We start from the raw sequence: 72089 nt of genomic DNA, 5'->3' as shown, positions 1-72089 counted from the left end.
CATCATCATTATTGGACTCATAATATATCTCTTATCTCATATGGCTATTCATGAACATAGACTCTTAGCTTTCCGGGATGTAAAGGATTCATGGAAAAGAATGAAGAATCATGCCATAGGATTCATGCCATATAAATAAAGGAATAGCCTCACATACCTCTTTCCTTTAATTAATCTATCGCTTGCTTATTCTCCTTCAATGCCCACGTTTCTACCTTCAAGAGAATTCACATTAACATTAGCTAATCGATTACTTAAATGTGCTTACAAAAGCTAAAGAAAATTGGGCATAATTTCCTTTGTTTATACAACTTTCCCCATATTCTATATCAACTCCCAAACATTGATAACAACATTCACAATATCACAAGCAACAATCATCATCCATCTATATTATCCACATTTCACCATTTCACTCCCATTTCTCCATAATCATGGTCATAGTTCACTATTGCATTTTCTCACACATAATACTTATTCCATGTTGTAAATGTCATTTATAGCGGAATTGTAATCACAACATACCAATATTCATAATTCACCCCAAACTACTATTCAACAATGACACTATTCCACATTCATGACCCATTTTCTATATCTTTCTACAATTCAAGTGTCTTAGCCTTCCAATACCTTAAACAACATGGAATGATCATATAACTCACCTTAGATGATGGGAGAATAAGCCTTGAGTGGAACTTCTCTTCTTTCACCAAAACCCTCGCTCACTTCCCTTGAGTTTTCTTGGTGTAGATGAACTTTTATTAGGTTTCATACACTTGATTTTGTGGGTTTGACGTAGTTGATCATAGATTTCTCTTGGTTGCTTGTGGATGAATAATTGAGAGAGCTCTAGAGGTTTCTTGAAGTGTGGAGAAGTAAGATGAAATGAAATAAAATGAGAGAGGGTCCTTATATTAACACTTCAAATCTGTCCCGACCGGAACATACGGACAAACATACGGTCCGTACATTTTATACGGGCCGTATGTCTGGCCGTATGTTTGGTCCAGTGAGGACCCTTATTCTGGTCAAGGCATACGGCTGGACATACGGTCCGTATGTTTTATACGGCCAGTATGTCTGGCCGTATAATGCCCAGTTCTCTGAAACTCGTTCTCGCCGACTCGTTTGATCTCCAACCCTTATGGAACCTTCTTGACACTTGATTAACACCTCAATACCAATCTAAGGGACATTATCACTCTTCTCCAAGACATCATTATGCCATCATTAACTTGTCGCTCATAATTCTTACCCGACACACAACATATCATTTGCTTCCCTTAACAACTTTCTTCCCTTGCGTCAGATGTCTTTGAATCTCGATTAGGATCATCAAATGCTATTTCTTTCTTATCACAACATCGTATACGTCGTGCCCTTAGCTAGCCTATTCACTATACGTTAATGGGAATTTTTCCAAGGTGTAACAGGCTCTTTTGCAAAAATACCCACATGGGTCTTCAATTGCATCCAAAGCCTCATAACTTGCAATTATGACCTCCAATTGCCATTCTAACCCCATAACTTGCACGTATGACCTCCAATTGCAATCTTAGCCCCATAGTTGCACTTTTAGCCATTTTGCACTTCTAGCCACTTTGCAACTCTTCCAATGCCAACTCCCAAACGTTGTAAATTCGTGAAGTCTTCTCTCCAATCTCCTCCAAGGCATTCTTTTTGTCACACCCCAGTCCTGATAGGGCATGAGGGGCACCCGACCCTTTACTTAGAGCCGAGCAAACCCGCTGGTTCTCATTATATTCGTAATCTCACTGGACCCTTAAATCACAAAGTGAAAGGCATAATGAAAGCTTTACAAAAACATTCTTTTCGTCTTTCTCAAATCAAGTAAAATCTGTAATCATATGAAATTTGTAACATAATGGGCAAGCCCAACGTACCATTAAGACATTGGAGGATATGTTAAGAGCATGTATTCTGGATTTTGGTGGTAGTTGGGATGACCACTTACCTCTTATTGAGTTTGCGTACAACAATAGCTACCATTCCAGTATCCAAATGGCTTCGTATGAAGCTTTATATGGAAGGAAGTGTAGATCCCCAATTGGATGGTTTGAAATAGGAGAAGTACAGCTAATAGGCCCTGAGTTGATTCAACAAGCAGTAGAAAAAGTCAAGGTGATCCGAGATCGATTGTTAACAGCCCAAAGTCGCCAAAAATTTTATGCGTACAGCCGCTGGCGAGACTTAGAATTTCAAGTTGATGATTGGGTATTCTTAAAGGTGTCACCAATGAAAGGAGTGATGAGATTTGGTAAGAAAGGAAAGTTAAGTCCTCGATACATTGGACCTTATAAGATTATCTGCAAGGTGGCTCAAGTAGCTTATGAATTGACTTGCCTCCAGAACTTGAATTGGTCCATCCAGTTTTCCATGTCTCAATGCTCCACAAGTGTGTTGGAGATCCTATGACGATTGTCCCAATAGGTGATGTTCAAGTAATAGAAAAGCTAGTCTATGAAGAAGTGCCCATTGCCATATTAGACAGGCAAGTACGGAGACTTCAAAATAAGGAAGTGGCCTCAGTTAAAGTCTTATGGCGACATAACAACTGAGAAGAGATGACTTGGGAAGCAAAAGAGAGTATGAAATCTAAATACCCGCACTTATTTCAGTCTCTAGAAGAGATCCACGATGAAACATCGAGATTATTTGAGGTATGTATGTTTTTTTTATACATATGGGTCGTGTGTGGCCAAATTATATTACTATTGTGTTGTGGCCCTGTGAGGCAATATTATTATGAGCTGTTGTGACAGGATGGTAGTGCCACATTACAGAGGAAACTCTGGCAAAATTTTCATAGAATTCTCGAGTGTTTAACATTCGAGGACAAATGTTCCAAAAAGGGGGGAGGGGAGGATGTTACACCCCAGAAAATTTTCCGTTAACGTACAGTGAATAGACTAACGAAGGGCACGACGTATACGATGTTTTGATAAGTAAAAAATAACAATTGATGGGTTTAAGTGAGATTTCAAAGACATTTGAGGTAGGAGACGAAAGCTGCTCAGGAAAGCAAGGTATATGTGTGTGTCGGGCAAGATTTATGAGTATCGAATTAATGATGACTTAATGATGTTTTGGAGAAGAGTCATAACGTCCCTTAGATTGTTAATGAGGTGATAAACAAGTATCAAGAAGGTTCCATAAGGATTTGAGATCAAACGACGTGACGAGAACAAAATCGGAGAAAAGATAAATTATACGACCAATTATACGGTTCGTATAACGTTATACGGTCCGTATAATGGTCCGCAGAATCATCACAGTGAAATCCCTCACTGATGGGATTATACAGTCACTTATACGGACCACATAAAATTATACGGACCGTATAATGTGTCGTATAATGGTCACAGAAGCGAGATGTTGATGAAGTGATTTCACGGTCACTTATACGGACCATATAAATTTATACGGACCGTATAATGTGCCGTATAATTGACACAGAAAAGGATGGTTCCGGAAACGATTTCACGATCACTTATATGGACCGTATAAGTGTCCGTATAATTATGTCAGGACAGATTTTGAATTTTTAAATAAGTTTATGTTGACTATATGACGATACGATTCCACCGTGCCTAGTTGGTCGGGCATGTCACCGCTAAGGCGGGCTGCATACGATTCCACCGTGCCTAAATGGCCGGGCATGTCACCGCTAAGGCGGGCTGCTATGTTTACACTGAGCCTAGAGGGTCGAGCATAACACCACTAGTGGGCGGCATATGATGGTTACCCGGACGCGGGTTAACGATGATGATTTATATGATGCGATGATGTATGCGCTATGATGATACATGTACTATGATTATATATATGATATATGTATGAAATGTATCCACCCATAAAAGTTACGTAGGTTATATCTTCATCCTATGTCTTATGATTTCTCTATCATGTTCATTTCATTCATGCCTTACATACTCATTACAATGTTCGTATAGACGTCCGTTTTCTTTGGACGCTGTGTTCATGCCCACAGGTAGACAGGGAGGTGATCCGGACTCGTAAGAGCTATTAGCTGACTTGGGAGCACTCCATTGTTCCAGAGGTGCTATTGACTTATTATTTTGTGTGTGTGTGTGTGTGTATATATATATATATATATGTATTTTGGGCACGACGGGGTCCTGTCCCGTCCCGTCGTCTAGCACTCTAGTAGAGGCTCGTAGATACGTATGTGTAGATAGTATGGACTCACAGTCTCTCCTCGTATGTATATACATTATTTTGATTTTGATAGCCGGAGGGCTTATGTATATAAGGTAAATATGTTTCAAGTGAAAAATGGTTTTCCTATGATTTAAGTATAAGTTTAATGAACAAACGCTTGATATGTATGATGGGTAATGGTATGAGCGGTGCTCGGTGGTTAGCCGCGGGTACCCGTCATGGCCCCTAGTTGGGTCGTGACAAGTACTAAATCCCTTCACAAATCGCCTATAGAAACTTGCAAACCCATAGAAACTCCTCACATCGGTTGCATTTTTAGGAGTTGGCCAAGTTCTAATGGACTCCACCTTTTCTTTATCAACCTCCACACCATTCACACTCACAACAAAACCCAAGAATACCACTTTATTAACCCCAAAGGAACACTTCTTGAGATTAGCAAACAACTTTTCATGCAACAAGACATCAAACACTTGTCTCAAATGGAATACATGCTCCTCCATTGTTTTACTATACACAAGAATGTCATCAAAATAGACAACCACCAATTTATTGATAAAGGGCTTCAAGACATGATTCATCAACCTCATAAAATTTCTAGGTGCATTGGTTAGGCCAAATGGCATAACAAGCCACTCATAGAGACCAAACTTGGTTTTGAAGGCCGTTTTTCACTCATCACCCGGATTCATACGAATTTGGCGATAGCCACTTCTAAGATCAACCTTCGAAAATACACTCGAGCCACATATCTCATCCAACATATCATCAAGTCTAGGAATAGGATGTCGATACTTTATCGTGATTTTGGTGACGGCTCTACAATCAATGCACATTCTCCAAGTTCCATCTTTCTTTGGAACAAGAATCACCGGTACGGCACATGGACTAAGACTTTCTTTGACAAGATCCTTCTCAAGGAGCTCTTCAACTTGCCTTTGCAACTCCTTAGTTTCCCCCAGATTGCTCCTATATGCCGGTTTGTTGGGAATTTGGCATCCTGGCACAAAATCAATTTGATGTTCAATACCCCTCAATGGACGCAATCCTTTGGGCATCTCCTTCGAAAATAGCTGGTCATATTCCTGCAAAAGAGAAGAAACAATACTAGGCAAAGTGCTAGTATCTTAGTTAGTATGCAATAAGAGATCCTTGTTGACAAGGCACACCATGAAGCGCCCCTCATCAACACCTTTCAAGCAATTGCTTGGTTTGGCAAGTGTCATCTTGGCTTTCCCCTTTGTTACCCCTTGACCCTCTTGGCTAAGTAAGGACTCCTTTTCAACCTCTTTATTTTGCACTCTCTTCCGGAGTTCTTTCATGATTCTATAGTCCTCACTCACTTGATAGGGTGTCAATGGGGTAAGAGTATGCTTTCTACCCCAAAGACGAAGGAATACTTGTTAGATCTTCCACTATGTTGCGCATGTTATACCCCATTTAAACGGGTCAAAGTAGAGTATAACATATTGGTGATTCCTATTTGTTTTATTTTAACGGTGAATTAGGACACCTAATTTATTAACTAAGGTAAAGCCTAACTAAACCTCCATTAATGGTTTACTTAATTAGTGATTCTAGGTAAGGGTTTTTGATTATCCTAAAGGGAAGGGGTTAGGCATCCTTTAAAATTCATTAATTATGGTTACCGACCAAACTTAGGTTAATAGAATGAATTATGATAAAAAATAGTATCTTGATACCCTTTTCATTAATGGAAAGAAAAAGTAACCATGACCAGATATTTTAGTTAAGTTAAAAAAAATCTACCTTGGTAACGTGATAACCTCAATGCTAATCACTTCAAATTTTAGAAAGAAAAAAAAACTTAACAATCAATTTTGAGTGAATAGCCAACAAAAATCTGTTTTAAAAAAAAAATAGGAAAAACGAGCCTTCTCACTTCATCTTTCTGTTAAAAAATAAACCCGGTAGAAATGGTTACATCTTGAAAGGAGTTAATGATTCGAATTTAAAGTAATTGATTTTAATAAAAGAAGGGTTGAATAGAATCTGAAATTTGGCTCAAAAAACATCATAGAAAGGGATGCAAGTTCAATTGTGGAAAGCAGAAGCTATTTCTCCCTATCAACCTAACAATTGTTTGTGTAAATCACATCTTCTTTGTGCAAATAACATTATCAAATCACCTCTTCGTTGTGCAAATAAACACCTGAATTCTCAGAACGTTGAAAACATTATTATAGCTAATATGGACTCTAAACAAAGAAAGTTAATTGTCGATTTCCCCTTATCATCTAACCAGTTAGGTTCCAAATCGTTTTAGGCGATTAACTTCTAAACAGATCAAGCAAGCAGACATAAGCAGAGGAAATGAAATTATTAAAAAAAAAAAATCCACGCCAGGAAGATCAAAACGAAAAATGCTGCAACTATTTTTCTTTTTCCTTCCTCTGGTTGCTTTGGTTCGGAGGTATTTCAATGGAATGAAATAGACGAGGAAAATGGATGCAAGTTTGGGCCTGGCAGCATCATCGAGTCTCAAAACGAAACTCTTTGCTGCTCCGACAAATCATGAAACAAAAAGAAAAGACATTAGAAAAGGGATATCGAAATGCGATAGATAACTAAAAGAAGAGTAGAACATCACATAAGGTATGTAAAGTTGTGCATGAACTGATACCAAGATTTATTCCTCAGGTTTAACAGAAACATACGGCTTAAATCATACTCGGATTTCAGGCAAAATATTATCGTTCAAAGATCTTTCCTTCTCATGAAAAAGGGTAAAATCTTCAAGCGGGAAAGTGATAATTTTAACATAATATCTGGACAATATGCTTCTCTACATTATAGTAAAGTAATAAAATTTACATCCCTTATAAAGTCACATTTCTAGATTAATAAACGAACTAGCACCAGATTCTATACTTTCCAAAGACTTAACCACTGATTTCATGTCGGTAAGATAAACACTTTAAGGAAAACACTATGTTTAATTATTAAAATGGGACATATTCTTAAATTCCCAAATCATATTAAGATGAGCTAGAAGGAGGGTCAGTACCTATATCCCTTTCACAATTTCCAAGCAGGATATTGAATGAGAAATGGTTACAATCATACTCACTACAGATTCATCAAAAAAAAAAAAATTATACTACACAATACTAGTGATGCAACTTCCAAACAAAAACCCAACTAAACAAGTTTGAAATAGGCCACAAACATGGCCTGCTACGTTTTGATTTCTTATAGTACAACCCCTTAAACCTTGTTTCTGGATTTAAACATAACTAAACAAACCTTCTGTCACATAACCACATAGCGCATGAGTTAACTTGTCACAACAAAGACTAATCAGGGAGTAGACTGAGCTCTTTGGACATAACTCATAGTGATCATTTCCACACTTAATCAGTTGCAAGATTTATGACCACAACCAGCTCTCTTAAAATACCATGGTGAACTAAATTAAAGGGTGAGGAGTATTATGGTTCTACACAAAGTTTGGAAAGATGCTGAAAAAACAACAAAAGGACATAACAAGTTAATGCTACTCCTTCCTTTAACTAGCAAAAAATGAATTGAGGCTTTATACTTAGTTATGAAAAGATTACCGCGGGTTAGGGAACCATTTATCTTTTCGTTAAACCAAAGATGAACATTTAAAACCACAAAAAAAGAAAGTGAGTAATGGACCTCATTCCAGTCTTAAACTAAAATGACTAACATATAAATTTTGAACCTATTGAACCTATTTTTCTAAACCAAACAGAACCTATCTCAAATATTTACGAACCATCTTATAGTATGTTAATTCACATGATGCTATACTGATAATGATAACAATACATCGAAATGAGCATGCTTGTGAATATTTAAAGCATAAAGAAAGGAGGAAACCAAAAATTATTTTAACCTCAAGCACAATTTTCTTTAATCTGCTGATACATTTTTAGCTTAGTAGGAAAGAAAAAATGCAAATGTTCAACATTTAACGCGAAAATGCTACTCATGCTTTCATACGCAACTGAAGTCGACTAAACATCCATTTCACAATAAGGATCGAATTCTAATCAAATATCAATCGTAAGAATCGACAACCAACAAGAATAGAAAGAGAATCACTGAGCTACCACACTAATATAATTATCACGAAGGAACTACACCTAAACTAATAATGAAATTTAATAGAGAGGCATACAAAACTATGAAACAAATGCTAAAGAATGAAAAGATTACGTAATATACTAAAGCATTTTTTTTACACACACAAATAAGAAATCGTGAATACATATCAAAAATCAAATCAAACTAAAAGGGAGGGATAAAGGGATTGCACTGACCTTTTTTGGGTGCAGCGAACAGGGGCTTTGAATATCCGATCTACGCTCGAACGCGGAAAAACTCCGAGCTTGAATGCGCTCGGATTCAAAGCGATGGCAGAAGAAAAAAGAGAACGAAATAACTCAGCGCTTCGAATGAATACCAAGGGGTATTGGGACTAAAGAGGATTAATATTTTTAGGGACTAAAAGCGACTAAAGAAAAAAACCCCTCCTCTCGGCTGAAACACAGATAGGTATTTATAGATGAACGATTAGGGCTAGGGTTCTATATTTAGGCGTGATTTGAATCAAAATTTGAAATCAAACCCTCAACCTTCTAAATCTGAACGTTGCAGATCTTCATGTGATGGTTCAGGCTTTGCTCAAAATGGACCGATTTTCTCTGGTCCTTGAAGATTTTATGTGTATATATTCCCCAAAGGAATGGAAAGGTTCTGGGTAGTGCAGGTTTACACGGAAATGGGAAGACAATTTTTGTCCATGGCTAAAGAGAAGTGGAGTGTAACCAAAAATGGAGAAAGGGAGAGAAAGAGAAGGCAGGCGCTGCTTAATATTGAGTATTAGGTTTAGGAAGATGGAAGTATATTTACTTCGTTGGGCCGGGTCGTTGAACGGATAGTGGGCTAGTAGGGTTTGGGCTAGTTATTATTTGGACCGAATGGGCTCGGATTTAGGCTCTCCATTGGGCTGATGTGAGGCTTTCTTGGGTTGAAAAATATTTTCCTTCTTATACTGCTTTGGGCTTCTAAATTTAAATAAAAGAACTTTTTCAATTAATTATGTATTAACGTGTGCTAAAATATTACTTACTATAAAATATATTTATTACTACTCAAATAAAATTATACGATATCGTGATAGCGGTGCGATAATATTTTAAAGTTTTACAGTAAGTAAATGCTATTGCTTAATTGCGTAAAATAAATGTGATGCGTGTGTGCATAAGACGGTAAATAGAAAATGTTAAAAGCGGTCGTAATGCAAAATCATAATAATGGTAAATATAATAATAATAATAATAATAATAATAATAATAATAATAATAATAATAATAATAATAATAATAATAATAATAATAATGAGAAAAATGATGGTATTAATTAAATTGTGGTAAAGTATAAACGACTACTCTTAAGCTATCGCAAATAAATATTTGGAAGAAAGACGGGGCAAAATTGGGTGTCAACAACTTGTCCCTCTTTGACCGGTAATGATAAAAGAATTTTCGGGCAAAGACGTTGACTTAGTAGCCTATTTTGTCCCGACTAAAAGAATTTTGGGAGACTAAGGGTAAAGAAAATTTGAGAGAATTGTGGCCGAACTCCGGTCTCTGAGTTGCCTACATATCTCGGGTTGCACGAGAATCAGGCCGTGTGTAGCTCTGGGATAACTAAGACACCTATGAATAACAAATCCCGATTGGTGCGAATCTTTGCAAAATATTGTCCCAGTGTCGGATTGTGATGACACTGGGTATTATGATCGAACTCAAGAATTCTGAAATATGAGTGTGTTGGTATGCATGTGGAATATTTGGGGTTGGAGACGCGTGTTCGAGGTAGATCCTTGACCCTTGTCAGGAAGTCTGATTATCCTTCCCAACAAATTGCCCCAGTTCACTGCCGAAGAAATAGTTCCATGTTGCGCTAAAGCTCCTGCGAAACTTAAACTAGATAAAATAATCAGTAAAAATAAATATCAGAAGTAAAGCGATGTAAAATAAGCCCATGAAAAGCTGCAATGATAATAAATGATAGCCTTAGAAAGTAAAGTGATGTAAAATAAACCCATGAAATGCTGCAATGATGTAATAAAATGATAGCCTTAGCTGAGGCTAATGCGAACGAGGTTCTAGGCCGATGATTCATGAGAATGATGCTTTTGGCGATGATTAATGAAAATGAGGCCTCGAACCGGATATGAGTATGGGCTATTTAAGCCGAATGATTTATGAGAAATGAGGCTTTCTAAGCCGGCATAATGAGATTTTCTTCCGAAACCCAATGATTGATGAAAATGAGGTTTTTAAACCAACATGATTCATGGTGCAGAGCATTTGTGCAGTGAATTTAAAGCATTTATGCGGTGCATGTGCGTTTGCAAGCATTTCTGCGCTGCAGATGAAAGAATTTGTGCGATGCGTGTGCGGTGCAAAGCCTTTTGAAGGCAGTCATGCAATGTACGTGCGGTGCATTTGAGAGAATTGATGCAGTGCATTTTCAGGGCATTTGAAAGTATAGTGCAACGCATGTGCGGTGCGTTCGAGAGCATTGATGTCGTGCGTTTGCAGGGCATTTGAAAGTAATAATGCAATGTATGTGCGGTGCGTTTGAGAACAATGATGCAGTGCGTTTGCAGGGCATTTGAAAGTAATAATGCAATGCATGTGCGGTGCGTTTGCGAGCATTGATGTAGTGCGCTTCCAGGGCATTTGAAAGTAATAATGCAATGTATGTGCGGTGCGTTTGAGAGCAATGATGCAGTGCGTTTGCAGGGCATTTGAAAGTAATAATGCAATGTATGTGCGGTGCGTTTGAGAGCAATGATACAGTGCGTTTGCAGGGCATTTGAAAGTAATAATGCAATGCATGTGCGGTGCGGTGCGTTTGCGAGCATTGATGCAGCGCGTTTGCAGGACATTTGAAAGTAATAATGCAATGCATGTGCGGTGCGTTTGCGAGAATTGATGCAGTGCCTTTGCAGGGCATTTGAAAGTAAGAATGCAATGCATGTGCGGTGCGTTTGCGAGCATTGATGCAGTGCATTTGCAGGGCATTTGAAAGTAATAATGCATGTGTGAGATTCGTACAAAATATTTGAGCTAAGAATTGTGCAAATGCGAGATTAGTACAAAATATTTGAGATAAAAGTAGTATTGGTGCGAGATTAGTACAAAAAATTATTCGAGGTAAAAATAGTGCAAGTGCAAGTGCAACATCAGTGCGCTTTTGTAAAACTTAATATGTCCCATTTTAAGGCGGACATGCCCCAAATAAATTAATCAATTCCTATTATAAGGCAAACGAACCCAAATAAAAATGATTAAGTCCTATTGTAAGGCGGACAAGCCTAATAACATTTCTTCCAATTTTAAGGTGGACAAACTAGATGAAATAATTAAGTCCTATTATAAGGTGGACAAACCTAATAACATTGCGTCCAAATTTAAGGGGGACAAATTCAAATAAATAATGATGTCCTATTATAAGGTGGACAAACCTAAATGATCAATTAAAGGCAAACAAGCCTAATATGTTCAATTAAAGGCGAACAAACCTAAAATGTTCAATTAAAGGCGAACAAGCCTAAAATGTCCAATTAAAGGCCGACAAGCCTAATATGTCCTATTAAAGGCGAACGAGCCTAATATGCCCAATTAAAGGCGGACAAGCCTAATATGTCCTATTAAAGGCGAACGAGCCTAATATGCCCAATTAAAGGCGGACAAGCCTAATATGTCCTATTAAAGGAGGACGAGCCTGCAATGTCCAATTAAAGATGGACGAGCCTAAAATGTCCTATTAAAGGCGGACGGGCCTACAATGTCCAATTAAAGGTGGACGAGCCTAAAATGTCCTATTAAAGGCGAACTAGCCTAAATGTGGTGCTCGATTTATGATTACTAAAAAAAAATTGGTGCGGAGCGAAGAGCTTGATGTGATGCTTGATCTGTAGTAGCGAACATTCCTATGCAGTGAGAAGAGCTTGACGCAGTGCGTAACTTGTAGTAGCAAATATTCATGATGCAATGCAATGATTTGGGGATCTTCTACCCTGCCAAAATTTACAGTTAAAAAGTTCCTGCACTCAAAGAAATTTGTGAGTTTCAAAGTGTGACTTTGATTTGTCCTTTGCTTCGTTTAAATCTTGCAACTTCTAACTTGATGAAGAGCTTTAGGATAGCGTGCAATATCATTCTAGAATATGCCCCTGCGCTACTCAAAGAACATTTGTTAGTATAAAGAACGCGGTTGCCTTGCATTATACATTGAAGCTTTGGCGTTAAATCTGCATTTCTCGTGGTGATGGTATTGTAGCAGTCTGGCGATGCTAATATATTGCTCGTGATTTCGATCTCTACTTTTGTCGAATACTGATAGGCCATTTGTAACTCTGCCCTAGTTTTGTTTATGGGGACAATAGAATTTTCATTATATTAAGACCGAACCCAACATGGGCGCCTACATATCCTGCTACTAACAAGAATCAGGCCGAACATAGTTCATACAAAGCTTTAGCAAAATTACAAGAAAGAAAGCTGATCATAAGGCAAGTGGGTGGAGAATGCTAGTGACGGTAGATCCTTTCAATCAACCTACTTAGTTCCACGCTTCCTTTTCAAATGTCTTGGTGCCAATTTTGATGGATCACCGGTAATAATAATTGCATTTGCAACTGGAGGGCCACCATTGTCGCACAATTTATTTTGTTGCACGCTTATCTTAACCTTTTCAATCATGTTCTGGATCTTATGCTTATGTGCTGGGCAATCTTCTGTGTCATGACCTGGAATATTAGAGTGATAAGCACAACTCTTGGACTAATCAAAATCTGGCGGTAGGCTTTTAGGGATCCATCCTTTCTTTGGCTTCAGGAGTCCCTTGGCTTTCATTTTCTCAAATATGCTGGTTAATGACTCTTCAAGAGGAGTAAAAGTGCAGAATTTTACGTGCTCTGACTATCGTAGGCTAGAATGTGCTTGATCGGGTTGATATTGAAAGCCTCGTTGGTGAAGAGACATATGATCACGCGAAACTTGATGGTTCTGTCGTGATTGCAGCTGATATGTAGACCTGACAGCTGAGTCGGTTTCTCTCTTTTTGCCTTGCGAGTTGTTGAATGCCTCAGCTTGAAAAGTTGCTTGTACTAATGAAGTGTCAACAATTCTTCCTACTCGAACGCCCGCTTCTACTTGCTTCCTAGCTTGAATTAGATCAGAAAAGTCACGTAACTGCGCACATAACAACTTTTCATAATATATGCCTTTTTGCATTTGGATGAAAGTTGAAATCAACTCATTCTCGGGCAATGGAGGGCATATTTTTGAAGCTTCCAATCTCCATCGGATGGCATATTCCTAAAAAGACTCATGTGGCATTCTTTCTATCTCACGCATATCATAAAGATTTGGACTAACCCCGATGTTAAACTTAAATTGTTCTACAAAGTCATGGGCCATGTCGTCCCATGTGTACCATTTGCGAAAGTCTTGTTCTGTGTACCAATCTAATGCTAACCCTGATAGGCTCTAAATAAAAAATTTCATTCGTATGGCTTCATCTTGTCCAATTCCCATTAATCTGCTACAATAGTCCTTCAAGTGCGTAACAGGATTTCCTCTGCCATTGAAGGTGTTCAATTTTGGCACTTTGAATCCTGGCGGCAACTCAACATTTGGAAGCATGCACAAGCTTTCATATCTTAAACTTTGGACATTTCTTGCCCGCATCTCTTCTTCGATAATTCTCCTTAAATTGTGAAGCTCTCTATCCGAGTCATCCCAATTGATTGCATTCGTTTCATTTCTCAATCTCTTGTATGGGCATACCGCTAGCTGATTTTGCTGGCTTTCTGTGAAGGGTGCTGCAAGTGCAGGCTGTTGGACATTAGGCATCAACATGACTTGCAAAGCTTCTGGTTTAATAGAGTATCTTGGCCGTATATATGTAGGAGTTGGGTGAGGAGAAATAGCGAAGGAAATGTTTTGGGTTGAGCTGGAAGTTGAAGTTGTGTTAGGAAGAAGGCTGAAGGTATTTCCTAAATTGACCAAAATGCTTCTTTGAACCACATTCTTTTTGCTATCATCATTTTGCTCTCGCACCAACCCCATGCCAGTGTTGAATGATTCAAATCTCTTTGCCATTTTGGTCCCGTCCTTAATGCAGATGCGCAACCAAAACAATGTTCAGTGCTAGGCAACCTCTAAAGAATGCAATAAAACTAAACAAACACAAAATAAAATGTTAGTGCGTGAGAATATTCATAGGAATTAGATGCACAATAAAATATTAGTTCGTGATTTGATTAAGCAAAAATAGATGACCTAAGTCGTAGCACGAGCGGAGGAGAACGACTTATTGGCTAGTAGGCTCTAACGCTTGAGCATTAATGAAAGAAAAAGCAAACTACATTGGAGTAGAATTTGAAGCTTGAAGAAAATCTGAAAATTTGAAGTTTGAAGAAAAGCTAACTTATGTTGAACACCAAAGCTTGGCCCTGACTTGATTCTTATCCTTTGCTAACTCCAACGTATTCAAAAAACATTTGCCCCGCTTTTGATAAAGATGCCAAAAATTTGCCCCAGTATTTAAGGTTATTTCTGATGAAGAAAACTTGTCTTACATGCCAAAAATGCTCCAGTTTTTCTGCTCCTACTTTTGAGAAATATTAAAATAATATGACCAAGCCTTATATAGGTTGCCTATGTATCCAAATCAGATCAAACGATGGTTCGCCTTACATAAAAAGGGATTTTTTTAATAAGAATGCTACCCGAAAAAACTATCATACTTTATATCAATCTTCTAAAGTCCCTCCATAAGCCCAACGTTCTTTCTTAATGAAATCATTATTGGTGCTTTATCCATCTATATCACAAGTACTTGTAGCAGACGCGCAATTAACCTCGGTCCAATAATTGCTTGATCTTGAGGAGGAACTTGGGTTTCCTTCGGTGTTCAACTTAAGTTAACCTTTAGAAACAAAATATTTGGTAAGCGTAGAGTAGCTAAGAGTAGAGCATTTAGAAATGGGTGCATAAGAAGAAACCGACGGATTGCGTCCTATAAAGGTTATTTTAAAAGCGGCCGAAGGCAAGTTATGGCTTTGGACATATTTTGGTGCTTGTTTGGACATACGATAGACAAACTCGGGATTAAGATAGAAAAATTATGATTGATCGAGCACACGAGAGTTGAACTTAATATACCTACGAACGGCTCTAAAATTATTTTAGCATTGGCGGGTTGAAAATGTCAAGGACGAGAGACCTATGAGATTGTCCCTCGACTTGCATGCCAAAACTTGAAATTAATGGGTGCGTGCAGATAAATCTCGGTGACCCAAAATAAGAATGACTCGATTAAACGAGTGAAGCCTCCGCAGAAGTAAAGTACTTGAAAAGTTACTCTTGAACAACTTGATGGGAACTGTCGAATAAATTTCAATAAGTGCCATTTGATAGATTGCATAAATAAGACATCTACCAATTTAAGAAGCGATAAATGGTAATAAATGGAAGGATTTGAGAGTAAGTAACAGTTCTACGATGTAGATCGAGCGCTAAATGGATTCTACTAGGCGTGGAACTAACAGGCCAAATGTTTTGTCGTTTGAGATAGAAGATCATACCCGTAAAGGAGGGACACGGAGAAGCTCTGGAATTTGCAGTTTGATGTGAGACAAATTATTTGACACTAATAGATTTGATTAACTAAGCAAATAATGATGGGAAGGACAATTATAGGAGAATGACTATTAAAACAAAGCTGGAATGACAGGAATTAACTTCAAGTGTTGGCAAAATGAATTTTTTAAGGCTAGTTCATGGATGCGAAAATTAGGAAATTTCCTCAGACGATTAGAACTTTTCGAGCAAAACGTCCTACTTTATAAGAAAAACGGGAATCATGCTGAGAATGTGAATGATCTTAAAGGTGCTCTAGAGTCGCTAAAGTGCGCTAATCGCGGAATAATTTGATTACTATTATTTTAAAAATCGTGAAGGTGATGCATGCAATTATATATCAAAATAAAAAGATAAGCAAATATGGATTCAATATTCTCTTCTTTTATCAAGAGAAACGAAGAAGACGTTAGTAAATATAGCATATCACAAATAAATTCAAGTAACAGCACAAATCAAGTAATCGCAAATAAATTCAAGAGCGGGCATATTACAAATAAATTCAAGTAAATCACTTAGCAAGTAAGTAAGCAAACGACTTACAAAGTTTATAACACGAACACGTCCTAATATGCAGGTACCTCTTTATGCTAGAGGTAGGCCTAGCGTATATTTGAAAGACGAATGTGCCATTATATATCATCCCATTGTTCTTTAATCAATTAAACAACTCTATTCCCAAAATGAGGTACAAGAATAGCTTTAAGCTTTATTACATGCCAAAGAAAAAATTCCTAATCTAAATAAGCTAAATTCATCCCTTCGTCGCGTTCAAGATCCTTCCTCCAATGATTATGTGTGCCAAGGAGATTTTTAATTTTCACCAAACTTGCGATCTTCATGGCTATCTGCATCACAAAAAGGTTAGTCAAACTCGCCCTCCTAAAGTTTAATTAATTTAGAACAATGGTCCATATTGTTGGCACAATCAACCTTCAAATAATGCACACATAATATGATAAGCGTCGCTTGGGGTCGTGAACCCACTTGGACAGTTGGGTAAGGTTGACTAATGGACTTAATACACCTTGGGTATTAAGCCTCCTAAGTTTGCATGATGCATGCCCGTAAAGAGGGGTTTTGGTTTAGCTCTATCTTAGGCTGACTAGGAGTTGATTTCCTATGACGCAAGGTTCCCCCAAGTGGACAACTTGGGAGTGGAAAGTCTGTGGCTGTCGACTGCACCGCCGATCGACTAAATCCACAAGACCGATCCAACTAAAGGGTGATTTAGTAGTGCACGGCCGCGAACCGCGAAACCTCTTTAAGTGTGTGAATTTGTGTGAATTTTCCAGGAGTGGAGGAAGTATGAGCGGAATGTCAATTTAATAAAAGCAAAAATATACATATTACATAGAAAAGGCAAATAAGGAATAAAACAATAATAAAAACATTTAAAACCATATAAAGCAACAATAAAGGCAAAATAAACAAACAAAACATCCAATAAATATTTTATTAACCTAAGTCTGTTATGATTAGAACCTAAATTCCCCAGCGGTGTCGCCAAGCTGTTATACCCCATTTAAATGGGTCAAAGTAGAGTACAAAATATTGGTGATTCCTATTTGTTTTATTTTAAGGAGTCGCCACCTAATTAGTTTAACGGTGAATTAGGACACCTAATTTATTAACTAAGGTAAAGCCTAACTAAACCTCCGTTAATGATCTACTTAATTAGTGATTCTAGGTAAGGGTTCTTGATTATCATAAAGGGAAGGGGTTAGGCATCCTTTAAAATTCATTAATTATGGTTACCGACCAAACTTCGGTTAATATAATGAATTATGAAAAAAATAGTATCTTGATACCCTTTTCATTAATGGAAAGAAAAAGTAACCATGACCGGATATTTTAGTTAAGTTAAAAAAAATCTACCTTGGTAACGTGATAACCTCAGTGCTAATCACTTTAAATTTTAGAAAGAAAAAAAAAACTTAATAAGCAATTTTGAGTGAATAGTCAACAAAAATCTTTAAAAAAAAAAAACAGGAAAAACGAGCCTTCTCACTTCATCTTTCTGTTAACAAAGAAACTCGGTAGAAATGGTTACATCTTGAAAGGAGTTACTGATGTGAATTTAAAGTAATTGATTTTAATAAAAGAAGGGTTGAATAGAATCTGAAATTTGGCTCAAAAACATCATAGAAAGGGATGCAAGTTCAATTGTGGAAAACAGAAGCTATTTCTCCCTATCAACCTAACAATTGTTTGTGTAAATCTCATCTTCTTTGTGCAAATAACATTATCAAATCACCCTTTCGTTGTGCAAATAAACACCTGAATTCTCAGAATGTTGAAAACATTATTATAGCTATTATGGACTCTAAACAAAGAAAGTTAATTGTCGATTTCCCCTTATCATCTAACCAATTAGGTTCCAAATCGTTTTAGGCTATTATCTTCTAAACAGATCAAGCAAGCAGACATAAGCAGAGGAAATGAAATTATTAAAAAAAAAAAAGAATCCACGCCAGGAAGATCAAAACGAAAAATGCTGCAACTATTTTTCTTTTTCCTTCCTCTGGTTGCTTTGGTTCGGAGGTATTTCAATGGAATGAAACAGACGAGGAAAATGGATGCAAGTTTGGGCCTGGCAGCATCATCGAGTCTCAAAACGAAACTCCTTGCTGCTCCGACAAATCATGAAACAAAAAGAAAAGACATTAGAAAAGGGATATCGAAATGCGATAGATAACTAACAGGAGAGTAGAACATCACGTAAGATATGTAAAGTTGTGCATGACCTGATACCAACATTTATTCCTCAGGTTTAACAGAAACATACGGCTTAATTCATACTCGGATTTCAGGCAAAATATTATCGTTCAAAGATCTGTCCTTCTCATGAAAAAGGGTAAAATCTTCAAGCGGGAAAGTGATAATTTTAACATAATATCTGGACAATATGCTTCTCTACATTATAGTAAAGTAATAAACATTACATCGCTTATAAAGTCACATTTCTAGATTAATAAACGAACTAGCACCAGATTCTATACTTTCCAAAGACTTAACCACTAATTTCAAGTCGGTAAGATAAACACTTTAAGGAAAACACTAAGTTTAATTATTAAAACGGGACATATTCTTAAATTCCCAAATCATATTAAGATAAGCTAGAAGCAGGATCAGTACCTATATCCCTTTCACAATTTCCAAGCAGGATATTGAATGAGAAATGGTTACAATCATACTCACAACAGATTCATCAAAAAAAAAAATATACTACACAATACTAGTGATGCAACTTCCAAACAAAAACCCAACTAAACAAGTTTGAAATAGGCCACAAACATGGCCTGCTACGTTTTGATTTCTTATAGTACAACCCCTTAAACCTTGTTTCTGGATTTAAACATAACTAAACTAACCTTCTGTCACATAACCACATAGCGCATGAGTTAACTTGTCACAACAAAGACTAATCAGGGAGTAGACTGAGCTCTTTGGACATAACTCATAGTGATCATTTCCACACTTAATCAGTTGCAAGATTTATGACCAAAACCAGCTCTCTTAAAATACCATGGTGAACTAAATTAAAGGGTGAGGAGTATTATGGTTCTACACAAAGTTTGGAAAGATGCTGAAAAACCAATAAAAGGACATAACAAGTTAATGCTACTCCTTTCTTTAACTAGCAAAAAATGAATTGAGGCTTTATACTTAGTTATGAAAAGATTGCCACGGGTTAGGGAACCATTTATCTTTTCCTTAAACCAAAGATGAACATTTAAAACCACAAAAAAAGAAAGTGAGTAATGGACCTCATTCCAGTCTTAAACTAAAATGACTAACATATAAATTTTGAACCTATTGAACCTATTTTTCTAAACCAAACAGAACCTATCTCAAATATTTACGAACCATCTTATAGTATGTTAATTCACATCATGCTATACTGATAATGATAACAATACATCGAAATGAGCATGCTTGTGAATATTTAAAGCATAAAGAAAGGAGGAAACCAAAAATTATTTTAACCTCACGCACAGTTTTCTTTAATCTGCTGATACATTTTTAGCTTAGTAGGAAAGAAAAAATGCAAATGTTCAACATTTAACGCGAAAATGCTACTCATGCTTTCATACGCAACTGAAGTCGACTAAACATCCATTTCACACTAAGGATCGAATTCTAATCAAATATCAATCGTAAGAATCGACAACCAACAAGAATAGAAGGAGAATCACTGAGCTACCACACTAATATAATTATCACGAAGGAACTACACCTAAACTAATAATGAAATTTAATAGAGAGGCATACAAAACTATGAAACAAATACTAAAGAATGAAAAGATTACGTAATATACTAAAGCATTTTTTTTACACACACAAATAAGAAATCGTGAATACATATCAAAAATCAAATCAAACTAAAAGGGGGGGATAAAGGGATTGCACTGACCTTTTTTGGGTGCAGCGAACAGGGGCTTTGAATATCCGATCTACGCTCGAACGCGGAAAAACTCCGAGCTTGAATGCGCTCGGATTCAAAGCGATGGCAGAAGAAAAAAGAGAACGAAATGACTCAGCGCTTCGAATGAATACCAAGGGGTATTGGGACTAAAGAGGATTAATATTTTTAGGGACTAAAAGCGACTAAAGAAAAAAACCCCTCCTCTCGGCTGAAACACAGATAGGTATTTATAGATGAACGATTAGGGCTAGGGTTCTAGATTTAGGCGTGATTTGAATCAAAATTTGAAATCAAACCCTCAACCTTCTAAATCCAAACGTTGCAGATCTTCATGTGATGGTTCAGGCTTTGCTCAAAATGGACCGATTTTCTCTGGTCCTTGAAGATTTTATGTGTCTATATTCACCAAAGGAATGGAAAGGTTCTGGGTAGTGCAGGTTTACACGGAAATGGGAAGACAATTTCTGTCCATGGCTAAAGAGAAGTGGAGTGTAACCAAAAATGGAGAAAGGGAGAGAAAGAGAAGGCAGGCGCTGCTGAATATTGAGTATTAGGTTTAGGAAGATGGAAGTATATTTACTTCGTTGGGCCGGGTCGTTGAACGGATAGTGGGCTAGTGGGGTTTGGGCTAGTTATTATTTGGACCGAATGGGCTCGGATTTAGGCTCTCCATTGGGCTGATGTGAGGCTTTCTTGGGTTGAAAATATTTTCCTTCTTATACTGCTTTGGGCTTCTAAATTTAAATAAAAGAACTTTTTCAATTAATTATGTATTAACGTGCGCTAAAATATTACTTACTATAAAATACATTTATTACTACTCAAATAAAATGATACGATATCGTGATAGCGGTGTGATAATATTTTAAAGTTTTACAGTAAGTAAATGTTATTGCTTAATTGCGTAAAATAAATGCGATGCGTGCGTGCATAAGACGGTAAATAGAAAATGTTAAAAGCGGTCGTAATGCAAAATCATAATAATGGTAAATATAATAATAATAATAATAATAATAATAATAATAATAATAATAATAATAATAATAATAATAATGAGAAACACGACGATATTTATTAAATTGTGGTAAAGTATAAACGACTACTCTTAAGCTATCGCAAATAAATATTTGGAAGAAAGACGGGACAAAATTGGGTGTCAACAAAGTATCCCTATCAAATTTCCATGGTCTCCCAAGTAACATATGACATGCTTGCATTGGCACCACATCACATAAGACTTCATCTTGGTACTTGCCAATGCTAAACTTCACTACAACCCGTTTCGTGACCCTCACTTCTCCACAATCATTGAACCATTGAAGCTTGTAGGGTCTAGGATGTTTCCTTGTTGGAAATTTCATATGGTCAACCAATGTCATGCTCACCACATTTGTGCAACTACCACCAATATGTAAGAGGTTTTCCCTTTGATCAAGTCCTCTCTATTCATTGCTCCCATGATCCTTCGCAACACATAACCCAAATTAATATTCTCCTCTAGTTGCCGTTCATGATCCTCCTCTTTAAATTCTCTCTCATGTTCACCTTTCGGTTCACCATCAATACCTCCTCCACCACCCTCTTCCTCTTCATCGGTTCGATAACCATCAAGCATGGCCACAATTGCCCTTCTATTACGACATTTACTTGCAATGTGTCCCCTACCTTGACATTTGAAACATTGAATAGTAGAAGGACGAGGAAATTTAGGTTTAGCATTGTTACCTCCTTTAGCCTTGTCTTCACCCTTGGCTTTGTAGTCGAACTTGGCTTGAGGAGTTGGAGTAGTGATCTTTGGCTTTTCCCATCTATCCTTGCTCCATGATGAGGATGACACATTCTTAGCCTTGTAAGATTTCTCCGTTTTCAAATCCGCTTCAACCTTAGTTGCATCATGAAATGCTTCCTCAAGTGTGGTATAGGAATGAAGCCTCATGGGTTTGGAGATATCATGGTTCAAATTGGCCACAAATCGGATCATCGTGTAGTTCAAGTGCTCTTCGATCTTGGATTCCAACCTCAAGTTCTCAAACACATCGAAGTATTTTTCCACACTCTTCCTAGCTTGCCTCAACATGTATACTCTTTTGATAACACATTGATAATAGTCGGGTGTTACATACCTTGCTTCCATGAGATCAATCAACTCTTGCCAAGTTGACACATCAAATATATGTCGTTGAGCTCTCTCATGTTTCTTGGATTCCCACCAAGTGGATGCATACCCCTCAAATTTGGTGAGAGCATACTTTGCTTTCAACGCATCCGAGATGTTGTTAGTAAGGAAGATCCTCTCGCTTTGCAATTTCCATTCTAAGAACTCTTCCGGGTCACTCCCACCTTTGAACTTGGGAAGTTCCACCTTGATAGTATGCAAGTTGCGGTCTTGACCTCCCCTATCTTCATACCCTTGCCATCTCGCTCGGTCATCATGTCCTTGCCATCTAGCACGGTCATCATGACCTTGCCATCTACCCCGCTCCTCATAGGGTCTACCAAAACCTCCTCTCCTCCCTCGTCCCCTTTGGGCATCATACCCATGTCTCCCTACATAACGTATCTCCTCCCACCATCTCTCCCGCTCATACGCCTTAACTTCTTCTTCATAAGTGGGACTGTGGTATTGGGTTGGAAATGGTTCCGAGGTTAAGTTTTGTAGAGTTGGTGCATTTGGGTTTATGTGGGAAACAATTGATGGAGTGACTCGCGGGGTCACATGTGGTGGACGTTCCTCTTGAGCATGTTGGTATAATTGGGGTTGGTTAAGGGGGTTGGTTCGCCTCACATATCCCGAGGTGTTGGCATTTGGATTAGTAGGGGGTTGAATGGATGAGGAAGGATTGAGGTTAGCTTGGGGATAGTATAACGCACGCATTTGTCCCAGGGTTACAGTTGGTGAGGTGTTGGGGTTCCTACTCACGTCATCTCCAACATTCACATTCCCATCTTTTGATTGGGGAGTGACCAACCTACTAGTTTGCTCCACATTTTCCAACCTAACATTGATACTTCCCACATCCGCCCTCATTGCACTCATCTGCGTGGTCATCCTTGCAAACTTCCTAAGTAAGAGAGCCATTGAGTCCCCTCCATCATGAGATTGTCCTCCGAAATTAGTCATGGTACCTACAAAACTCAACAAACAATATTAGTAGCAAAGTTCCTCATGTCGCTCGTATTTAACTCTCAAAGTTTACCACTCAACCTAGTGCTTCGGCCAAGGTTGGGAATGAAAACCACTTGTCCAATCAAGCCTCATGATTGCTAAGCTTTGTGGAAGAATGGATTCTTGTGTTAGGAATGACGGACGACTCAAAACAAACGGATAAGAGCCAATAAATGTTCAACGAAATAAAACAAAAAAAGCTTGAAGAAATTGGTAAAAAATAAATTCGGACTCAAGAACTAATTTAACAATCAAGTAAGAACAATTACTAATTGTTAATTAGTTAGAAGAATCAAAGAAAAGAAACTAGAAGAAGAGACAAACCTTGAAGAAGAAAGATTTTTTATTTTTATTTTGGGGCTGGAAAAAAAAACAGGGGGAAAATTTGGTGAACAGGGGAGAAAAACTGGGCTGAAACAGGGCCAAAACAAAGCAAAACAGGCTCTGAAACTGGCCTTCACGCGCTCTCAGACTGCGCCTGGGCCTGGGTATGCGCGTGGGGGCGGGCTGACGTCAGCGTGCATCAGTTTTTTTTTTTTTTTTTTAAATTTCAGATTTTGCTAATTTGAGGGCCTATCAACTTAGTATTTTTTTTTTCTTTTGGCCCACAAACACTTTTGACTTGAACATTTTTGGATTAAACACACCCTTTGAGATTTTCTTTTCTATGAAGATTTGAAGTTCTTCAAGAACACCAAGAACTCCAAATTTCCAATCACCTTCAAATCAACTCCAAAAATTCTCAAAATTCGAATCTAGGTTCCCCTCCACTAATAAAAACAAGCCCTATAATTTTCAAACCCTAATGTCTTCTTCTTCTCCAAGACCACCTTCAAGTTCTTCCACCTTCAAACTCCATTAATGGTGGATGACTCAAAAAAAATCCAATTAGCTTGAAACTTTGAATTTTGACTCAAATAACACTAGGGAACAAGAATCTAGTGTCAAATCAACGAAACAAACACAATTTTTTTTTTTGGGTTTTGAAGAATTTCGAATTTTATATATATATTATTTTATTTTGTAGAAACAAGGATGAAGAATTGATGGAACAATTCTTCTACCAAGCACTTGATACTAAATGATAAGATTCCTAATGGAAACTCTAGAAATTCAAAAAGGAATTAAAAAGCAAGGAATTAAGATAAAAGCAAGACCCAATTAGTAAAGGTTATAGGAAAATCTAGGTATGTTAAACCTAAATCCTCCTAATTGATTCCTACTAATGAACCTATACTAATTGATAATCAACAAGGAAGACTCAATGAATCCACAAATGAGAAATTCAATGTAGAAAATCAAGGACAAGAATTTTAGATTACCAACCAAAGATCCACACAACTAGTCACTAAGATAATCTCTAATTAACTAACTAAACAAACTATCACTCATAAGAGGTTTTCTTCAATAATCAAACTAAAGACTAATGAAATGACTAAGGCAACTATATATAGCCTTGTATTTTACAACTAAATCCCAAAAGTGACCTTTTGTAAAATTAGCCACAAGTTGGCTGAAAATAGCCAACATTGGCTCTTCTTTGGCCATTTGCACTTCTAGCCACTTTTTACGGCTTCCCTTCTTATGCCTTCATCTTCAACATCCTCCCAAGCAATCATCCACACATTATACACTCTTGAGAGGGGTTCTTCAAGCGCCTCCAATGCCCATCTCTTCATAAACATCACTTGCAAGTCTTGGAGTTCCTTGGCTTGGCTACGAGTGAATGGCCTTGAAGGAGTGGTGCCCGTTAGTATCGTATCAATTTCCCTATGTCTTTTATTGATCAAATGCTTGATCGGCTAGTAGTAAGGTCTTACTATTGTTTCTTGGATAGGGATTCCAGTTATAACCAAATCAAAATTTCTTTGAAGGACCAAGAGTGTTTAATTTTTGTTGAAACAGGCACACGTAGGTTGTTGTTTAGATAGAATAAAGTAGTTTTGATGTATGTGGTATTGGTTTAAGTAATTTATGGCATGTACAATGTTTTGTCTTTGAAATGGACTCCTCCGAAAAAGGTTTTATACTAAAATGTGTAATTTATTGACATGTTTGGCTCTTTTTATGACATTATGATTATTGGGAGTTTGTGTTGCCTTAAATACGTGTATGGGAGTCAAATCAAAATGAAATAAGCAATCTGTATGCCAACTTGTTGTGACTTTTATAGAATATGTTCATTTGCTTCACTTGTAATCTAGAACTTGCCCTAGTTAGTCATGCCAATTTTCTAAGGATGGTTTGATTGTAGAGACGATCTTAGGCTTTATTTGGAATGATTTTGAAGCCTTTTTTATCTCTATGAGTGTACCTGTGTACATATATGTTTCCTTAGTCTTCTATTTTGAGCCTATAAACCTTTTTCTTGGTTAGCTACTAATGCACCTCTATCCTTTGTTTGAAACTATTCCCGTTTGTGTACCCTTCCCTCCTTGACACTTGTAGTGACGAATATGAGGCTTAAAGCCTAAGTTGAGGTGGAGATGAATTGCCTAGGCTATGATCCGGTGTGGTTAATTAAAAAAAGAGTCAAAATATGAGAAAATCTGAAAGTTAGAAAATGTTGCACAAAAAGACTGAAGAAATAAAAGATGGAAAAATCACACCGAGGTTTCGGGAACTAAAGGAATAAAGGAAAAATAAGGTGAAAATTTGGTTGAATGTACCGTAGTGTTCAATGAGGGTTTAGTCACTTTGATCCAAATATCTGTTCGTAAGCCTACATTACAAGCCGTGAAAAGGTCCTTATGTGATCTCAATTGAGCATTCCCGAGATAATGGCATTAGAAAATAAGGGCAAGCTTATGGTATTTGCATTTGTGGCATGTGAACTTTTTTGTGAGTGTGAGTGTTTCTCTTTTCTTTCATCTATTGTCCCTATTATTACTTGTATGTGTGTTTTACAGACTTTCTTTTGTCTGTGTGAGGGCTTATGGATTGAAAATGCGGTTATAAATTGTCACACCCTAATCTCCCTAGGGTGTGATGGGCACCTGACCCTTACTTAGGGCCGAGCGAACCCTCTGACTCTTAATACACACATAACTTCTTTGGACTTTTAAACCAAATAAGCATGAAATACATATTAAGGCTTTCAGAAATCTTCTCTTTTTCTTTGCTTATCAAATCCAACAAAATCTGTAATTATATGGAATTCATATCATAACACAAACTGACACATCGGCTGATGGGGCCGCTTACAGAACTGATATTCTATACCCACAACTCTGTCTGCAAAGTCTCTAACATTAATCAGACATCATAGCACATATACTCTGACTCGGCAGTACTCCAGGAACAAGTGGAGCTTGCCAACTTCACCGGAACATCTTCTGTAATATCTTCCACTCATCTGGGTGTACCTGCGTGGCATGAAACGCAGCCCCCGAAGAAAGGGGGTCAGTACGAAAAATGTACTGAGCATGTAAGGCATGAAATATAGGAAGCAGAATCATGACTGAAACGGAGAATTACAAAAATCAAGTATGACCTTTTAAAACATCAAAGTACTTGTCTTTTTAAATGAAAGTCATGCATATCCATATCATATGTCACGTATACAGATAACGTGTCCCGGCCCTCCAGTGAGGGACTTGGTGGATGAAATCATACATGTCCACATCATACATCATATATGTGTAACGTGTCCCGGCCCTCAATTGAGGGACTCGGTGGATAGAATCATGCATGTCAACATCATATATCATGTATACATATAACGTGTCCCGGCCCTCTATTGAGGGACTCGGTGGATAAAATCATGTCATCATACTTTCATATCATCATACATGCATATGCATATACATATATATATATATATATATATATATATATATATATATATATATATATATATATATATATATATATATATATATATATATATATATATATATATATATATACCGTACCCGGCCCTCTAGTGAGGGACTCGGTGAATGAAATCATATCGTACCCTGCCCATTCAGGGACTCGGTGGATAAAATCATGCATGTGAATATCATATATCATATACATACCGTACCCAGCCCTCTAGTGAGGGACTCGGTGAATTAAATCATCATATGCCCTCCTGGCCGCCATAACACATCATCATCTCATCATATCATCATATACATATACCGTACCCGGCCCTCTAATGAGGGATTCGGTGAACAATGCAGTGAAGTGCGCACGATGACATACCCGGCCCGGGACTCGGTGAAAGACATATTGAGGCATGCACGAGCAGAGTAGTGAGAAACCATATGTATATAAAACAAATTTCAAGACTCGATGAGTACGTACATAAATCGACACTTGAGGGTCATAAACACGTTTCAAGTCAATCCGAGTTAGTATGAAAAAGTTATGGACGTTTTAGTACAGAACCTTCTACAAACGTTTCAGAAGCCATTTTTGGAAAATCAAGGCAACAATCATATCAAGCACCTTTCGGATATCGTTATGGATCAAATCAAATATAGCTTTTGGAACCATATGTACATATCAAAATATATCAAAGACTCAATGGAATACTCGAACGTGCTAGCATTTGAAGATCAAAACTTTAGTCATATCAATTATCTTTCGAATGTCATTCGGAAACATATCAAACAGAACTTCGGACATCATAGATACGCATCAAAACCATATGAAACAACTTATGGAAATCAAGAACATTAGCCATCCTATTAGCTCTAAGAATAGGAATTTATTTGGAGTCATATACACATCGTCTGTTTATTTCATAAGGATCATGCCAAAAGAAAGAAAGGGTAAGCCTTACATACCTGTGCCACGCCTTATTAGCTACGCTTATTCGTCCAAACTTGTTAGTCTACATTCAAGAGAATTGACATAATCATTAGATTCATCGACATATACTTGTCTAAGTCTTTCAAATGAATTCATTTATATTCTACCGAAATTTCGGCAGCATTTCCCCTGTAAATACACCATCCCCAAGAATCTAACTCGGCCAAATCACCAACAACAAATCCGAGAATGCAACTCGGCCAATTTATCAACAATAATCCGAGAATTCCACTCGGCCACATTATTAACAATAATCCGAAATCTTCCAAACTTAGTAAGGACAATAACCACATTGTTTTCTTCCAACTCATGAACTACACCAACAATCTACATATTAACAACTTCGTCAATCAATTCAAAATACATTCTAACGTTAGTAATTTCTTTTACATAATTCGACAACACTTTTCTTATGTTCAATTCAATCACAACAACCAACTTACAACCATCCAAACTCAATAAAATCAACAGATTTCTCCCTTCCAAATTCATGCATTATACCCATAACTACACATTGACAACATTATTCCTACAAGTATAAGATTTCATGCTAGTGTCACATTAGCTCCTTCAATAATCCCACAATGATCACAACTTCATTTCAAACCATCAAATCTTCATTTTACATCATGGAATCCACAACACAACAATCAAACTACTAAATAAAAAAATCAATTCATCTCATCTTAGGAACATACCCTCATTCGGCCAACCCCTATGCACACATATTTCATGAATTTCATTCATTCCTCACTCTACAACATATACAAATCATCCATAACATATATAAAAGAAGGTTGAACTTTACCTTTCTCCATCCATCCTTTTTGCTCGGCTAGGGTTGAAATTGCACAAATAAATGATTTTATTGCTTCAACAACCTCTCCATGTTAATTAGGGCCTCCCAATTGCTTGGAATACTAGAAGAAATAATTTTTCTTGACCAAATTTTCCATGGCCGAATACCTTGTGTTTCTCTCTTTCAAGTTTCTTGAAATTTTTTTATGAAGAGTAAGTCTTGCTTGGTAAGCTCTCTCTCCCATATATATATATATATATATATATATATATACTAGATGGCCTAGGCCCGTGCTGCGCACGGGCCCAACACTTTAGACTATAGTGCATCTATGTGTATGTAGTTGTCTTTGAACAGTGATTATATATATATACACTATATATTATGTTCAAAACACGATTAATATAATATTATAGTTTCTGCTTCGTATCTAAAATTTTATTATATTAATATTTGCTACAAATACAAAATCGGCAAATTTATTAATATTTTTTCAAAGAGAAAACTTATTTAAAAGGAAACTATTTTCCTCTCTTTGAGATAAAAAAAATAGCAATATTTAAGCATCAGTTGATACTTTCAATTTTAATTCGATTAATTTAAAGGTGTAAAATACTTGTTATTTTTTATCAAATTTTGATTTGGATAATTCTAATTCAAATTATTAAATTAATTTTACATGTTTACAATGAAACAAAGTAGAAATTGATTTTCTATTTAAACGACGAAATACTATTTTTTAATTTTTGGTAAATATTCTCGGTTTAGCTCATTTTACTTGTCATGTTGTCTTTTGCATGTTTTTTTAAGAAAACGTCGATTAGAATTATAATTTGACTAATTTACCTTATTCATTAGTTAATCTCTATTTGATATATTTTTTTACGACATTAATCTCTTTTCACATTATTCTATCTTATTTTAAAATATAAATATTTTAAGTATATTTATTTTAGTGAACATTACAAATAAATGACATGGCGGAATAGCAAATACAACAGTTTAATATTTAGATTAGATCTCAGGCTAATATAAAAAAAGAAAGAAAACTGTATGGTTTAACTACTTAACCTTTTGAAGAAAAACGGTTTCATTTGCTCCCACTAATAGATTGATACGCGCGTGGCAATGAATCCATCATTATTGACTTAATGAGATACTTTGGAAATTAGTGTTTACTACGAATACAAAGTCTGCTTTTTTTTTTTACATTATTTGTTTTTAATATGGGGTTAACTTTTTTTTTATATTGCTTGATTTTGTTAATATGGGGTCCATTTTTTATATTGCTTGGTGTTGTTTAGTATGGGGCTCATCCTTTTGGACATTATTAGTTTGAACTATTTTTATGCATATAATATATATATATATATATATATATATATATATATATATATATATATATATATATATACATACTATGTTCAAAACACGATTAATATAACATTGTAGTTTGTGCTCCGTATCTAAAACTTTATTATATTAGTGTTTGCTACGAATACAAAGTCTGCACTTTTTTTTTTTGACATTGTTTGTTTTTTTAATATGGGATTCACTTTTTTTTTATATTGCTTGATTTTGTTAATATGGGATCCACTTCTTTTTTTCCCCATTAGTTTGGAGATAGTGGGTTCCGCTTTTTTTACTTTTTTTTTTAATGTTCAAAACACAATTAATATAACATTATACTTTGTGCACCGTATCTAAAACTTTATTATATTAGTGTTTGCTACGAATACAAAGTCTGCACGTTTTTTTTTTTTTTGACATTGTTTGTTTTTTTAATATGGGATTCACTTTTTTTTATATTGCTTGATTTTGTTAATATGGGGTCCACTTTTTTTTCCCCGTGAGTTTGGAGATGGTGGGTTCCACTTTTTTTACTTTTTTTTTTTTAATATTGGTTGGTTTGTGTTTAATATGGGGACCACACTTTTTTTTTTAATATTAGTTGGTTTGTGTTTAATATGTGGGCCCACAATTAACATTATAGTTTGTGCTCTGTATCTAAAACTTTATTATTAGTGTTTGCTACGAATACAAAGTCTGCACGTTTTTTTTTTGACATTGTTTATTTTTTTAATATGGGATTCACCTTTTTTATATTGCTTGATTTTGTTAATATGGGGCCCAGTTTTTTTTCCCCGTGAGTTTGGAGATGGTGGGTTCCACTTTTTTTACTTTTTTTTTTAATATTCAAAACACGATTAATATTACATTGTAGTTTGTGCTCCGTATCTAAAACTTTATTATATTAGTGTTTGCTACGAATACAAAGTCTGCTAGTGTTTCTTTTTTTACATTGTTTTTTTAATATGGGATTTACTTTTTTTTATATTGCTTGATTTTGTTAACATGGGGTCCACTTTTTTTTTCTCCGTGAGTTTGGAGATGATGGGTTCTACTTTTTTTTACCTTTTTGTTTTTTTTTTAATATTGGTTGGTTTGTGTTTAATATGTGGGCCCACAATTTTTTTTTCGGGCCCACAAACAGACGACAAAAAAGTGCCCTACTATGTTCAAAACACGATTAATATAACATTGTAGTTTGTGCTCCGTATCTAAAACTTTATTATGTTAGTGTTTGCTACGAATACAAAGTCTGCACGTTTTTTTTTTTTTGACATTGTTTGTTTTTTTAATATGGGATTCACTTTTTTTTTATATTGCCTGATTTTGTTAATATGGAGTCCACTTTTTTTCCCCGTGAGTTTGGAGATAGTGGGTTCCACTTTTTTTTTTTTTTTTTTTTTTAATGTTCAAAACACGATTAATATAACATTGTAGTTTGTGCTTCGTATATAAAACTTTATTATATTAGTGTTTGCTACGAATACAAAGTCTGCACGTTTTTTTTTTTTTTGACATTGTTTGTTTTTTTTAGTATGGGATTCACTTTTTTTTATATTGCTTGATTTTTTTAATATGGGGTCCACTTTTTTTCCCCTTGAGTTTGGAGATGGTGGGTTCCACTTTTTTTACTTTTTTTTTTTAATGTTCAAAACACGATTAATATAACATTGTAGTTTGTGCTTCGTATATAAAACTTTATTATATTAGTGTTTGCTACGAATACAAAGTCTGCACGTTTTTGTTTTTGACATTGTTTGTTTTTTTTAGTATGGGATTCACTTTTTTTTATATTGCTTGATTTTGTTAATATGGGGTCCACTTTTTTTCCCCTTGAGTTTGGAGATGGTGGGTTCCACTTTTTTTACTTTTTTTTTTTAATATTGGTTGGTTTGTGTTTAATATGTGGGCTCACAATTAACATTGTGGTTTGTGCTCCGTATCTAAAACTTTATTATATTAATGTTTGCTACGAATACAAAGTCTGCACGTTTTTGTTTTTTGACATTGTTTGTTTTTTTAATATGGGATTCACTTTTTTTTTTATATTGCTTGATTTTGTTAATATGGGGCCCAGTTTTTTCCCTGTGAGTTTGGAGATGGCGGGTTCCACTTTTTTTTACTTTTTTTTTTTAATGTTCAAAACACGATTAATATAACATTATAATTTGTGCTCCGTATCTAAAACTTTATTATATTAGTGTTTGCTACGAATACAAAGTCTGCACGTTTTTGTTTTTGACATTGTTTGTTTTTTTAGTATGGGACTCATTTTTTTTTATATTGTTTGATTTTGTTAATATGGGATCCACTTCTTTTTTTCCCCATTAGTTTGGAGATAGTGGGTTCCGCTTTTTTTACTTTTTTTTTTAATGTTCAAAACACAATTAATATAACATTATACTTTGTGCACCGTATCTAAAACTTTATTATATTAGTGTTTGCTACGAATACAAAGTCTGCACGTTTTTTTTTTTTTTGACATTGTTTGTTTTTTTAATATGGGATTCACTTTTTTTTATATTGCTTGATTTTGTTAATATGGGGTCCACTTTTTTTTCCCCGTGAGTTTGGAGATGGTGGGTTCCACTTTTTTTACTTTTTTTTTTTTAATATTGGTTGGTTTGTGTTTAATATGGGGACCACACTTTTTTTTTTAATATTAGTTGGTTTGTGTTTAATATGTGGGCCCACAATTAACATTATAGTTTGTGCTCTGTATCTAAAACTTTATTATTAGTGTTTGCTACGAATACAAAGTCTGCACGTTTTTTTTTTGACATTGTTTATTTTTTTAATATGGGATTCACCTTTTTTATATTGCTTGATTTTGTTAATATGGGGCCCAGTTTTTTTTCCCCGTGAGTTTGGAGATGGTGGGTTCCACTTTTTTTACTTTTTTTTTTAATATTCAAAACACGATTAATATTACATTGTAGTTTGTGCTCCGTATCTAAAACTTTATTATATTAGTGTTTGCTACGAATACAAAGTCTGCTAGTGTTTCTTTTTTTACATTGTTTTTTTAATATGGGATTTACTTTTTTTTATATTGCTTGATTTTGTTAACATGGGGTCCACTTTTTTTTTCTCCGTGAGTTTGGAGATGATGGGTTCTACTTTTTTTTACCTTTTTGTTTTTTTTTTAATATTGGTTGGTTTGTGTTTAATATGTGGGCCCACAATTTTTTTTTCGGGCCCACAAACAGACGACAAAAAAGTGCCCTACTATGTTCAAAACACGATTAATATAACATTGTAGTTTGTGCTCCGTATCTAAAACTTTATTATGTTAGTGTTTGCTACGAATACAAAGTCTGCACGTTTTTTTTTTTTTGACATTGTTTGTTTTTTTAATATGGGATTCACTTTTTTTTTATATTGCCTGATTTTGTTAATATGGAGTCCACTTTTTTTCCCCGTGAGTTTGGAGATAGTGGGTTCCACTTTTTTTTTTTTTTTTTTTTTTAATGTTCAAAACACGATTAATATAACATTGTAGTTTGTGCTTCGTATATAAAACTTTATTATATTAGTGTTTGCTACGAATACAAAGTCTGCACGTTTTTTTTTTTTTTTGACATTGTTTGTTTTTTTTAGTATGGGATTCACTTTTTTTTATATTGCTTGATTTTTTTAATATGGGGTCCACTTTTTTTCCCCTTGAGTTTGGAGATGGTGGGTTCCACTTTTTTTACTTTTTTTTTTTAATGTTCAAAACACGATTAATATAACATTGTAGTTTGTGCTTCGTATATAAAACTTTATTATATTAGTGTTTGCTACGAATACAAAGTCTGCACGTTTTTGTTTTTGACATTGTTTGTTTTTTTTAGTATGGGATTCACTTTTTTTTATATTGCTTGATTTTGTTAATATGGGGTCCACTTTTTTTCCCCTTGAGTTTGGAGATGGTGGGTTCCACTTTTTTTACTTTTTTTTTTTAATATTGGTTGGTTTGTGTTTAATATGTGGGCTCACAATTAACATTGTGGTTTGTGCTCCGTATCTAAAACTTTATTATATTAATGTTTGCTACGAATACAAAGTCTGCACGTTTTTGTTTTTTGACATTGTTTGTTTTTTTAATATGGGATTCACTTTTTTTTTTATATTGCTTGATTTTGTTAATATGGGGCCCAGTTTTTTCCCTGTGAGTTTGGAGATGGCGGGTTCCACTTTTTTTTACTTTTTTTTTTTAATGTTCAAAACACGATTAATATAACATTATAATTTGTGCTCCGTATCTAAAACTTTATTATATTAGTGTTTGCTACGAATACAAAGTCTGCACGTTTTTGTTTTTGACATTGTTTGTTTTTTTAGTATGGGACTCATTTTTTTTTATATTGTTTGATTTTGTTAATATGGGGTCCACATTTTTTTCCGTGAATTTGGAGATGGTGTGTTCTACTTTTTTTACTTTTTTTTTTTTTTTTTTAATATTGGTTGGTTTGTGTTTAATATGTGGGTCCACAATTTTTTTGGGCCCACAAACGGACGACGAAAAAGTGCACCATCCAGTGCTTCTAATATAGTAGAAACATAGCTCCTTCCAATACCATTTGAACACGTCTCTTTCTTGAAGTTTCTTAACTATTAAAATAAGATGACTAACTATTTTATTTTTGTCATCACTTTTTTTTTCTATATATATATATATATACACACACGGCCAAAGTGGCCTCCTTCAAGAATTTTTGCTTGAACATTTTGTGAAATTTCCGCTTTGCCCCTAGCCTTTCACAATATTACCATAAGTCACTTTGCGAATTTTCCTTTTTGCCCTTAGTCTTTCTCAATATTTTCACACTAATAATATTCATAAATAATATTCATAAACAACTTGTGCATTAAAATAATTTTTGAAAATGGTCTTGCCCTTAACTTACCACGACTATCTCGAAATATCCGAACGTACAAAATACGGGCTATAACATAAATTGATTGACTCCTCGAACTAAGACTCTTGTGCACATCTTTCAAACTAATATCATGATGTCATTCATTGAGGCTTCATTGTGAGTCGTAATTGTTTTGAGTGATGAATGTTGCTTGCAAACGTGGAGTGAGGGGTTGGTCTTTGTTAGAAGTATGTGTTTGTATTTACTTGCCAATACCATTGTAGACAATTTTGCTTTGTTATATGTAAGTGTTTGTGATGGTAGTGTGTGTTGTTTTAGTTGCTTGAGGACAAGGAAAAACTTTAAGTTGGGGTGTTGATGTGTTGTGGAATTACGGCACATTTGATATCTTTTACGTAGAGTTTTTATTGTTTTTAAGTGTGTTTTATGTTATTTTATTTGTTGTGTTGTATTTTGAGATAAAATGGCAAACACAAGGAAAGTTGCACAAAAAGCCCAGTTCTGAAGGATTTTGCGGGCCGTACACTTCATGTACGAACCGTACTTTACGGTGTAGAAAAAGGCTGAAGTGTTTGAAGTTTCGGTGATTCAGACTTCTGAAAACATGACTTATGGAAGAAATCCACAGACCATAAAACACATCTACGGGCCATAAACCTACTATGAGTCTTATCCATAACGAGGGACCATTAGAGGATCCAACTAAGGCAGAAATCTACGGACCATATTACTTGTTTATGTTCTGCAAAAGTTGGGGGTAAAAGAAACCCTAGAAATGAAGGAAATCCAGCTACGACAGCCAGCACATGGCCTTCGGACCATACCTCTCTTTCACGGTCCGTAGAAGTATCCGCCAAGGGCATTTTTATCACAAGTATTTCCTCATCCTAGACCATTATAAATTGTTTTTGTAGGGTTTTTGTGGGTCATCGTGTTGAGAATTTTAGACACAATATTCCATAGCATTGAATGCACTTTTCATTGGAGCTTTATGGGAGAATATTCCATCTTGTTATCATCTTCCATTCACGGTAAGCTTTTAGGGACTTTTTAATGCTTTGTTTTATACTTTTAAACATGAGTTGCTAAGTTTAAATACTAAGGTTGTGGACTCAACGATGTGTGTTATGTTAATGGGTGTTCTATTCATTTCTCATCCTTTATTGTTGGTTAGTGGTTGAAAACATTAGCCTATGCATTTTACTCTTTTTTTTACTTGGAAAAGTGAGTTAAGATTTGATAGAATTGAAAAACAATAACTCGGGGTGTTAACCCTCATATAATAGGCTCGCTTAAGAATAAGATGAGTTTACTTGACATAAATTGATCGATCATTCTTAATCAAACTATTTTGTATTTGGAAAAATCATAAAAAGGAAATACTTTCTGACTATTGTGCACACCATACAACGACCCATTAAAAATATATCATATTAACACCTATAACATTGCATTTCATTAACGGGAACACAACCTTGGCTTCTCATTCCAATTGATTAATCTTGAGTCAAAATAGCAATTAGACATACCAAATTCTTTTGCAACTTACCGGAATAGGATTACGACTAAAGTCAAGCATCACTATTAAAAGTAACCTTTTCACACTTTATTCCCTATGGGATTTGACCCAACCTTGTGGCGTTACTATATTTGACATCAATCGCCTTACGTCATTTAAGAGGTGTAATTTAAGCGTATCACTAGTGCATCTCAGTCACTTGTACAAGGTCAAATCTTGATTCTGACTGAAGAGAGTGGAAACAAAGAAAACATAACTATATTACTCCTATTCAATATTAACTATGTTGAATCTGACTTGACTAGTTCAATCAAGATATTCAAGCACAAAAATCACACATCAACTATGTTGGATGCCATACATAAATAATGTTACAAGCATGGGTATGTGTTAGAATATAGCGCCGTATGTTAAAGTAATATTTCCAGATATAATTGGCTGTACATAGGAGAAGAGGCTGAAATATCACCTAGGATGAATGGAGGGAACAACTCCACTAACAAGGTCACTACCAGATACATCAGCTGAAACATAAGGATATTTCATAGCTGAGGCTGAAGATGGAGTGCTGCTATCCTTTTCACTATCAGTGACCAGGGAATCTCTAATTATAGAGTCTGACTCGGGCATCATAAGCCGTATGTTCTCCAGTTCTCGAACCACTTCTGCCATTGATGGCCGAGCTTCTGTCTCTTCTTGGCAACATTTGAGAGCCAGATTTATGAATTTCTCTACACATTCTGAAGGATAAGATCCCATCTGATCATCAACGACATTGAATATCATACCAGAACGATATGCAAGGTTGACCTGTAGATATGTAGTACAACATATCCATGAGATCATAGAACAGGGACTGAATCATATCAAATTTAGCAAGTTTCTTTGAATTAGTTATTTTCGGGAAGAGGAAATCATAGCCCGTTTTGAAGGTGGAATTTGAACCAATAACCTTGATCTTATTCCTCAAATCCCCTATGTTTTAACACTTCCAAGATAATGAATCCTAGCCTTGTCTGGAGAATATGGAAATGTGTAGATGACAAAGGTATTTAGACAGAACATTTTCTACCCTACTCATGGACAGGGAAGCAATAAGACGGTACCTCCCTAACAATATTCTTGCCATGTGAAATTGGCTGCATTCCAGTGAGCAGCTCAAGGAATACAACACCAAGGCTGTAAACGTCACTCTTGTCTGTCAATTTATGAGTCAGGAAATACTCCGGGTCAAGGTATCCCTGCAGAGAACAGGCATTAGATTTACAAGTTTGTCACTTACTTTCGTCTACAGGATTCTCAAGTATATCAGAAGGTAGGGTGACAAATATAAACATCATATTAGAGAATGGTTTTGGTCAAAATAATATCTTTCTTGAACAATGAATGCTCACCGGAGTGCCCTTAACAACTGTTGATACATGAGCAGGCAGAGTCCCTTCAACATCTGGAACTGGAGCGAGCCGTGAAAGTCCAAAGTCAGCCACCTTCGCAACATATTTAGAGTCAAGCAGGATATTGCTTGCCTTGATATCTCGATGGAATATGGGAGGATCAGCCTCCGTGTGCAAGTAGAGTATGCCCTTAGCTGAACCCAAGGCAACTCTCAATCGCATAGCAAAACTTGGATGTTCTTTACATTTACCTGTCACGTCACAAGTTAATCCATTAAATCTCAGCTGATATGGTGAAAGACTTGATTTCTGCTAGTGCTTTTTCCCCAAAGCAATCCCCTAAGATAACTAGCAGAAAATTTGATTTTTGATCAGTTTATCATTTGCATGCTTAAATGTTGCTTTACTTATCAAAATGAAGTGCTAAAAATAAATGGAGGCAAGAATAATGTGAATTATATAGTTATTTACCAGATAGGTAGTCTCTCAGAGTACCATTCGGCATAAATTCGTATACCAGCATCTGCAGGTAAAGCACAATATTGACAAAATGTTCAAATTTGGGGATTCAAAAGAAAGAAAGGCATGTGTAGGTAGAAAGAAGATGAAAAAGAAAAACACCCATACTCGGCCAGAGGCGAAATAATATCAGCTATCACAACATTAAAGTAGTCCATCAATTATTTGCTAGCTCAAAATCATCTCTTAGATCTGTATCCCTTTGGTAATCTTTATGCGTGTGGGTGCATGTGTGTGTAGGATCGGTGTAAGAAAGATCATCTTTTCCTTCCAGCATAAAAAACCAATCTTTTGGTTTCACTAAACTCAGCGTACTCCTCCATTTGATATTTGTTCATGATGATAAGACAATTGAAGTAATAAGGTGTACCTGCTCTCCTTCTTCGCCACAATATCCAAGCAAAGACACAAGGTTTCGGTGATGTAGCCTAGATAGTAGTTCAATTTCTGTAAGAAACTCCTTTTGGCCCTGTAATGATCCCTCTTGAGCTCGTTTAATGGCTACAGCTGTCCCATCAGCTAAAGTACCTCTATAAACTTTTCCATACCCTCCTTGTCCAACAAGGCTGGAGTTGTTAAAATTTTTGGTCGCCAGTGTCAATTCTTCAAAATTGAACTCCTTAACACCATCAATTTTGACAGAGATTCTCGACACTGCAAAATAAGGACGCGGACTTAGCTTTAGTTTGAGACAGTATACTATAATCTCAACCTTCATGGCATCAGAGTTGAGATTGAGGTTAACCTAACTTGCAGGCCTAAAAGCAATATGTGTTATTCAAATGCGAACTAGTTGATTAATATGCAAGATAAGATATGCTAACAAGAGATGATTATGCTGTTGATCAGTAAGCTCATGAACTAGGCCAACTTTCTAGATGAAAGAGAAGATCTTGTTCCCAAGGATATTTACAAATGAAAACTCTTGCTGGATCTAACATCTCATATTTCTTCGCAGAGATGACATGCTTATTATCATACTCTTTGAAATTGCAGTATTTTCAACTGGAGACTGTATCTTCATCGTTCTAAATATAATTTGTCACTGTATCTTCATCATTCTATATAAACATGTTTATATATAATTCAATGTTTCTTTCAGTTTCATGATTACTGTATCTTGGTAAAAAGTGTAATCCAAGTGGTAAAGACGTATGAGAATATATAGTCTTCAATGATCCAAAATGCGACAATTGCAGAAAGCAACAGAACATAAAAGGTCCTAAATTAAAATGAAAAAAGAAAGGATGACTTCGAATACCAACTTCAAGATCAGTAACTGTAGTATACTCACATAGGCTCCGTTTTGAACCGGCACGGTGGTGCTTCTTCATATGCAATCTCAATATGACAAGTGATACAAATGCCGATATTGTGACTGAACCAGCAATTACCCCTAGTATGATGCCAGCAAGAGCTCCCTTGCTAATACCAGATGATGAGGGAGGGGGGATGACTGCAAAAGAACAATAAACACGACATATCACAACGACACAAATATGATATGATATCTATTGTTGTCTTCCATAATTGCAATAAGGATTGGTAAGCCACCAAATTCAGTCTGGCCCAACAATTTTAAGGCATCATAAAAGGAGATCACACCAACAAAAACAGAAGTACGAGAAGAACCAAGAGATACACCAAATTATTTACTCGTCAAAATAAGTTTACGTAGTCAAGTTATATATATCTTGTACTGACAAAGGCAAGAGAACAGATTCAATCATGCTAAAGATTATTGAAAGTTCACTTGTAGCAAACTAGTGTCAGTTAAGAGAAAATCATAGAAAACAAAAATCAGATACATATCTGAAGAAAGTAAAGCAATCAAGAGGTGGAGGGATTAATTCCTCTCCAGCGACTACTCCTTGGAACTATGTTTAATTAAAGGAGGCATACATACATTCTCTATAATCTGCAAGCAGGGTGAAATTTAGAAGTTCATAAGGCCCAAAAAGATCATTATCAGGAATCAGCCATCCAGTGAACATGCTCCGGAGTCTTAGGACCTCACTTTTATTGAACAAATGAGAGCTGCTATTATCAACATAGATGGGGAAAATCCTCAAGTACATCCTCACCCGAGGACCAGCTTCCAATGCAAATGTATTAATGTGTAATTGAGATAGATTTAGCTTAAGACCAAACATGATATACCACTGAAACTTATCCACATATGATCGAAAATCCCGAAATCCAGGACTCTTCAGCCTGTATCCTACAAGCAGAGGTAGAGCACAAAAGCAAGTAGGATATGGCAGGGCATATTCATAGGGTGGAGGACACGCCAAAGGAGGACAATCTGTGTTGTTTGCCAATTGCACGGTACCACCGGCATCTCCATTGTAAGGTCCGCAAAAATTGATTAATATAGAATTTGAACACAATGGATTTCCTTCAAGACTAGAAGAAAAATAATATGAGAATGTAAAATGTTCACATTGTATCTTTAAACGAAGAGGAATTATTGAAGATGGCGATTATGACAAAAACAAACCTAACATTGACATTTTGTGGGACAACCAGAGTTCCTGAGATATTCAAAAGCTTATTGTTCCGCAAATCCCTGCAGTATTGCAGCAGATACATCTTAACTACAGTCGTACTGATCACAAAGTATGGAGTTATCAAAAGACTAGACAGATAGGAAAAATTAAAACTTAGGGTAGCAAAAAGGAACATGCTGTTATGGGAACAAATCTTTTGTTTTCATGATAAATTTAGAAGCAAATGTGGATCTCCCCAAATTTCAGTTCTTACATGATAAGTGTCTCCGTTGCGTTGAATGTCCTATTTTGCCAAATTATTGATGGAACAGAACCGCTTAATGAATTGTTTTCTAGTGACCTGAGCAGCAGAATAAAGTAATAAATTAATGACATTTGGAGCGAGCTATTTATGTTGTTGAATGGTAAACGACTAACAAAATTATTTAATAAAAGACCGGTCTCTAGAGTAAAACAAATGATAAAGAGCAGAGGAAATAATGCTCACAATTTCTGCAAATGAGGAAGGCTTGAAAAGTTTGAAGGAATAGTTCCGTTGAGATTGTTGTATGACAGATCACTGCCACAAGCAGAAGTAAGATATTGCTTCAGTAAATAACAGATCAACAGTATCATAGACCGGACAATATCATTTACGGAAGTAGTAGCTAGATAATAATATCTCATTATAAAGCTTACAGAAAAACTGGATCAAGCTCTTACATTGTCGTCATATTGTCACTAAGCTTGTCCGACGGGATGGATCCACTTAGCTGGTTAAGGCTGAGATCTCTGAAATATGAAATTAATTAATTAGAATATTCATAGTTGTAAAAGCAAGTAATGACCAAAAAGGGTATTTAAGTTCGATAATGATCTTAAGTGATGCCGCTGTTAGCCTAAAGCAAAGAACCTGTGTTCCCTCGAGTGATTCCTGATTATTAGCATTTGATTTCTCCATGGAAACAGCATTGTAATGTAAAAAGAGTATAAATGCCCTTATAGTGTGCACAGACATAGAACCTGGGATAATTCTTACATGTAAGTAAGGTTCTGTATGTTGCCCATATTTGGAACCGGTCCCTGTAAGCTACAGTTCCTCAGACTCCTGGAAGAATGGAAAAGAAGAATCACTTCAAATTAATATAAGATCTCAGGAATAGTACTAATTTCAATGCGAGGTTTTCACTACTTTCTTGAAACAAATGAGGTTTTTACTACTTCGAAACAAATGAAGCATGAGAAAGCAAAAATACTCGCTTACAATCAGGAAGATGAAAAAATATAAGCTACTGAAATTGTAAAAATAATCAGTGGTTCCAGAGTATCTGATCTTAAAAGTTTTTAGCTTGATATATGTAAGCTTTACAGGTGAGTAAATTATCTCTTGTCGTATTTGCTTCATGTTACTTGTAACTACTATTTGAGGTTATGATAAATTAATGTTTTCTTCTTTCTTAGTTTTCTCATCCTGTTCTTCAGTCCCCTTTTGTTTTCTTTTGATTGGTAACTTCAGCGTAATTCCACTGGTTGCTTCAAATAATGGCTATTCCTTTGCTGCCGAATAGTAACAAGGTGAACCTCCATTGGAAGAATCTCCAACAGGAAATCACAATCAACTTTGAATCATTGTTCTAATGACAAAATTAACTTGAAATTATAGGTTATATACTGCATTACTTCTATATTTGAAGATAATATGCTTTATCATTCATTTATGCTAGCAATTCTATAATAACTTAAATAGGAGTTCTAACCATATCAAAGATTCTACATGTATATTCGTATACACCCAATGCAGTCTTCTGAACCCATAGTAGATATAAAAAAAACATGAAAACTAATGTTGATAGAAAAGTGTTTAAACAGTTATGCCTATTCGCAAGAAGATTATATAAGAGCTGTGACACAAATCTTTTGATGTTATGGTTCATGCACCCCTGGACATAAATAATAAGTTCTATCATCATGCCATAAATTCTAATTCAACACAAACAAGAGATTTTAATGGACTTACAGTTTCAACAAACGTGACATATTCCCATATGAATCGGGTATCTGACTTCCTTCAAAGTTGTTATTATCAAGCTGACTACAAAATAAGAGTAAAATCAATTATGAGAAGTGTCTGTTTAGGGAATAAAAGGAAGTTATAGCAGAAAGAACAGATATTGAGACAGTAAAAGAACTTGTCAGAGAGAATAAACAAAAACAGATATGTACATAGACAGCTCTACAAAGGATTAGTCCATTTTATGAGCTGCATCCCTTTAATGTCAAATCTCCATTAGAACTAACATGTATACACAACATGACATTTCTTATCTATAGAAAAATCTTATAGGTGAATAGGTGATAACTATGCCCAGAAAATTGATTCAACTTCATACTATTTATTGCTGATCTTTTATTCATTATGAGCGCTAATCTTTTCTACCCGAAATAAACAGTTCTCAACTGGTTCCTTGATAAATAAAGCCTCACTAACAATAACCAGAACTTTTTCATCATTTGCTAGTACCATAAAATCTTTTGATTGGCTGAAAGTCATGAAGGTTCTCTATTGCAGTGTCAGCATACTATTCCAGTGGCAACTCTCAAGATTGTTATTTCTTTATTGACTTTACCAAGTTTTTCTTTAGCAGAGATCGAAAAGCTAAATCTAATATATCCTGTCTTTACACTTCGAACATACTTTAGCAATTTAGTATTTCCATCTGTGTGCATCAAGAATAGTCTTATGTGATGAACGTCACACTTCTTAATCAATAGCCACTTCAACAAACAAAGCTTGAGCTAAGGATCTGTAGGTGTTTGACAATTTACGTCACCTTTCCCCAAACTCATCATGAGGGAAACCTCTTCCACAATCAAGAGAAAAGTACCGCAGCACCAAAGTTATCACCAATGAAAAGGTATTATCGTATCAGTAATCCAAATAGTATTTTACACATAGCAAAGAAAGATGGCATACAGTATGCGCAAATTTGGAATTTGAGCAAGCTCTGGTGGAAGGTAACCCGATAAGTTGTTATTATCAAGCAGCCTGGAAAATGGAAGAAAAGGGTAATAAGTCCTTTATAATGCAAAACACACCTCTAAATAATATTTATCAAATTAAATAGATAAAAGGCACATGACAATTGCAAGGTAAGGTTGCGTAGAATAGACCCGACGTGGTCAGAACCTTTGTGGACCTCACATATAACGGGAGCTTAGTGCACCAGGCTACCCTTTTATAAAATTCATCAACACCACACTACATTCTAAGGTTAACAAGTCATCTTTATCTAACCTATCCAAAAAAAGTCATTTCTAATATTCTATGTACAATATTAGTGGTGCAATAATTGATATTAATAAGGCCTTTGCATCATGGTAATCAAGGTTTGATTTCAGCTGAATATTTCTAGCTGATCTTTTTGGTCTCAACTTATGCTGTATTTATCAAATGAATACAGACTTCTTTGGTGATAACACAGAAGCAGTCATTCAGTAAGAGTGAACGGGTGTTTTAATTCCTCAAAAAGAAAGAAAGGACGAGTTCCTTGCAAATAGTAAGAAGAGATAGATATAATCATTTAGTACCCTCCTTTTCCTTGAACAAACAAAGAGTAAGCTATGAGAGACAGAGGCGGTTCCAGGATTTTAATGTTATGGGTTCCACCTTTATGTTCTTAGCAATGAACCCCTTACACTTCTGAAATTATGCGTTCAGAATCTAATATTTATTGAAAATTTTGTGATTGTTTACATATATATTCATATTCCGTGTTGAAAACGCTGGGTTCAGTTGAACCCGGTAAAAATACTCTCCATCAGCCACTGATGAGAGACAAAGAAATCCTTTTATTTTTCCTGATAGGAATGGACTCTGTATTTTTTCTTCCAGGTAAATGTATTTCATTTATAAGCATGGCCAAATTGGCCGTATCAAGGAGTATAGCAAAAGGTAAAGAATCCAAGACGAAAGGACTCTGTATGTTTTTTTTTTTTTTGAGAATGATGAAAGGACTCTATATGTATCATTCATATAAGCAACATTTCTAGTTAAGCATTGAGAAACATCTCAATTCACACCACCAGGACTGTGCAGGCACTAAAAACGTCAAAGAATCTTATTGACACTTACAAGTGAAGTAGCTTTGGAAGTTTAGATAGCTCCGGTGGAATTTGTCCACTAATCGAATTGTTATTCATGTGGCTGGACAGAAAAACAAAATCACATTATGGAAAATACATATCAGTAAATAAGAAATGACAAATCTGAAAACTCTTACAAATGTTCTGCTTTGTCCAAATTCGCAATTGATACAGGTAAGGGCCCTGATATGCGATTTTGATCAATTTGTATCCTGTTCAAGTTGGGAAGATAACCAAGCTCTTCAGGCAAAGAACCGGTCAATTTATTTCCATTTAGAAGCCTGAAACCATAAAATAAAAATGAAAAAATATATAGGTAACAACCAAAGAAAATTATTAGGTAGCTAGATGTAATATTTCCTGAATATATATACGTGGGAATTGTCCCAATCCACAGATATTCGCTCATTCTCCATGGGGAGAACCTCAAGGAAGAGTGAACAACAAAAAAGAGGCCATAATTTCAGTAAAAAGAAAGGGATAGTAAAAAAGAAGTTTAAACTTACAATAGTTCAAGTGTTTTGATATTTCCTATCTCCTTTGGGATTGTCCCGCTAATTGCATTCCACATTACATCCCTTTTAGGAAACAAAAAGTTGCAGAAAAAGTAAGGACGGGAAAAAAATACATTGTAAAGAAACTATTACTGAAAAAAATTTGCAAAGCAGAAACCTCTCAGAAGAGAGGTTGTTAAGTATCCAGACTTACAATATTTTCATGTAAGATAAGCGACCAAGCTCCGGTGACAAATTTCCTGACAGATTCATATCCAGTAATTCCCTGTTAAGAGGAGAAACTCAAGGACTTATCACATTGCAGATTATTGAAACATATAGGTCACGGGTGAAGTTAAAGGGGAGCCTTGGAGCAACGGTAAAGTTGTCTCTGTGTGACCTATAGGTCACGGGTTCGAGCTGTGGAAGCAGCCACTAATGCTTGCATTAGGGTAGGGTGTCTACATCACACCCCTTAGGGTGCGGTCCTTCCACGGACCCTGCTAACGGGGATGCTTTGTGCACCGGGCTGCCCTTTTACTCTTTTAGTCTACTGGAATGTCATCAATCTCCAGAATCATCGTCCATCACTTGTTTCAAGAAACATTAAAATGTTTGTAAACCTCATAACAACCAAAGCATCTCAGGTCAAGAATTAAAACTTCAGACACTAAAATTTATGTGAGACTATCATCTTTCTACGCAGAAAAAGTTTGTAAAATCACAAAGTATCCGAAGTCTGTGCTCCATCTAGACAACCAGAATCCTATAAGGTAAGAGGGCTTCTCAATTATAGTATCTACACTTCGAAGCTTCCTTCCAACTATTGAAAATTAGCTAGTACGCACATCCCAATCATATTTTTATTAATTCATTTACAAATGTAGAACTTGTTGGAAATTTTGGAGAGAACGAGAACTCTCAATCTCTCGAATTCTGTTGAAGAGAATCGGAGGAAATGATTCCTTTTTCCTCCACTCAACTTGCTTCCTTAAAACGGCTATAGTGCCTAGGAATTAATAGGTATTCTTCTAACATGTACCTAGTCTAGTATTATCATATTTTAATTCGAGACTTTTCTTTTTTCTAGTTCATGAATAAAACTATGCATATATCTTTAGCATTAATTTCTTATTAAATGAACTAGGTAAATTCATGTACTTGAGATGAATCTAGTTTATTTTTTCAACACCCCCTTTTAAAATTGATTCATCACTCCTAAAAAATGTTTTGGTAAGTCAAGGCATCCACAACTTGATCTTGTTACTTCAAAAACTCAAGCTCATTCTTTCTTAGATCTTCCTCTACCTCGTCCATGTCCACCGCTTCTTTTACGCTAGCAGCACTTTTCATCTTTCTTCTTCAAGAAAACCAATGTTTGCAAAGCTTGTTTAATTGATTCTTGTTACGGATCATTTCATTTTTCTTTATGGACTTGCAAAGGTCAGCAAGCTCATCAAGTCAAATAGATAGTCTCTATGTTGACAATATAATCTATTTGTTTTACACCCCTCATAAAAACTTTGATGCAATGATCTGTTAATTTAAACCCCCGTGACCTTGTTGAAGTCAAGTCAATTTTATGCCAAAATATGCATCCTAGACAATAGGTGCTTGATGACTTTGGAGTCCATGGTACACCAAGTAGATAACAAGGCCAATTGGGAGATTTCTCCCAATTCTTCAGGAAATCTCCTATTCTCAAATTCAAGCATGTGATATGATGAGACTCGTACAAGATAGCACCAAGCTCATGTGTAGACCCGCATAGCATGAATTAACCTACAGCAGGAATGCAGGATGATGTGCAGGCTCCTCGGTTTAGATCCTTGAAAAGGAGTGATATGAGATAGTGGGATGCTCAATAGATTTTCACTAGCCATAATTTCTACTTTCAGCTATCTGAATACGAGTCTGAAGCAACTTCTGAGGTCTCCTCTTGGGACCAAAGTGTGAATTTGAGACATAACATGATGGCTTCACTTTCCCTCAATCATTACTTTCGTGTTATTAAATCAATTTAAATTCTCCAAGTTCAGTTCCGATGCCTTGTCTTTACTTATATCTGTAGGATCCAAAATAGAACCAAAAAAGTTATGCCACCTACTAGATGAGGCAAATTGGAATAGACTTATTTAGAATGGTTTACAGTGATGATATCAATCACGCTGGTATCTACAGTTATGCCAGGATCCGATAGGTCATGAACTTTTGTATCAAATATGTTGACAATTCTCCATTCATGTCCTCCAGAACTATGTGGCGCATTCTAAGTCTCGTTCAGGAGCTCCGCCCCTCCTTCAATTAAAGCTTGACCCCTTTCTCTAATCCCCCTCCTTTGCTTTGTTAACATTGAGTCTATGCAAAAGTGGTTTATATGCTTGCTTTACCTACTTGACCAATTAGAGTGAACTTCTTTTAGTGTGAGATAGCAACTAACTACCAGGGAACAGAGAGATTCAACTACCATACCCCAATTCAGCAAAAGATTTGGAAGCAAGTAAGAAAGGCAAAACGACCTAAATTCAGAAGAATAAACAATGTGATATACATTATTGAGAACCAAATTAGAGAGAGCACATTTATTCTGAAGCAATCCATAGATTTAGAACTGTGTTGGAAAAGTTAAGCATGTTGAGAACATCGAAGCTCTTGATCCAGGAGTAAGAAGTAGTCTCAAGTATGATAAAGGTCTTACAGTTCTCGAACATGAAGATAGCCATCCTTGTTTGTTTCATTGTAGCACAGAACCCCAGTCCAATTTGACATACATGGATCTCCTCTCCTCCAATTACTGAGATTCCCATTTGGATCAACCAAACTTTTCTTGATGGCACGCAATGCTTTTACTGCACATAAATTCATAAGTGACCATCCTTCTCGTGTCAAAGTAAGAAGAACTGCAGCATTATAAAAACTTCTGCACTTGGATATCTATAGCACTTCCCAGCTACATAAGGGCACTTGCTTTGGATTGCGAAATTCTGATAGCCCTTTTGTAGTTCAGTTATATACCTCTTTACACTATTAAAGCTGTTCGGAAATCCCGCCCCCTCACCCCAGCATCATATATCTAACAGAAAGAAAAAAGAAAGGTCCCCCGCCAAGCAAGAAAATATCGAAAACAAATAAATTCGGTACATCAACAGCTTCTTCCTTACTACTGGGTCTAACAAATTACTAGACCTTGGACAATCATTAAATAATGTTATCTAGTAATAATTTTACAAATTATGTAATCCAATAGAATCAACCTTAAATGGGCACTCAGCTAAGGCTGTAGAAGTAAAGATAATCAGTGTGGTAACAATGAAAAGATTCAAAGATTACCTTCATCTGGATGAGTAACTTGGCTATCTGCCCCAGTAAATAGCAGAGACCAACAAACACATAGAACCAAGGTGATCCCCATAAGAGAAAGCTTAGAACCAGACATCGCAGAAATTACTAATTTCCCAAGATTTTAAGAAAAGCACAAACGAAAAGACTATGATTTCAGCCCCTTCTCCCTGATAGAGTAAAAACAAAACCCCATTTAGCAAAGTGTTAGAAACAAATTACAACAACTAAAGAAACATTATTTTTTGGGTATTGAGTAATCACCAAAAGTAATCTAAAAAGGACAAGTTTGAATTGTATTTTTGAATTGTATTTATTAACTTACTACAGTGGGTGTAAGTAGAGAAATGACGAGAAAAATGGGATTGGTTAATTGTTGGTAAAGACAGGAACCAAAAAGTAAGACATGGAAATGCTGACTTGGTCACCATTGGAGGTGGTAGATAAAGAAGCATGATGGAATGGCTGATGAGAGCAGCAGCCAACCCCAATAATTTCTTTCCCTTTCACTTCTGCTGTTTTTAAAATATTGAAAGCTTCAACTAATGCAGGCTCAGGAATATTGACTTTTTGAAAGGGTAGGTGCTCTGCAGCAATCATATGTATGACAGCAAAACAAATGAGAAAGTAATTCTTTATAAAAAATAAAAAATAAAAAATTATATGCTGCTACATTAGTTGAGTCAAAAGGGTATCTACGCGTTTCGCATTCGGAAACTCTACAGCAGCATATTGAAGAGCAGAAAAGACTTACGGCCGTTCCACTTAGCTTAAAAAAAAAGCAGATAAGTTCATGCTTATTTTAAGCACAAAATAACTTATAAGTTGGTCAGTTAAACACTCAAAAAAGCTAAAAATAACTTATAAGCTATTTTCGATAACTTATAAGCCAATCCAAACGGGCACTCACATAAAAATAAAATATTGTGAATAGTCAGGTGGACACAAAATCAGGTTACTTAATCATACTCCCATTCAATTTGTTTGTCTGATTTTTAATTAACACGAATTTAAAAAAGTAAAGAAGGTTTTATAATTTTATAATTTTAAATTAATGATATATAGAATGTACCAAAATTTCATTTAGGTGGATTTCGTATGGAGGCCAAAATTTCATTTAGGTGGGTTTCGTATGGAGGCCAAAATTTCATTTAGGTGTGTTCCGTATGGAGGAAAATATTTTATTCACGCAAAGTGTTTTCCGAAAAATTTCTTCGAAAATAAATGAATTTCGTACTTATTTTCTCATGTCCGGTTGGTTAGTAAAAAATATTTTTCGAAGCCAATGGTGTAAAAAGCCAAAAAAAAAAAAAATAATAATAACTTCTTTTAAATTATTCTTTTGGAGGAGTGGCTTGAATGGTTGGGGTGGGGGTAGGGGTGGTGTGGTGTGGTGAGAAGGGGTGGTGGGGGTGGTTGGGCTTTGGTGGGGTGGGTTGTTGGGGGGTTGGGTGGTGGTGGTGGGTGGAGTGGGGTGGGGGTGAGTTCTAGGGTAGGAAGGAGACAAATATGAATTGCTATTTGTGGAACTTGTTTTCCCTACTTACTTTAGGAAAGTCATTTTCCTTATTTTTAAAAAAACTTGTTTTCCTAAAGAAAATATTTTGATCAACCGAACATGAGAAAATCGAAAAATGTTTTCCTCCATACCGAACACGCACTTAATCTAGTGATCTTAAACATGCTATGTGAAAAGTTCGAAGTAAAGGATTGCAAAAATAAGAAAGAGACATTCTATTTTAAACTAAAAAGGAAAGTAAGACGAACAAATTGAAATGCATAGAGTATTTATTAAGTAAATTGAGATTAAATTCACATGAATTAACCATGGTTAGATGTTTAAAGTAAAGATTGTTATTATTAGTTTGCTTTAAATATGAATGTAATTAGTTTTTTTTTTTTTAATGGCAGAACATTCAGAGGATCTAAGACTGGATTTGAAGGTTATTCCAATTTTTCACGAAAATTCAAATTACTTTCACATTTGTTTGGGAGCAGAAATGTTACACCCCGTACTTGTGTACGTTAAGTTTCTTCATGATTTGGTTGCTATAGATTCGGAAAGCGGAACTATTTTCGAGGATATGTGAGGTTAGACGTGTTCATCTTGAGTATACGAGGGTTTAAGTTCATGTTTGGCAAGTGTTGGAAGGATTAGAGGATGAACAAATCGAAGAGAATACATTTCGTCGAAATTTGATATTGAGGGGAAAAATATAGACCCTATCTTGAGAAATACGAACCATACTTGGAAATACGGTCCATACTTCTCTTGGCAGAGAGGTCAAATTTAATGAGGGGAATTACGGCCCAAAAATACGGACCGATATATATATATATATATATATAAATATATATACGGCCAGTATCTTGGATCGCAATATATATACAGCCAGTATTTTCTGGCTGTATTTTTAAGTCGGTTCCAGCTCTGTTCTGTTATATGTTTCATGTACCCCTCATTTTATCTTATTTTCTCCACTTCCCCTGATCTTCAACCTTCGAGAAAAACCTCTCCAACAATATCTAATCAATTCCTAAGAAAAATCAAGGATCAAAAGAGAAGATCAAGTGTTTAAAGGTTCTAAAGTGATTATGGAAGCTTGTTCCTCCTCTTGGTAGGGGTTTTGGAGGACACTTCAAGGTGAATCTATTACATCCCATGTTTTCATGCGTTGGAAAGCGTGCAAGTTAAATGACAGTAACGGAAGCGAGGTTATCCCTCAAGCTTATAGGTGGTTAGAGTAGTGGTACAGATGTATCGTAAGGATTAGAATTAAACCAATCGAAGAAAATATGCTTCGTTGAGGTTCGAAATTTATTTGAATGAAATACGGTCCAAGCTATAACATCCCGTATTTTTGGACTAGGAAATTGAACCATCCAATATGAATAAATTTACCCGAGCCCGAAAGATTTGGTCATATTCAAGTATGCAAATAAAGAGATCGGTGTATAAGAGGATGAGGTCCTGAAATGATTTAGGACTTAAAAGTATAATGACGGTGATTGGAAATTATGCGTGATTGCCCTTCTATTCATGGTAGAGGTAGGACCCAGCCTTCAGGGTCACTAGCCAGATCTTCATCTTCCATGCGCCCTATGGGGCCAGGTTCACATGGGCCAGTCGGCCATGGTAGAGGCAGAGGAAGAGTTCCCAGTTCTAGCGGTCCTCAGCACCGTGTTTATGCTTTGGCTGGACGCCAAGATCTCGAGTCTTCTCCTGACGTGGTCACAGGTATATTATTGGTATTCTCTCATGATGTATATGCTTTGATTGATCTGGGCTCCACATTGTCATATGTTACTCCATATATTGCGGGTCGATTTAGGGTCGAACCAGAGTCGATCAAACCTTTTGAGGTGTCTACACCCGTTGGTGAATCGGTAATAGCTAGTCGAGTATATAGAAATTGCATAGTTTTGATTTGTGACCGTCGTACTATAGTTGACTTGCATGAGCTAAAGATGGTAGACTTTGATGTCATTATGGGCATGGATTGGTTGGCCTCTTGCTATGCCAATGTTGATTGTAGAATGAAGATGGTTCGTTTCCAATTTCCAGGAGAACTTGTTTTAGAATGGAAGGGGAATACGGCGTCACCAAAAGGTAGGTTTATTTCCTATCTAAAGGCAAGGAAAATGATCACAAAGGGATGTATCTATCACTTAGTTCGGGTTCAAGATGTGGAAGCTGAATCGCCAACTCTTCAGTCAGTCCCCGTAGTACGTGAGTTTCCGGACGTGTTCCCGGAAGAACTTACAGGCCTTCCTCCCTAGCGGGAGATCGATTTTGCTATTGATGTGTTACCAGACACTAAGCCTATATCTATTCCTCCCTAAAGAATGGCACCCGTAGAATTGAAAGAGTTGAAGGAGCAATTGAAGGATTTGCTTGATAAAGGCTTCATTAGGCCTAGTTCATCCCCGTGGGGAGCACCCGTATTGTTCGTCCGAAAGAAAGAAGGCTCATTGAGAATGTGCATTGATTACCGACAATTGAATAATGTGACAATTAAGAACAAGTATCCTCTTCCGAGAATTGATGACTTATTTGATCAATTGCAAGGTGCCAAGTGGTTTTCAAAGATTGATTTGAGGTCCGGGTATCATCAAGTGAGAGTTAGGGAGAAAGATATCCCTAAGACAGCCTTTAGAACAAGATATGGTCATTTTGAGTTCCGGGTGATGTCATTTGGGCTAACTAATGCGCCGGCGGGCATTTATGGATCTGATGAATAATGTGTTCAAGGCTTTTCTGGATTTATTTGTGATCATATTTATCGACGACATCTTGTATATTCTAGATCCGAGACAGAACATGCGAATCATTTGCGTACTGTCCTCGGAGTCCTTTGAACCCGGGAGTTGTTTGCAAAGTTTTCCAAATGCAAGTTTTGGTTGAACTCAGTGGCATTTCTGGGGCATATTGTAGCAGCCGATGGTATTTGAGTGGATAGTCAAAAGATTGAGGCCGTGAAGACCTGGTCAAGGCCCACAACTCCGACGGAGGTTCGTAGCTTTCTGGGCTTAGCAGGTTATTACAGGATATTCGCTGAGGGTTTTTCTTCTATTTCTGCACCACTCACAAAGTTGACCTAGAAATCGGCAAAGTTTCAATGGACAGATACTTGTGAACGTAGCTTCCAAGAGTTAAAAAATAGGTTGACTTCCGCCCCAGTCTTGACACTTCCAGAGGGATTGGAAGGATATGTTGTTTATTGCAATGCTTCTGGTGTTGGGTCAGACTGTGTATTGATGCAACATGGTAAAGTGATTGCGTATGCTTCAAGGCAATTGTGGAAACATGAGCGGAATTATTCGACCCATGATCTAGAATTGGCCGCAGTGGTTCATGCGTTAAAGATATGGAGATATTATTTATATGGTGTCCATGTGGATATCTACACAGATCATAAGAGTCTTCAGTACATCTTCAAGCAGAAAGAGTTGAATTTGCGGCAACGACGATGGTTGGAATTGCTAAAGGATTATGATGTCGATATTTTGTATCACCCTGGAAAGGCAAATGTTGTAGTTGATGCTCTTAGCCGCAGATCTATGGGAAGTTTATGTGATGTATGACCAGAGAGAAGAGAAATGGCTCATGAGCTCCAACAGTTAGCTAGCCTAGGAGTTCGAGTAGTGGACTCAGGTAGCAAGGGAGCTACTATTCAGAATTCAGCAGTCTAGTCGCTAGTAGCAGAAGTGAAAGAGAGACAATATGAAGATTCCATGCTAATGCAGTACAGAGATACACTCCCTCAGAAAGAGGAGTTCTCATTTGATATTTCAGGAGACGGAGTTCTCCGATACCGAGGCAGATTATATGTTCCCGATGTGGCAGGTTTACACCACCAGATTTTGAGAGAAGCTCATTGTTCTCGTTATTCTGTTCACCCCGGTGCGACGGTAAATGTATCATGATCTTAAGTCTATATATTGGTGGAATGGAATGAAGAAAGATATAGTGGAATTCGTAACTCAATGTCCCAATTGTCAACAAGTCAACAAGTGAAAATCGAGCACCAAAAGCCGGGTGGATTGTTGCAAGCTATAGAAATCCCAACTTGGAAATGAGAAGTGATTAACATGGACTTCATTTCAGGCTTACCCCGTTCTCGACGTAAGTATGATTCCATATGGGTGATTGTGGATAGGCTCACAAAGGCAGCTCATTTCTTACCGGCAGTGTTTTAAAAGGCGGGGCGTTTTACATACGCCTCGACGAGGCGTAAGCCTTGAGGCACGGGGCGTAAGCCCCATGGGTATTTAATTTTTAGTATTTCTTAAAATAATATAATTACAATAAATATTTTTAAATAGGTAAAATTACATAAAAAAATAAAAGAAAACTGTAAATAAATGAAATATATATATATATATATATATATATATATATGTATATGTGTGTGTGTGTGTGTGTGTGAGCGCGCTTGCTTGATCCTCACAAAAAAATGATCAAAGCAATCCATTATACACCGCTTATAACTTGTAATTATATATAACATAATTTTACAAGTATAAACAATACAATGAAATAAAAGCTATTATGAAATGCAAAACGATTCTAACATTTTAACTTTCAAACACGGAAAAAAACACAGTTTCTTAAAACACTATTACTATCATACTATTCATTTTATCTCCCTATAAGCAAATAATCAATAAAATTTATCAATATTACTATTAAAACATAACTTCTTCATGAACAAAAAATAAAATTATATGATAATTCTGATACATAGGACTTATGACCAATGACAAGTGAAAATGTACAATTCCGCTATGTGTTTGTTTTAACAAAAATTAAGTGATATTCACCCTCACGACGTTCTCAAATAGTAAATATCCAATACTACGACTTGTTATATGAGTTACACCCAATCTTCTATTTCTATAGATAAAAAACTATTAAGTATCATTATTTTGATAAACAATTATGAGGGTGAATGATTTTAATTAAGGAATTTAAAATATAATTTGTGTAAGAACTGTTAGGCGAGCCCTGGGCGTTGGGCGTTAGGCGTGTTTAGGGCATACGATCGGACGTTTATGGCGTAAGCCTCATAGGAACTAAGCCCCGCACGTTATCCCCAGGGCGTTTTGCCACTGCTCTGCCCCGAGGCGAGCACCAGGGCGAGTCCTGACACTGCCTTTTAAAACAATGCTTACCGGTCAGAACAACCTATGTGGCAGAAGATTATGCAAGGCTTTATGTTAAAGAGATAGTGAGACTCTATGGTGTTCCGGTATCTATTATCTCCAATAGAGGGACTCAGTTTACAGCTAACTTTTGGAAGTCTTTCCAAGAGGGTCTAGGGACCCAAGTGAGCCTTAGCACGGCATTTCATCCACAGACGGATGGACAGGCTGAACGTACTATTCAGACTCTTGAAGATATGTTATGGGCATGTATGATAGATTTTGGAGGTAATTGGGATGATCATTTGCCACTCATTGAATTTGCTTACAATAACAGTTATCATTCTTGCATCCAAATGGCACCGTATGAAGCTTTATATGGGCGAAAGTGTAGGTCCCCAATTGGGTGGTTCGAAACAGGAGAGGCCAGACTGATAGGGCCAGACTTGGTCCAGCAAGCCATAGAGAAAGTCAAGCTCATACAAGATCGGTTATTAGCAGCCCAAAGTCGTCAGAAGTCCTATGCGGATAATCGGCGAAGAGACTTAGAGTTCCAAGTGAAAGATTGGGTATTCTTGAAAGTGTCACTGATGAAAGGTGTAATGAGATTTGGCAAAAAGGGGAAGCTTAGTCCCCGGTACATTGGACCTTATGAGATTGTGCGCAAAGTGGGCAATGTGGCCTACGAGTTAGATCTACCTCCGGATTTAGAGTCAGTTCACCCAGTTTTTCATATCTCAATGCTTCGAAAATGTGTTGGAGATCCTACTAGGATCGTCCCAGTAAATGATGTGCTAGTGACAGAGAAATTGACTTACGAAGAGGTACCCATTGCCATACTAGATAGGCAAGTACGGAGGCTTAGAAACAAAGAAGTGGCCTTAGTTAAGGTTTTATGGAGAAGCAGTAAATGAGAAGAAATGACATGGGAAGCGGAAGAAAGTATGCGATCCAGATACCCTCATTTATTTCAGCCCTTGGGAGAGATTCAAGATGAAACATCAGCGGTATGAGGTATGTGTGATTTCCTTTTCATGCTTTTGGTCGTGTGTGGCCATCGATATTTTGATATTGTGACGTATCCCTGTGAGGCGATGATATTTTTGGGTTGTTGTGACAGGTTGGTAGTGCCATATTACAGGGGAAACTCTGGCGAAATTTCTATAGAATCCCCGAAGACTTTAACATTCGAGGACGAATGTTCTTAAGGGGGGGAGAATGTTACACCTCGGAAAATCTTCCGTTGGTACGCAAGTGAATGATCTAGTGAGGAGTACGAGTATACGATATTTCCATAAGTAAGAAACAACGTTTGACGACCCTAAGAAAGATTCCGAAGGCAATTGCAATAAGAGATAGGTTACGCTCCACAAAGACTAATTATAGGTTTTGGAAATGTGAAAAGTTGCAGGTTTGCATTCTGGCCAGTTGCACGTAAAATGAAATACGGTCCGTAAAGTGGTATACGGCCCGTAAATTCCATGTCGTATTTTGGCTTCCAAAACTTCAACTTTCTGCCAAATGAGCAAATGGTTAAATACGACCCAAAATACTGACCGTAAAGTGGTTTACGGCCCGTAAACTGTGTCCGTAAATCACCACGTCTCACCCTGAGTTTCTGGTTCTGATACGATTAAACACGACCATGAAGGACGGTCCGTAAACTGGAATACGGACCGTAAACCAAGTTTACGACCACTGTGCTGTTCATTTAAGATCAGATTTTGGGTTATTAAATAAGGGACCAAGTTTATTATTTCATTTCCACATTTCATCCCTTCTCTCTAAAACATCTCTCTACATTTATTCCACAAGATTTCAAGGATTATTAGTCATCAACAACACAAATCAAGTGAATCAAGTGTACGGAAACCCATTAAGATCATTCAAGTAAAGAAAATCTTATTGAAGGAAAACTAGGGTTTTTACTCAAGTGGAGTATTTCGACCAAGGCTCGTTCCTACAACATCTAAGGTAATATTTATGGTATATATATGTTTTTTAAGGTATTTGAGAGTTAAAATGCTTGTACATTAGATGAGTATAGAAAAATGGGTCATGAATGATGAATAGTGACATTTTGAGAGATAGTTTGAATTGAACCATGATTCTTGTTGTGTTGTGATATAAATGTGTTATAAATGATGTTAAGATCATGAAAATGGGAATTTTATATGAATGGACGAAGTCGGGTGATATGACCATGAATATGGGTGAATTGGGAGCGAATTGAGAAATCTAGATAATGTGGTTAACATAAATGATTAATGGCCATTGTTATGGTATTGTGAATGTATTGTTGACGTTTGGGAGTTGAATTACGATATGGTGGAATGTTGTATAAATAAAGTAGATGCTATCCGATTTTCTCTAGCTTTAGCCATGTGTGCTAGTTGTCGATTCTAACGATAGTATGACTTTAATGAAGGTATAAACGCAACTGTTGAAAGAGAACATGCAAGTTTTAAATAGTCGAACGGAAAAGGTATGTAAGGCTAACCCTTCTTTCATAAGGCATGGTTATTTGGCCAAACATCTAAATCTTCCATAAGTCTGTGATGTCTCATAAATGATTCGATCTTCCGAGCTATTAAGCTCACGATTCTTGATATGCTACGATTGTACTAAGTTCCTTGTATGACGAGTAAGCCTATAAAGATTAGTGTGATGAATGATGATAATAGTGATAATGATATTGATGACGACTATAATGGTAATAGCGATGATGATAACGATGATGACGATGATAGTAATGATAATAGTAAAGATTCTTATGAGCTATATGTATGTATGCCCTTGTATGGCTACTATGAAACACCGAGCTTATATGGCCGGGTAGTATATGTATAGATGTATATGTATGTATGTTTACGTAACGCGCGCGCACCACTGCAGTTGGGTACGGATAACACTGAGCCTTGGTAGGGCCAGGTATGTGTAACACTGAGCCTTGGTTGGCAAGGTATGTATGACCACCGAGCCTAGCTATGGCCGGGTACGCGAAACACCGAACCTTCGGGGTCGGGTATGTTATGTAAATGCCATGTATAGGATATGAATACGAATATGATATGACTATGTATATGAACGTAAATACGGGCATGTATATGAATACGAGTACAAATATGGTACGGGTACTATTATGAATACGGATAATAATGTATGTACACAAACACGTATTAGACATGGAAAGTTCCTAAGAAAGGCAAGCAAGTGCATATGACGATGATATTGCCATCTCCCATTCGATGCTATTTCTTATGTTGCTATCTATGCTTCTATATTGATATTGATCATGCTTTACATACTTAGTACATTCTTCGTACTGACGTCCTTTTGTTTGTGGACGCTGCGTCATGCCCGCAGGTGTACAGGGAGACAGGCTTGATCCATAGCTGCTTACTCAGAGATTACATAGCAGAGCTCCATTTTATTCGGAGCCATAGCTTTTGGGTACTTATTCTTTTGTGTATATAATTATGGGCATAGCGGGGTCTTGTCCCGCTCATGTGATATGTTATACTCTTCTTAGAGGCTCGTAGTCACTTGTATATGGTTAGATATGTCTGGCCTTGTAGGCCCATATTTTGTATATCATTTTGATAGCCTTGTCGGCTCATGTACGTTGATGTGGCATAGATGCCAATCATTATATAAAGGCATTGTCGTCCAATGGGACTAGTATGATGAACGAATAGATTCATATGTTTAATTGTATGGCTCACCTAGATGTAGGCATAAGTGTAAGCCAAGGGGCGCCCAGGTGGGCTAGCACCGGGCGTTCGTCGCGACCCTCTAGATGGGTCGTGACAGAACAACATCGGAAGTACCGAAACGATGCAATAATAACACTTGAACCTGCCAGGTTTAACATTCGCCTCCAACAGTGTATTAAAGTAAACACAACAGATCAGGAATATATGAATTAAATCAGCGGAAGTATTTATTAATCAAATACTTAATCAAACGTAACAACGTTCCTGAGAGTTAATCAATAACTCAACAACTACCCACAAGAATGTATACTATGGAGCTTCTAAGATAAAAGATCAATAGTCTGACTCATCGGGATGTAGCCCGGAAAACTAATATAATGAATAAATAAATAAATAAACAGGGTGTCCCATGAATGAATGTGTGGGCTCACCAAATCAGCAGCAACAACAAGTCCTTCCTAAACGCCCGGAGTATCAAGAACCTGGTCTTCTCCGTTACCTAACATACCATCAAAAACAATAATGGTATGTCTGAGTACTTCGTACTCAGTGAGTGCCTCGGGGACAATAAGTGTCACGACCCAACCGGAGGGCCATGACGGGCACCCGGTGCTAACCCACCCGGGTACCTCTTATCGTACTTTCATATTCACATCTAGGTGAGCCACATGGCTTACTCATAATTTATATGCATCAATAGTGTTAATCTCGTTGTGCAACAACACATCTATATCATCATCAATAACAATTCCCATATCCATATACACAAGCCGACGAGGCTATCAAAATGATATAAAAAATATGAGCCGACAAGGCTAAGGACATCTAATCATATACAACTGTCTACGATCCTCTAAGAATAGTACGTCACATCATATAGGCGGGACAGGACCCCGCCATGCCCATAGGTATGTACACAAAAGAATAATACCAAAAGCTGTAGCTCTGGATGAAATGGAGCTCCTCTATGTAGTCCTTGAATAAGATATCTATGGATCAAGCCTGTCTCCCTGTCCACCTGCGGGTATGACTGTTACACCTCAAAAAATTTTCCGTTTATGCACAGTGAATAGACTAACAAAGAGCACGAAGTGTACGGTATTTCAATAATTAAGGAATGACGTTTGATGACCCTAATTAAGATTTCAAAGACATTCGAAGTAAGAGGAGAAAGTTTGCCAAAAGAAGGCACGACATACGATATGTATCGGAAAGGATTTACGAGTAACAAGTTAATGATTAATGAATGACATTTTGGAGAAGAGTTATAACGTCCCTTAGATTGTTAATGAGGTGATAAACAAGTGTTCAGAAGGTTCCATAAGGATTGGGGATCAAACGGGTCGACGAGAATGAGTTCGGAAGAACTGGCATTATACGGCCCAACATACTGCCCGTATAAAATATACTGGCCATATGTTTGGCCGTATAATCATCCCAAATTAGCACACCTCACTGGACCAAATCTACGGCCAGACATACGGTCAGTATAATTTATACGGACCGTATGTTGGTCCGTAGAAAATGGTCGGGGCAGATGGAGTATTATTAATAAGGGGTCCAAGTTTATTTCATTTCATTTCCCCTTCACTTCCTTTCTCTCTAAAACTCTCTAGAATATTTCTCCACACTTCTCCCACAAGAATTCAAGAGATATTAGTGATCAACTTCATCAAACCAAGAGAATCAAGTGTAAGAAACCCATTAAAGTTCATCCAAGACAAGGAATTCAAGTGAAGGTGAAACTAGGGTTTTGCTCAAGTGAAGTGTTTTCACCCAAGGTTCATTCCTACACCATCTAAGGTAAGTTTTATGGCATTTCCATGTTGTTTGAGGTATTGAGAGATTGAAAGACTTGGATTGTAGAAGGAAATAGAAAATGGGTCATGAATGTGGGAATAGTGATGTTTGTGAGTAGTAGCTTGGGTTGATTCATGATTTTTCATATGTTATGATTATAATCATGTTATAGATGATATTAAGAACATGGGATAAAAATTGTACATGAGTGAATGTAATGGTGTGCTATGACCATGGATATGGATGACTTGAAATGAATTGAGGAATATGGATAATGTAGGAGAATGAAGACTATTGTTATGATGTTATGAATGTTATTATAGATGTTTGGGAGTTGATTTATGATATGGAGGAAGTTGTATAAAGAAAGGAGATGCTGCCCAATTTTCTCTAGCTTTAGTTTAGCATGCAAAGTTATCGATTTTCTAATGTTAGTATAAACTCTAATGAAGGTAGAAACGTGAGCATTGAAGGAGAACGTGCAAGTGATAGAATAGTTGAACGGAAAGGTCTGTAAGGCTAACCTTTCTTTCATAAGGTATGGTTCCTTGGCCAAATATCTATTCTTCTATGAGCCTATGATGTCGTCCAAATGATTCTATCTTTAAAAGCTACTAAGCTCATGATTCTCGATATGTTATGATTGTACTAAAATTCCTTATATGATGAGTAATCATCTAAGGATAGATGTAATGAACGACGATAAGAATGATGCTAAAGATGCTTATGAGCTTTTATGTACATGTATCTATGTATGACTATTATGAAACCCCGAGCTTATATGGCCGGGTAGAATATATATTGCGCGCGCACCACTGCAGTTGGGTACGGATAACCCTGAGCCTTAGTAGGGCCAGGTATGTATACTCACCGAGCCTTGCCATGGCTGGGTATGTGAAACACCGATCCTTCATGGTCGTGTATGCTATGAATATGAATATGTAAACTAATTATGAATACGAATATGAATACGAATGTGAATATCGATACGAAATGTAAATGAGTACGGATACGAATACGGATACGGATATGGATGTATGTACGCAATCACGCATTAGAAATGGAAGGTCCCTATGAAAAGCAAGTAAGTGTTTATGACAATGATTCTACTACCTCCCATCTTATGCTATTTCTTATGGTGTCTACTATGCTTTCATAATGATGTTGATCATGCTTTACGTACTCAGTACATTCTTCGTACTGACGTCCTTTTGTTTGTGGACGCTGCGTCATGCCCGCAGGTGGCCAGGGAGACAGGCTAGATCCTGTCACGACCCAACTAGGGGCCGTGACGAGTACCCGATACTTGTACCGAGCACCCCCTATCTCGTATCGTATTCTTGTTACTAAGTGGGCCGTATGAACTGCACCATATATATTTTTTTTCTGTTCTACTTACCATTAACACTAGTAGCCTAGTTATAAACATAGGCTAACCAACTCGGTTTGCACTTTATACAACAACGAGGACCAGCAAAAGTACAAGACATCTAACTGTACATATCTGTCCACGAGCCTCTAAACATAGTATACATATACATAGGAAGGGCCGAGTACTGCCGTGCCCGAACATATATACACAAAATAGTACCAAGAACTGAGGCTCCGGGACAACTGGAGCGCTGCCGATAACTGCTGATAGAACTTCTAGAAATCAGGTCCGTCTACCTGCTGATCTGCGCGGCATGAAACGCAGCGTCCACAAGAAGGGACGTCAGTACGAATAGTGTACCGAGTATGTAAGGCATGAATGATAACATAGTAACTGCATATAGAGTGTAAATAATAACAGAATAGACATACAGAGCTCATCCTGGAGTAGAACTAACCTGTACATATGTATGCCTAGTAGGTGGATACCATGCGAGCTTAGCCCATTTTTCAGAACACGATGTTTCTTATTCTCGTACACAGAAAACAGTACATTTCAGGAAACGGTATCTTTTGCCCACATTTACAGACGCCGAATACAGCGGCTCTCCCACCCCCTCCCCAACGGTGTCCCCACATATCATATCGTTTATATATCACGCATCACATATACAGACGCCGCGTACGGATCTCCCATATCCCGTGTCCGGGCATCCCGCGTCCGGGACGGAATCCAGCTGAATCAGGTGGTGGTAAAACAGTTGCCCTTTCCCTTTTCCCGTATACATTTACATATACATATACATATCCATACACACATACATGTATCATATAAACAGCATGCATAGGAGCCCAAGGAAAGATACATGTCCATCGGAGTGACATAAGGTCGGTAACCTCCGATTACATTATGGAACGGCTATAGTCGCTTCGTCTCACCTTGAAGGGACGAGTGTTATAAGGCGAGACTACCAATGAAAAGTGTCATTATGAGAAAAACATCAAATAGGGTCATAAGGTATAGTTTCATCTACTTAGAACCTTTAGTGCAGTCGTTATCGGTAATAGAGTTGAGATATCAAGAAATAGTTTAACATTTCCATATTTCCATTTTTATAGTAGAACATATCGTCAACATATCTATCGTAGGCATTTTCTAATCTTTGACTCCATCGTTATCACGGTCATCATAGAAATATTTACATTAGGATGGCGCTGTACTTATCGTTTGATGATCGGAACAAGGATCAAAAGTTTCCTTAGGATTCTACTCCAAAACAAGTCAAACGAAGCGATAGGAAAAATCCGGGAACAATGGGCCCACCTCGGGCCGAATGAGATAGCGTACACCATCTACATATGTTACGTGTCATGGCGTTACTTATGAGGGTTTTAAGGATAGTCGGGTCCTATTTATGCGAGTTCTAGAGGGTTAGAAAGGTTTTTCAACATTTTGCACAATTTAAAGTTCAATTCTACTGAAGGAAAAAGGGAAAACTTTAGGTGCGGATTCCGGAGAATAGGGTTGTCCCCGTGGCTCGTACCCGACTTATTACGTCTAAGACATGCCATAGAAGGAAGGATAAAGCCTTACATACCTCTTGCCGCTCCGTATGCTATCCCGAATTCAAGTAGCAAATCCGCCAAAATCTGCAATTTGGTCACATTTACCCAAACTTTCATTAGGGTACTTAAAGTTGGAATCTTAAGGTAACACTTGGCTACCGAAATTTCGGCAGCACTTCCTCTGTAAATATACCATCCTCAACATTCAACTTAGTCAAATTCCAATCAATCACAATCCGGGAATTCAAACCCGGCCAAACTATCAACATAAACTCAACAACCACACTAGCGATTCACATATTCAATTCAAGATATATCCCTACACTTCAAAGTAGCATTCTACTTCCTTCAAGACTTTCAAATTCCAATAAAACAACAACAACCTTATAATATATATATTCCAACAACATCAATACCAAAAATCTTGACCACAAAATCAATAAGCCATTTATTAATTTCAAGGCAACACAATTCAATGCAACTCAATTAAATTCATATGATACTCCAACAACTTAAGCAACATACTTCTTACCCAAAACCTTTTAACTTCAATGAAACAACAATAACACATACACTTAGCAATATTATCTCCACAATACAAAAACCATGCTAGCATTATACCAACTCTTCCCATAATCCACAACCAACACAATTTCATTCCTTAACCATTGAATCCTTATTTTACATCATGGAACTTACCATAACAACAATTACAATGCTAAGTAAAATTAATTCACCACACCCTTCCATAACCTACACCATTCGGCCAACACACCCTATATGCATGTTTTTATGAATTTCCATATTATCTATACTTCACAACAATAACCAACACACAACATAACACAACACACACACACACACGGCTTGACTTTGCAAGTCACAGCCACACACACCTTCACTCTTCCATCACATGAATTTCATCCATTTTCATGCACCACATCATACACAAACATCCAAAACATATAAAGGATGATAAATTCTTACCTTTTCTTCTAATCTTCCTTCTTGAATACAACTTGCAACTCACAAGAACATGTGATTTCTTGCTCCCATGAACACTCCAACTTGCTAGGGACCCTTTAATTGGTAGGAAATTATTTTTGGAGAAATTTTTGTAAATTTCCTTGGAATTTCTTCACTTGGCCGAATGGCCTTTGAAGTTTTCTCCTTCTTTCTCTTGTTCTTATCTTCTTGAAATCTCTAGAGGATTTTGGTGAATATAAGATGACTCTCTACATAAATACATACAAGTCCTTCACCAATTTGTTTCCATTTTACAAATAGGTCCCTCAACATAAAAAAATGGCTACATGATCCCTTTCTTTCCTTCTCTAGAAAATTCTACCATTTGCTTGGATTTTCTTAAAAATAAATAAAGAAGACTAGGTGTCTTCCTTTGTAAGATTTGGTCCACATGTCCTTATAATTTGTAATTAGCCCCCACTAATTAATAGAAATGTGGACATATGACACACATGCCACACGGCTAATCTTGGAATTTTCCAAGAATTTTTCTTGAACACTTGTGAAATTACCATTTTACCCTTAGACTTTCTTAATATTTTCGCTTCCAAATTCTTCATACGCAACTCATGTACTTAGAAAAATAAAAGTAAGGCCTTGTTTGTCATCTTCCCGCAATTGTCTTAAATTATCCGACTGTACAAAAGCGCGGGATATAACATCCTCCCCCCCTTTAGAACATTCGTCCTCGAATGTTAAACTGGCCTTATAGTGTATCATAATACTTCGGGGAGGTCTCCTTTGTAGACATCTCACATGTCGCTTAACATATCCATTTTAGGAGCTTAGGTTGCCTTTATGTCGTAGGTCCATTGTACTAGCTCCAAATGCTGGCCCTGCGTTAATAAATCCCCTTTATTGGGTCTTGAATCGTCGTGGTCCATTTTTGGCCTAACACGTCTTCCCCCACTTTAATAAGGGGGTCTACACACGCCTATGCCCTTTAGATATTCGTCGCCTTCCGCGATCCTTTACAACTGCAACTCCCTCCTGCTAGTCTAGTCTGTCCCTACTTACACGACTTCTATAAGGTTTCTAACCACTTCGTACACCTTAGTTTACCCCAGACTACCTAATTTCACATTCTTCCTTAGTTTCCATATTTATGAAATTTTCAGCATATTTTCCTAGGGGGTCACCCATCCTGAGATTGCCCTCACCCTAGCACGCTTAACCTCAAAACTTCAGTGCGGTTTAGTGCCTTAGTGCTAGTCTACTAGCCCCCACTCCTCCGTACTGTCTATATCCCGTAATATGGGGGCGAGTTGGAATCTTGACAATTTTCGAACCGCTCTCGTAACGTATCTTTTCCTTTCAATTACTATTTTAGCTTTCGCAATGCTCAGTATTCGTCGTTTTCCTATGTGTGCGGCTATTTTTCGTCCAGAATTGCAAATTTCCATTATGTCTAGTAACACAAGAGTAGCATACAGTAGAGTAGAACCTGGATCAATTTAACGCATACATATAATAGGAAAATGCCGATAATGTACCTGTAGCCGCATCTGGGGAAGGATCAGGGTCCTGCCGTCCTGCCAATGCGTATATACGGTGCGGAGGGCCGGCTGAACTGGGTGCCCCTCCTCTACCTCGGCCGCGGCCCGCTGGGGCCTGGGAAGTCTATCCACGAGGGCGCACGGTCGACGATGAACCAATTGCTGATCCGGTTGGCTGAGTTTGGCCTCTTCCATCCTTTAGTGGGCAATCACGCACCAAATGGTCAGTTCGACCGCAGGCAAAACAACCACCTGTTTCCAGGTAACACTGCCCCGAGTGTGGCTTGCCACACCGAGCACATCGTGGTGGGGGCAGCCCCGTCCTACTAAAATCAGCTTTGTACTGGGATCCTGAAGCCTTGGCACTCTGACCTGGTCCTGAATAGGTAGGATGATCAAACCCCCTATCTGCAAATCGAGGTGGCGCACTGACCACTGATTGGCTTGAATACCTAGGTTGCCCCTCTGCCTGCCCCCCCTCTATACTCACTTCTAGTCCCGGAAAATCTGCCCCTTTTTCTGGAACCCTTATCTGAATAACGCTCCTCTCTCCGTAACTGATACTGTTCCTCCAGGTTTTGGGCGTGGGCCTGAATATGAGTAATAGTCCTCCCATCCTGGAGTGAAGCCGTCAAGCACTCCTTGACTAAATGTGGCCCCAGCCCACTCACAAATCGGTGCACATGATCCCCCATGTTAGCTATCATGGTTGGGGCGTACCTGGCTAACGAGTTAAAACGAAGACTGTACTTACGTACACTCATATTTCCCTGTCGAAGGTTCAAGAACATATCGGCTCGAGCCCGTCGAACCTCCGGGGGTAGAAAATGTCGTAGAAATGCCTCAGTAAATTCCTGCCAAACCGGAGGGGGTGCATTTGCTCCCCTCGAGGATATCCAGCTACTATACCACAAAACTGCCACATCCCGCAGCCTGTATGAATCTAACTCTACGGACTCCGTATCTGAAGCATGCATGATCCTCAGAGTCCTCAGCATCTCGTCTATAAAGCTCTGTGGATCCTCCTCTGGTTTTGATCCATAAAACTCCGGAGGCTTCAGGGTAATAAAGTCACGAGCCCTTGCACTCACCGCCCTGTCTCCCGGGTCTACATCTTGCCGCTGAACCTGTGCGGCAACTAGCTGAGTCAATAACTGGATAGCCTCTGTCATCTGCTAGCCCGGAGCTGCTGGCGGTGGAACTGGAGGTGCTGGGGCTGGAGCTGGAAGTCTTTCCTGCTCTGCTGATACAGGGGAAGCAGGAGGAGTCTGAGGGGGAGCTTCAGTATAGGACTCGTCTTCTTCTGGCTCCTGTTCAACTCTGCTTCCAGCCACTGTCCCGCCCTTCTGGGCTGCCCTAGCTTTCTTCTTCGGCGGCATTACTGAAACCATAACATAGGATTAGGAAAGGAATACGGAAACCTGGTAGCATAGCTCTATCGCACGATCTCAGAATACAAAGAAGATCATATTTCCTAAATGCCCTGCAGCCTCCTGTTTATAAGTGTGGCGCGCTACACACCCATAAACAAGACTCTACTGGACACGACTCGTAGACAAACCCCTAGGACCGAACTGCTCTGATACCACTTCTGTCACGACCCAACTAGGGGCCGTGACGAGTACCCGATACTTGTACCGAGCACCCCCTTTCTCGTATCGTATTCTTGTTACTAAGTGGGCCATATGAACTGCACCATATATATATTTTTTTTCTGTTCTACTTACCATTAACACTAGTAGCCTAGTTATAAACATAGGCTAACCAACTCAGTTTGCACTTTATACAACAACGAGGACCAGCAAAAGTACAAGACATCTAACTGTACATATCTGTCTACGAGCCTCTAAACATAGTATATGTATACATAGGAAGGGCCGAGTACTGCCGTGCCCGAACATATATACACAAAATAGTACCAAGAACTGAGGCTCCGGGATAACTGGAGCGCTACCGATAATTGCTGATAGAACTTCTAGAAATCAGGTCCGTCTACCTGCTGACCTGCGCGGCATGAAACGCAGCGTCCACAAGAAGGGACGTCAGTACGAATAGTGTACCGAGTATGTAAGGCATGAATGATAACATAGTAACTGCATATAGAGTGTAAATAATAACAGAATAAACATACAGAGCTCATCCTGGAGTAGAAGTAACTTGTACATATGTATGCCTAGTAGGTGGATACCATGCGAGCTTAGCCCATTTTTCAGAACACGGTGTTTCTTATTCTCGTACACAGAAAACAGTACATTTCAGGAAACGGTATCTTTTGCCCACATTTACAGACGCCGAATACATCGGCTCTCCCACCCCCCTCCCCAACGGTGTCCCCACATATCATATCGTTTATATATCACGCATCACATATACAGACGCCGCGTACGGATCTCCCATATCCCGCGTCCGGGCATCCCGCGTTCGGGACGGAATCCAGCTGAATCAGGTGGTGGTAAAACAGTTGCCCTTTCCCTTTTCCCGTATACATTTACATATACATATACATATCCATACACACATACATGTATCATATAAACAGCATGCATGGGAGCCCAAGGAAAGATACATGTCCATCGGAGTGACATAAGGTCGGTAACCTCCGATTATATTATGGAACGGCTATAGTCGCTTCGTCTCACCTTGAAGGGACGAGTGTTATAAGGCGAGACTACCAATGAAAAGTGTCATTATGAGAAAAACATCAAATAGGGTCATAAGGTATAGTTTCATCTACTTAGAACCTTTAGTGCAGTCGTTATAGGTAATAGAGTTGAGATATCAAGAAATAGTTTAACATTTCCATATTTCCATTTTTATAGCAGAACATATCGTCAACATATCTATCGTAGACATATTTACATTAGGATGGTGTTGTACTTATCGTTTGATGATCAGAACAAGGATCAAAAGTTTCCTTAGGATTCTACTCCAAAACAAGTCAAACGAAGCGATAGGAAAAATCCGGGAACAATGGGCCCACCTCGGGCCGAATGAGATAGCGTACACCATCTACATATGTTACGTGTCATGGCGTTACTTATGAGGGTTTTAAGGATAGTCGGGTCCTATTTATGCGAGTTCTAGAGGGTTAGAAAGGTTTTTCAGCATTTTGCACAATTTAAAGTTCAATTCTACTGAAGGGAAAACTTTAGGTGCGGATTCCGGAGAATAGGGTTGTCCCCGAGGCTCGTACCCGACTTATTACGTCTAAGACATGCCATAGAAGGAAGGATAAAGCCTTACATACCTCTTGCCGCTCCGTATGCTATCCCGAATTCACGTAGCAAATACGCCAAAATCTGCAATTTGGCCACATTTACCCAAACTTTCATTAGGGTACTTAAAGTTGGAATCTTAAGGTAACACTTGGCTACCGAAATTTCGGAAGCACTTCCTCTGTAAATATACCATCCTCAACATTCAACTTAGTCAAATTCCAATCAATCACAATCCGGGAACTCAAACCCGGCCAAACTATCAACATAAACTCAACAACCACACTAGCGATTCACGTATTCAATTCAAGATATATCCCTACACTTCAAAGTAGCATTCTACTTCCTTCAAGACTTTCTAATTCCAATAAAACAACAACAACCTTATAATATATATATTCCAACAACATCAATACCAAAAATCTTGACCACAAAATCAATAAGCCATTTATTCATTTCAAGGCAACACAATTCAATGCAACTCAATTAAATTCATATGATACTCCAACAACTTAAGCAACATACTTCTTACCCAAAACCTTTTAACTTCAATGAAACAACAATAACACATACACTTAGCAATATTATCTCCACAATACAAAGACCATGCTAGCATTATACCAACTCTTCCCATAATCCACAACCAACACAATTTCATTCCTTAACCATTGAATCCTTATTTTACATCATGGAACTTACCATAACAACAATTACAATGCTAAGTAAAATTAATTCACTACACCCTTCCATAACCTACACCATTCGGCCAACACACCCTATATGCATGTTTTTGTGAATTTCCATATTATCTATACTTCACAACAATAACCAACACACAACATAACACAACACACACACACACACACACACGGCTTGACTGTGCAAGTCACGGCCACACACACCTTCACTCTTCCATCACATGAATTTCATCCATTTTCATGCACCACATCATACACAAACATCCAAAACATATAAAGGATGATAAATTCTTACCTTTTCTTCTAATCTTCCTTCTTGAATACAACTTGCAACTCACAAGAACATGTGATTTCTTGCTCCCATGAACACTCCAACTTGCTAGGGACCCTTTAATTGGTAGGAAATTATTTTTGGAGAAATTTTTGTAAATTTCCTTGGAATTTCTTCACTTGGCCGAATGGCCTTTGAAGTTTTCTCCTTCTTTCTCTTGTTCTTATCTTCTTGAAATCTCTAGAGGATTTTGGTGAATATAAGATGACTCTCTACATAAATACATACAAGTTCTTCACCAATTTTTTTACATTTTACAAATAGGTCCCTCAACATAAAAAAATGGCTACATGATCCCTTTCTTTCCTTCTCTAGAAAATTCTACCATTTTCTTGGATTTTCTTAAAAATAAATAAAGAAGACTAGGTGTCTTCCTTTGTAAGATTTGGTCCACATGTCCTTATAATTTGTAATTAGCCCCCACTAATTAATAGAAATGTGGACATATGCCACACATGCCACACGGCCAATCTTGGAATTTTCAAAGAATTTTTCTTGAACACTTGTGAAATTACCATTTTACCCATAGACTTTCTTAATATTTTCGCTTCCAAATTCTTCATACGCAACTCATGTACTTAGAAAAATAAAAGTAAGGCCTTGTTTGTCATCTTCCCGCAATTGTCTTAAATTATCCGACTGTACAAAAGCGCGGGATATAACAGATCCATAGCTTTATTACTCAGGGACTACATAGCGGAGCTCTATTTCATTCGGAGCTACAGCTTTTGGTATTCTGACTATCCTGTTGAACCCCATGGTATATTTGTTATGTACGAACAATCTCAGAAATTCTGCTCGACATAATCCGTCACAAATTACGAAAGGTACATTCTATGATTTATTGTTTGGTTTGTCTGGTGAGTCTGGATTTATATGCATATGTTTCTGCACTACTCTGTTCGTGCAAGTTATAGTATGTCTTTTCACTGAGCCCGGGCCAGGACATGATCTCGTGCGCACTCCTCTGCATTACTCACCGAGTCCCTCGTACTT

The 72089-nt window shown here is 37.1% G+C and overlaps 1 protein-coding gene across 4 annotated transcripts; it reads right to left on the bottom strand.

Annotated features, from left to right (window-relative positions):
- Positions 1-37183: 37183 nt before the first annotated feature.
- Positions 37184-49870, bottom strand: LOC132643941 (probable LRR receptor-like serine/threonine-protein kinase At1g06840). 4 transcript variants are annotated; one of them, XM_060360475.1, is made up of 21 exons: positions 49494-49868; positions 49221-49399; positions 48589-48739; positions 46105-46176; positions 45903-45974; positions 45534-45677; positions 45386-45457; positions 44228-44299; positions 43271-43345; positions 42293-42361; positions 41977-42045; positions 41762-41833; positions 41528-41614; positions 41265-41333; positions 40671-41170; positions 40059-40220; positions 39135-39418; positions 38717-38768; positions 38246-38496; positions 37958-38092; positions 37184-37661 (listed from the first exon to the last, which is right to left on the bottom strand). In XM_060360475.1, exons 2-21 carry the CDS (start codon positions 49324-49326, stop codon positions 37317-37319), a joined length of 2859 nt encoding a protein of 952 aa, XP_060216458.1. In that variant the 5' UTR covers positions 49327-49399; positions 49494-49868; the 3' UTR covers positions 37184-37316. The 4 variants fall into 4 exon arrangements, with proteins under 4 accessions (XP_060216458.1, XP_060216460.1, XP_060216457.1 ...); XM_060360477.1 differs by having other exon boundaries at positions 49650-49868; XM_060360474.1 differs by having other exon boundaries at positions 49555-49867.
- Positions 49871-72089: the final 22219 nt, after the last annotated feature.

This window comes from Lycium barbarum, chromosome 6, assembly GCF_019175385.1.
Source record: "Lycium barbarum isolate Lr01 chromosome 6, ASM1917538v2, whole genome shotgun sequence".
Taxonomy (NCBI): Eukaryota; Viridiplantae; Streptophyta; class Magnoliopsida; order Solanales; family Solanaceae; genus Lycium; species Lycium barbarum.
This window is presented reverse-complemented; position numbering and strand designations above follow the sequence as displayed.

Bases quoted from the DNA above. Each gene is read 5' to 3' on its own strand.
- LOC132643941 (XM_060360475.1), bottom strand. From the start codon at position 49,326: ATGTCTGGTTCTAAGCTTTCTCTTATGGGGATCACCTTGGTTCTATGT. The intron at 43,346-44,227 runs GTATGCCATCTT...CTTATTTTGTAG, and splicing joins ATTCCAAATTTGCGCATACT to TCAGCTTGATAATAACAACT. The intron at 38,769-39,134 runs GTACACCTTATT...CTTTACCTGCAG, and splicing joins GTGGCGAAGAAGGAGAGCAG to ATGCTGGTATACGAATTTAT.